Genomic DNA, 72,089 nt, shown 5'->3' on the forward strand with positions numbered 1-72,089 from the left:
AGAACAACTATTCCTTTCAATAACTTAATTAATTTTGTCATACTAATCATGGATCATATCACTAAGTTTGATCTATATTTTATTCATTTGATATACTACATTACTCAGGGAATGTTATCTAAAATCTCTTTATTAAAAAAGTTGGGTATTGAAAAATGATACTCGGATTAATTTTCCAGATGCGAGGGCCTCTTGATAGGCTGCAACATCAGCTACATAGACCAAAGTATCACCACCATCTACACATTCTGATTTTCTGACTGATCTAACATTAAGGTCGCATCACTCCTCTAATCATTGCTCATGACTGAAATGAAGAAAAAAGAAGATTAAAAGAAAAAGAAAAAAATTCAATTTAACTTACGACCTCCTCTATCCTTACACCTTCAAATTTTGAAGAGTCTTCAATGTCTCAAAGGACACACCAAGTTGAAACAACTTCAAAGATAGAAATAAGATTTTTTAATTTTAAAAAAATTGTCATCAATAATTTTTATTTATGAATTGAGAAACTCATTGCAATTACGTTTGGAGTCATTCTTCAATAGCAACACAAAATGGATATACATAAAAAAAAAATTAGTAAAGATATCCCATTGAATGACAATTTATTATTTAAAATTTTCAAAAAAAATCTATTTTTTAGATTTTTTAATATTGATAAAATGATCACATAATATTTTTTCTAGGCTCTGTAAGACCACACTCCTATACTAATATCAAAAAAGTTTTACATCAACAGTCCCTGTTTGGGCAAAGAATTTTATGAAATCCGACAACATTGAGGAGGCAAACTAGCAAAATTGGCTCACCATATCTGCCTTATCCTATTCTCCTAGGTATGACTAACCATAATCGACTATTAAAAAGTATACAGAACCACAACCGTTCTTGTCTTAGAAACCTTCGTTAGCCTCCTTTCAGAGACATCCCCATAGAAAGCCATTTGTCGTTCTGTAGCCACCAAACAAATGCTTAATTTTGATTGTTACAAAACAGTACTACCACATGTTCACAATTATGTAGGTCAAGCATTATCATTTCTTGGTAAGCTGGCTACCCTATCAAAGTTCATTTTTTTCCACCCTTGTCAAATGTTTTCCACTTAACATCCTTCCTAACCTCTACACACAGATTAACATGTCTGATCGGGAATATAACATAGATTTTTTAATATTGATAAAATATTTTCCAAATTAAAAATTAAAAATTAAATCTTAATATTTTTTTAATATCAATAAATAATATAACATGGTTTTCCTAATATTAATAATAATATAAAATATTTTTTTAATATTAATAAATAGTATAACATAAATTTTTAATATTGATAAAATATTTATAATTTAAAAATTAAAAATTTCATTATGCAAGTATAATATGCCTCTAACATAATTAGTATATCTATTTTTAGAGCAATAAAGGTAAAATACAAGGAAGGATATCATATTTGTTTATTATTCCACTTATAAACTTATTATATTATTATATTATTATCAATATTAAATCAATAATATATTATGATATTATAATTAATGTTAAATTATTATTGAAATGAGTATATTAATATGTTTTAATGTATTATTATTTTTATATCATCAAATTTTTATTATTATATTTTATATTTTATATATATTCTTATCTTTATTCTTAAAAAAATGGATTTTATATAAGAACACTTTCAATCTTTCATAATTAGTCATATTAGATTAAGATAATTACAAAATAAAATGATTTCATGATGAAGATAGACAAATTGATTAATCAAGTGATAATTGGCAAGTGAACATATGATCCTTTTCAAAAAGTGTACATAAAGTTTTGGTTCCCTTGAAGGGCCAAAATCCTTATTGTTCAATTGAGAACCAACTCTCATCAACGTTGATGTGCAACGGTATAATAGAAAAGGCCAAAAGAAATTTGGGAAGAAAGGGTTTGGATAAGGCTCTTTACTCCAAATATGCTTGCTAAACTTATCCATAACAAAAGCCTTAATCTCTTTTTTGCCTATGGGGCACACATTTAAATAAATATTCAATTTACTTATCCATTTGTTTTTTTATCTCATCCATATCGTTTTTCTTTTGCTCACTCTCCAAAAACCATCTTAGGCCATCTACTTGCTTCCATTTTTTACAAATTTTTTTAAATATCCTATGAGACACATCATAGCTATTCAATATGAACCGAATAATTTCTTACAATACGAATGCCACAGATTACATCCGATCAGATTAGTGATAAATTCTGTGGAAAGCTTTTACAATTTTATAAAATAACGCTTGAAAGTTTTTACTCTATAAAATAACGCTTCAAAGCGTACAAGATACCAATATTAGTAATGAAAAATGTCTGCATAGTAGTTAATTCAACCAATTATAAATTAAGAGACGTCACTATCAGTCATTATATTCTCTAGTTCATAGGTAATATGCTCCATAGTCATTTCTGACCCTTCCGTGTCGTTGGATACATTTTTATGCGCAACTAGTACAGAACGTATTATGAATGGATTAGCATATGTTTCTTTATTGCAACTGGCAGCAATTGTTCATTTCCTACGTAACTCCATGGTTCAGCGAATAGGTTACAAATTTACAAGTTCGTTTATGCAGTCTTGGTAGATAATTCATGCTCGCTGCTTGTTATTACTGGAATAATATCTATAAGTTTACTTCCTAAAATAGCAATAAAAATATATTTTTAAAAAAGGAATTAATTTAAATATATACCCCAAAACAAAGACCGATTTTTCATGACCCTAAAACAAATTTAAGGGGAAGGAAAGCATCATTTACATCATCAGACTATGGCGGGTGCTCTTGACAACATTTTGCACACAATAGAAAGCCGCATGAAGCACTGGGATCAATGGCAGTAAGGAGTGTATAGTGCAGCAACGTAATCCAAATATTTGAAAGATAGAACAAACCTAAGAATTTTTTAACGTCAAGCTAAACACATACATGCCCACAAGGCAATAAAGGCAGTGTAAGGAGGAAACTGTAACATGGTAACCAAAAATTCCTTTTAAGTTTTCTTACTGGCTAGAAACCAGCTTGACTCTGTATTTCTATATTATACTAAGTTGCCGATTCAGGTTTGGGTTCAGGTTCGGTTCGGAGATCCGATTTGTCAGTTCGGCTAAACTTTTTGGGGGGCTTGGGTTCGATTTGAGTATGTTTATCAGCTGTAATAAATGCTGATCAATGTGAATTATAAATTTGTTACATCAAGAAACAAATCTAACCTAACAAAATCATTCATCTGCAGCGATAAATAGTTGTTATTTACTTTCATTAATGATGTCTATTGCTTGCTGTTCAATCTACTTTGAATTCTGTGTTCTGATGTAATGATCATATGTTGAAAAACACAATCCTAAGCCTAAATGAATTTACAAATCAAACATTTAAGCATGAGAAATTTACTATGGTTCTGAAAGATGTAACATTTCTCACAAGAAATTAACTATAAAGATGATTTCTTGAGCCAGAAGCTTCTGTCAATTAATTAATTTGATGTACTGTAATTACTGTCACGGATACTGGCAGTTCAATAGATTCATATTTTGATGTTTACTTCTAATTTCTAAGCAAAGTACTCTAACAACAGAAATAAAATCGATTGTAATCATGTTAAAAGTTTCGTTAAGGACTTATAAAAGAATAACTATCCTAATACAGATCAGACTGGAATGTGAGCAGATTTTGGTCTTGGTTTGTGGCTGAACCCAGAGAACCCAGGAACCTGGGCAGTACCCTGGTCGAACCCAGGGATGTACCATGACCGGACCAGTGCCCGTGCCGAACCAGGACCAGAACCCAGGCGTGCGGGAGAGAACCTGATGACTTAGATATTGTTCTAATTGACTAGAAGCCTTTAATATCAGGATAATGTTATTGTGTCATCGATAAAATATCCTAGACATGCATCTGTTAAATATGTGAAATTTATACAAATCCTCAAACTTCGAACATACTACAAAGGAAAATTATCGGTATGGAATCAGAAAGCGGCACACAACAGATTGTGTGGTGTTTATGTTATTATTTCAAGGAAAAGACTGCTTGACTGAATACTTTGCTGCAGAGAATGTTTCAATTATCAGTGTGACAAAATTTCATACCCTCACATACAAATGACGAGAATGAATTTATGAAGTAAAATGGTTGAATGCAAATGTTTTAACAAGGTCACGAAAACCAGACATGTTTTCAAAATGCATGCCAAAGTTCATTCATTAGACTGTCAATTGCCAATGGCATCCCACACCATAACAAAGATTTAAGTCTTCTCAGAAATAAATATTCCAGTGAATTCCACAGTATATTGCTAATCATTTGTATTGTCATGCAATTCAAGTGATTCAAACAAATAGGACATGATAAAGCTTTTCAAATAAAAGTTCATTGGCTCGAGTGGATATCTAGACATGGCACATAAGGCTGCTCTAGTGAACAAAGAAAGATTTAATGCCTGAATCATAAAAGCAAAATCCATGATGAAAAACGCAGCTACAAAATGGTAATGATTCAATGATATAAAATTATCAGCATCTAGACTCTTGATATATCCATGGATCCAAGTTTGTAACATCAGATTTATGACTCTCTAGGAGTGTGGGATTTTTTTGCAGCTTCAGCTGCTGCTTTCTCTGCTTCAACTTCTGCTACAATTGCCTCAACTTCTGATTCCTCAAGTTGTCGCAAACCCTTGTCCTGTGTCATCACAGCAATCTCTATGTTGTTTCCTTTACTCTCCACAACCTGTAGAAAGGCACAAATAGACAGAAAAAATGAGAATAGAGGAATTAGAATTTACCAAACGAATTTACCAAACGATTCATTATTCACTCTTCATAATAAATTGAAACCCAAACCAGTTTTCAATAAAATAGTCTTGGTATATGGAAATAACAGTGGAGTCCAAAATAGGAACCACGTATATGGTTTCAAAATATCAAGTACACCAATTGAAAGCTTTTAAGACTTCAAAGCTAAGCAGGATGGATAATACCTGCATTGTAAAGATCTGCATAAAAGTGAGCTAGAAAATAACTCCCTAAGTATAAAGCATTGAAACACAACCCAGTAACGATTAGGACTTAATAAGCTGAGCAGCATTCACAGAAACAACATTGCAAAGGTCTGCATAAAAGTGACACAGAAAAGCAGTCCACTAAAAGTTTTGGAAGCATACTTTAACACATTGAAAATATGCAGAAGTATTCAGTACACACACAAACACATATTAATTGTATTGCATCATAACCAGACCAAGAAGACAAATAAGGGGCAAAAGTTGACCACGTATTCTATTGCATTGCAAACGACCTAGTGAAAAGCTGAAAGCCTCTGAAAACTTGAGAAAAATAAGAACTCTAGCCAAAAACTTGTGAATTTAACTCCATGGAACAAGGGCAAATTCACACCTTCACTGAGTCTTTATATCACACTCATATCTAAGTAATATAAACAACACACACATGCACCAGACCATGCTGGAATTAGAACTCAGACCAAGTCTACACAGAAGACTAAGCAGGAGCATTTGGAGAGGAGCTCGCCTTTGAAGGCATTGGTACTGCACCCAGTACATATACACCAGACAATAAAATTCAAGACCAGAACAAAGAGGAAATGGGGTATAACCAATGAATGTGGTGACATTGTGAAAGAACCAGATTTTCAGGTAAGGAAAATATAATTATTATGGTAAAAAGATTAAGAAGCAGATACATGGCTTTTTGTGTTTTTTTTAAACAAGGGATATCAAACAAGATACTTCTGATTCCATTCTTGAGGAGAGAGCCCACTCAAACTTTAGTCCAAAAAGATTTAAGAATTGAGAGAGAAGATGAAAGAGTCCTGTGACCCTTAGAAAAGAAATAGAAAAAGCTAGGCATATTTATGAATGCTACAGGTCCAAGGATAAATAATTTGGCACAAGAGATAGAACCTATGTTCCTCTGGGAAGTGTCACGTCCTCCTGCCCTTTTGGACGTGTTCCAATACCAGAGATGCAAGGACACCTCAGAAATGTCTCCACAGCCATCCCATGTCTATCATTTTGCTAAAATACATTTTGGAAACAACTCAGAAATGCACCTCTGTACAAGGATGGCCAGCCGGCCCTGCCCTAAACAGGCCTGAAATCTTTTTCTTAAAAGTCAAAATCTAATTAAAAAAATATTTTATTGTCTTGTGTTGCAGGCCCCCACACCATACTCAGCCCTGAATGAATAAAACATAGCTCCCGTTTCCATTCCAAACCATTTTTACATACTTCAAAAACATTGCAGCAGTGTTGGAGGAAATAACATTATAAAGAAAAAGATGCAGCTTGAGATACCAAAACCATCGCAACAAGGTGCATCATTACTGAGCATAGCAAAGATAAGCGTATGCTTCTTTTTTTTTCTAAGTTCCAAAAAAAATTTTTTTTTTTTAATTTTTATATTTTCAGTGTGCACTTGCATTCTTTTTTTTTTTCACAAAATATGATGGGCAGCAACAGTGATAGTAGTGAACAAGAAATGAAAGAAAAAAACGAGTTCCAAACTCAAATAGGGGTTCATTAGTGTGTGGTAATAGGTGGGTGAAGGTGGATAGCCACTTAACCCATTTGAGCGCCTTCCAGGATTTTGAAACCTTGTGCAAAAAGCCTTTTCAAGCCCTCTAAAACTCTTCTCCAATTTATGACAGTTCTAGACAAAGACAAAAGAGAAACTTGAGAAGTAGATTGTGCTTGTGCCATATTTGCCACAAAGAGTTAAGTGATAAATACATCACAGTATATAGTCATCTCTCAGACATTACAGGACAAGGGGGTTAAATTTGTCTAGATATAAAGACAGATGATGAGGCAAAGCTTAATCTATTGTGTATAGAAGGTGAAGCAAGGTTTAGAAGAGTATGCAAATGCTGGTAGAGTCTACACAATCTGAATCAACTATGCCGTCTGTGGTTGCTAGCAATCCTAGTGATATTTCTACAGGAGGAATGAGAAAAACTACTGGTAAGTAAGAGGGTAGGGACAACTGCAAAGTATGTTCAATATGCAAGCACAAGAAGTGGCAACATCTTCCATTGCCAAATTTTTCTTTGCCTGTGACATCCCTTTTCATGTGGCATTTTATCCTTATTTCAAACAGATGTTCAAAGAACAACTTCTATTGGTCCCTCATTGAACTCCTTTGAGAACATAAACTACACAGTACCCTCCTCGATAAAGAATATTGTAAAGTGAATTTGGTGATGGAAACATAAGGCAGACTCGGATGAGAACAATTTGATTATTGGGAATTTAATCGAAAAAAGTAGAAAAAAAAAAAATGTTACTCTTTCAACTAACATGGCCAAAACAGATTTTCATTTTTTTATTTTCAAAACTCGATCAAGGATTTGAGAGTAGCACCCATAGTGGGGTCGAAGGACAGCCTCTTGTGAAGGTCCAAAGCAATCCCCCCAATGAGGTCAAGGGGCAATGCCCCTTGTGGAGGTCGGGGGCAATGCCCCTAACAAAGTTGAGGGGCAACACCCCTGGCACACTAATTACTGTGGTACAAGGCAAGTCCACCCCCACAACCAAACCCAAATTAAAGCCTTTGCAACCATCATGACACATGACATTTTTCATAATTTTATCACTTCTGACCATCCTCCAAAAGTCCTCCAACCCTTCAAAAAATGCTCAACTTTCATGCTTTTACATTTAGGCAATTTCAGTTTTTAATATTTTTTTCCGAATTTACATTGATCCCCTCCAAGTCTAACAGTCAAGACTTGCCAAATCCTGTGAATCTAGCAAATTTGGCATGTCTAACCAAACTCGTCAAGTACTTGAGTCACAAGTACCTAGGCCTCATTTTATCCTGCTCGACTCAAGACTTGCTGAGTTTGGGCAAGTCCTGATGAAAACTATACTCTTAGGTTCTTAACAATGTTCATATTAATCACCACTTTGATCAGCATCATTTCTTATAAGGTCGACAATAGTATTAATGCCCATATTAATTGATCACAGTACTAATAAAGATGCTACTGAACACCATACTGATCAAGAATGTATAGGTCACAATAATGACAAAATGCTCCTAATCAGTAATCATAAGAAGATTACCAATCACAAAAGGAGATACGTGAAAAGAAAATAATAATGGCAACAATCTCAATTGATACAACATTATTATCAGCTTATCTATTACAATGAAAATTCTCAAACAATTAACTCAACCATATAACAATTTTACAAATGAAATAATGACAACAATATCCATTGATAAGTTTAAATGACAGCAAGTCAACAGTAGCACTAACATTCTGATGCAACAATAATGACAAGTCAAAGAATAGCATAATCATTTGGCAGTAATGATTGCTCACAAATCATGAACAATGACAACATTGTTTGCTGTTATCAAAGGCAACAGTCATAGCCACTAATCACAATAATGACAATCATGTTCCCTTTTTACAAGGTTTCGAAACCAATAATACCAGGTATCTTCACAACTGTAGATCGATACATTTATTTTTGAAACAACAACAGCAATGATTGAAATTGTCGCTTGGCAACAGATCTAACCACTATTCAATAAGGGCAGATGGAAATCCTAACTACTTACAACATTCAAGGTGTATGACCCATTTATAAAAATTCTAGAGTAGAATTACCAAAAACTTGCATGTCTGATGCTCATATTAATAAGCAGTCTGAATTTCACTTTTCACTAGCATAAATTTCACATAAACATGGTATAAAAAACTTGAAACAAACAACCCATCTAATAGATAGCACCTGGGAAAAGCACATATCATCAGAAATAACTTCCAATTTCAATGGAGATTCAGAACATAAATAACCAATAGGAATAGGACTTACTTCAAGTAAGGCTTTGGCTGCAAGCTTTATAGTTTCATCCCCTGAACACTCCTTGTAATTCTTTTCTAAGAAGTCTCTGATAGAATTTGAATTCCTTCCTGTTGCATTTGCCTTCCATGCAGAGAATGTTCCCGATGGATCTGTTTGGTAAAGAGAAGGGGAACTTGTATATGGATCAAAGCCTATAATGAGTGTTGACAAACCAAAGGGCCTCACTCCACCACTCTGTGTGTACTTTTGTTGGAGACCTGCAATATAACGAGTGATATACTCCACAGTAACAGGATCCTCAACAGTCAATCTATGACTCTGACACTCAATTCGAGCTTTGTTAATCAGAACACGAGCATCTGCTTTAAGTCCCGCACAAGCCAATGCAATGTGGTTATCCAGATTTACAATTTTCCTAACTGTTCTGATCACAACAAAAAACACAAAATTTAAGCCAACAAACAAAAAGCTTAATTACAAACTCCATATGACTATTCAACTAGCAGGACAGAATAAAGATATCATATCACTGTGAGTGTAATGTTCAGGTACTCTGTTTTCAAGATAAATGAAAATGATAAAACCTTTAAGTGCCAGGAATACCAAGGGTGAGAGAAGTAAAAAATGAAGATTCAAATGCTACCACCATGGGTCAGATTGCAAAGAATTCAAATCCACATGAAATAATATTCGAAAGGTAAATGGCAAACCACAATGGATGTATGAATTTCAATATGCCAAAAGAAGGTGCTACATTCCAAGAAATTGGTGATCATGGTGTTAGAATGTAAATCACTGCAGGAAGCAAAAAGATATAAAACTAAACCAGATACCAATGTTTAGTTGAGAGAGAAACTGCATACACGATGTACAAAGCCTCAATTAAGACATTAAAAAATCTCAAATGTGCAAGAAGCACCCGTCTATTCAAAAGGAAATCTCAAAATATGGGCACCAAGTGTTGAAATCTGTAAGATACACAACACCAATGATCTAAAACTCTAAATCCAGTAAAAACATTTCTAGTAGGCTGGAAACCTTTTTTATGGACTGTGTGCTCTGAAACTTCTGGAAAGTTTGTGGCATATCCAAAACTAGCAGTCCAACATACAGGAGCCTCCACAACTCTTTTCGAAGGCACTCTGAAAAGGATTTAGTGCCATTTACAGTATAAAGTCCCATGGAAGGCTATTTTTTACTCCTGTCGCAGTTTTGTGTGGAATGTATATTAATAAGTGGTACTTATATTTTCCAGAAAGGTCAAAACAAAAATACGGTCCATGCTGCTATTTGGCAAAGAAGTTCCTCAAATATTTAAGGAGGTGCTGGTACCTGTGCAGCTTCATCTCCAGTGGCTGATTTTGTGTATGTGTTGGATAGTTCAAGTGGTTCGAGCTAGTCTATCTTGTATTTCACTTTAGTGATTCAATAAAAGCCTTTTATTTAGATAAATAAGTCTAAATAAAGTGTAGATAAATATTTCAATTGTCTTCCATCTCGTCCTTATAAGTGATAAGGACCTTATAAGTGATAAGGATGCTTCTGTAATTAAAGCTATTTTTTGTAAGATTAGATTTTAAGTTAATTTTGTATAAAGATAGGAGCAAGATAGAGAGATTATAACCTACTAAAAGTAAATAAATTGAATTTCCATGCAGCTGTGAGTTGTATCAGTTGTGGAAGTTGTTTTGTAAGTGTTTCAAAGGAATAAAAGACAAATTGGAAAGTGTAATTATCTACGTATACTTCTGCATTTAAAGTTTTTCAATTATAGTGTGATTAATTCAATGTTTTCTAGCATAAGGAAACTAGTCACCAGGGTCTGAAAAATTTTCTTCATTGTATCAATGCTTGGGGTTTCAAAACCACAAGGCAAGGAAGGAAATCCAGGGAATTTTCATGAAGAAAATCTCAGGAATTTTTGTGGAGAAAATTGCAGCTAAATACAGGAGGAAATTGTGACCTTTTTTTTCAGTGCTGAAAATCACATAGGTTATTCTTTGGAATTGTGTAGGTTTTAAGTGCAAAAACGGTTATCTATTTTCATAGAAAATTGCAAGTCGTTTTTAATGATAAGGTGCAATAATTTTGGTGATAAAATCACACCATATTTCAGGTAATACAGTGGGTGTTTTCTTTGTGAAATCACAGGCATTTTTTTTTAATTGTGCTAGATTTCTTACCTTAAAAATTGTGCAAGGATTTATCAAACAGTGGCCCGTGGATTTTTTTCTAAGTCTTGGTGGCAGATGTTTATTTTTTCTATAAGTTTTCTTTTTGCAGAATTTTAAAACCTACAAACCAGGGTTTGTACCTGTGCCTAGGGTTTTATCTTCTTTTTAACAGCAAACTGACAAGGGTTTTTTTGGAACCAGCTAGGACTTTTAGGCAGCTAGGGTTTGCTATGACAATAAACTAAGATTTACAATTTGTAACAGGTATTTTAAATTTATTTGTTGAGCAAATTATTTATTTCCAGATCCAGGAGTTTATTTTGTGAAGCAAAAATATTTTAGCCTCGAGGTCAAAGATTTGATTAGATGGTGCATTAAATTTCTTGCATTGGAAAGTCACGATGACACAGAAAAATGATCTCTAGAATATCATATCAATTGAATTGATTCCACCCACAAATGCTCAGAAATTGGAAGCTCACAAGAAGAAAGAGGCTTTTGGTGAAAGATCACAATTCCTCATTTATCAAAAAATAAAACAGCCAAGGAGATGTTTGATGCTCTGGTTAGTCTTTCCCAAAGTGAGAAACATAAGCAAGAAAATGATATTGAGAAAAAAACTCAAATCCATATAGGTTAAAAATGTAGAGACCAATTACGTAATGAAGATCACACAGCTTCATGATCAACTTGCAATAATTGGCGAAAAGGTTAAAAATGTAGAGGTTGTCAACTTGGTGTTGAATGGGTCCTCATCTTCGTGGCAAGCTTTTATTCAGGGAATTTGTACCAAGGAAAATCTTCCTTCCTTTGAAAGACTATGGTATGACTATATCCAAGATGAAACTTGAATGTAGTCAAAAGCCAGCAAGAAGGATGGTGACGAAAATTTAGCCCTCTATGAACAGATGAAGGGAAATAAAAGAAAGGTGTGAGTTGTTTCGTGAAGGTTATTACCTTGTAAGTTTTTAGAAGGAATGAAAGAGTGATTTGAAGGTGTAATTATCTGTGTAAGCTTCCACACTTGAAGATTTTCAATTAATATGTGATCAATACAATGTTTGCTAATACTTGGAAATTAGTCACCAAGGTTTGAGCATTTTTCTTCTTTTAGCTTCCCCTCCTATAAAATTATCACTCCTCGTTTTTGGTTCAAGATTCCATTTTTTTGCAATTTTGCTGTTATACAGGTTGCATGGAGTACCTTCACATTAAACTTTTGAAGGTACGAATAGTTTCCCCCTCCACTTGACTCTACCCTGACACATCAGGCCCCACTTCTACTTGTGTCACTAAAGTTCCAATGTACCCATTCCTGATTCTCAGTGTAACATATATTTTATCTTTAGGCCTTTCTTAGCCTGAATGTCAACACATTACACACATTTTCTGAGCAACATTACTTTGTGGTAAAGAATCTGAACATCAGTAACTATATTTCTGCATTAGATACAGAAATAAGCACAACACTCATTCTTACTTGCTTGCATTTAGACTGCAAAGTGCAAAGATGTTATTTCTTATTGAATATCCTAACTATGAGGTTCAGTTGCATGTAATTTAAACATCAACCACTACACACTTTGGTGACACCCAGCAAGTTAATATACTAACAGTCAGACAAAGGGGGTAGCTCCCTTTCATTGATAAAATTAAACAAAAAGGATTATAAATACTCTTTCCAAGCTCTAGTTCAGAACAGTCATGGTTCCCAATACATCAAGGTATATAAACCCTCAGCTAAGTCAACCACCAGCACAGTATGTGCATGGGAGATCAAATCCCCATTGCTACTCACAAAGTTGAGGAATGAATCCATATTTTTTATGTCCATCTCTTCCCGGAACAGACGCAGTGCTTTAGCTTTGTTTAAGTTTTTGTTCCCTGCTGCACTAGCATCAAATACACCAATAATGTTCCCATCCTTTGGCGGGATGGAAGTTCTAACAATCATGATCATCACACATGGCCTAAGAATAACTTCTGCCTGAGTCTTCCAACCAATGGCTCGAAATAAGTTTGTGAAGAAGAGCTCATACACCAGGCTATCATTGACATGTCCTCCCTTCCACTGGTCTGGTCCAACCACCTTTTGTATTGCCCAGACCAACTCTATGTCGTAGACGTTGAAAAGTCTGATGATCTATGGATCCACATCTTTTGTTTTGCACTCACACACCACTTATATTATTCCACGTGCTGTCATTGTAAGCCTTTCACCAACACAGCCCATCAGCCCACCATTTCTGCCTTTACCCATAAATTGAGAAGTTTCTACGCTTCAATTAGTGCAAGGTATCCCAATGCCAAATATGCTTACGCCTTCTTGAAACATCCTCTAAGAAGTTTTCACCGCCACCAGCACAATTCGTAGTGTCTTGATCCATCTTAGGATATACTGTTGTCATTGTTACTGACAATGCATCCGGTTTAATAGAGTATCCGTTCTTGGTTGGCAATCGAAAACACTAGGACACAAGGCAAGAACCCCCAATTCATGCACACCATCTTTAGGAAGATCCCATGTGACTTTGCATCCACTAACTTTACTAGAATGTTGTCCATCCTACAAATCGACTGTATGCCGCACAATGCTCCCAAACATATGGCATCATGAAATGTACGTGGCACCTTGTAGAGCCTCTTTTTGGACCTCTTGTGGTTGTGAAAATCAAAGATTCACTGGTAAAAATATGCAATGTCTATTAACTGAGAAAAGAGTACAATATATAGGAATTACAAAGCACTGCAGATATTAAAGAAATCACCTACTTCTAACTACCTAAACTATAGACATTTAAGATGTCTAACAACCTCTACCTACTAACTTGACCATTAACTATGTAGAGATATATTATTCTAAAACCCTCCCTTAATGGTCAATCTGTCAATAACACCAAATTGCCCCCTGAATTTGACAAATTTATCTGGGCTCAAAGACTTGGTGAGAATATCTGCAGTTTGATTCGTTATCGGAACATACTGCAACTAAACTCATCCGTCTTCTACCAACTTGCGGATGTAGTGACAATGAAGCTCGACATGCTTGGTGCGTTCGTGGAAGACTGTATTTTTGACCAGTTTGAGCACCCCTTGATTATCAGTGTACAAGGGCGAAGGTCTTGCTTGTGACATGCGCATGTCAGAAAGCATCCTATGGACCCAAACTACCTCACATGCTGCCTTAACTATTCCTCGATACTCTGCTTCAGTCGAGGAAAGAGCCACTCCCTATTGCTTCTTGCTGGTCCATGTTACAGCACCTATACCCAAACTGAATACATACCCAGAAGTGGATTTGTGATCATCCACGGAACCTGCCCAATCTGAGTTGGTATAACCAATCAGCTTTGGATCCTTGCATCTGCCATACAGAATGCCAAAATCTGAAGTGCCCTTCACATATCTCAGCACTTGCTTCGCTGCAACCTAATGATTGGCTTTTGGAGCTGTCATGAAGCGAGAAATGTAACTCACTGCAAAGCTGAGATTAGGTCTAGTGTCAGTGAGATAGATGAGGTTGCCCACTAGTTGCTTGAATGTCGTTTCATCGACTAGAGGTGAATCAGAGTTCACTAACAACTTCAGCCCCTTCTCCATAGGTGTGGAAGCAGGTTTACAATCCTGCATTTGAAATTTGTCGAGCAAACTTCGAGCATATTTAGACTGAGAGATAAAAATACTATCAGTTGTCTGCCAAACCTCAATACCCAAATAGTAAAGGAGAAGCTCCAAATCTGTCATGTCAAAAGCTTGACACAAATCATGTTTGATTGCATCAATCAAATGTGTTGAATTTCCATTAATGATCAAGTCCTTAACATAGACAACAAGAAAGAGAATATCATCACCAGATGGTTTGACATATAAATTATTGTCAGTAGGGTTGCGTTGAAAACCATGATTAACCAAGTACTGATCAATTTTGAAGTACCATGCATGAGGAGCCTGTTTCAGTCCATAGAGTGCTTTCACAAGCCTACATACCTGATGGTCTTTGCCGACAACCTTGAACTTGAAACCAGGAGGTTGCGTCATGTAGACTTCTTCCTGCAACTCACCATTGAGAAAGGCACCCTTGACATCCATCTGATGAACTGTCCATCCAAACCGGGCTGCAATAGCGAGAAGAAGACGAATTGTGCTCATCTTGGCAGTAGAAGCAAAGGTCTGCTCATAATCAATGCCCTCCCGTTGTGTGAATCCCCGAGCAACTAATCTAGCCTTGTATTTATCCAAAGTACCATTTGCATGATACTTGACCTTATAGACCCATTTGTAGCTGATAGGTTTCTTCCGAAGAGGAAGATCAAAAAGAACCCAAGTGTGATTCTTCAAAAGACTATAATATTCTGTCTCCATAGCCTTTTCCCACTCTGGAATTCCTTTAGCCTCTAAACCTGTCTGAGGCTCATAGAGGCTATGGATGTTGGCACTGTATTTTGCTACTTGCTCTTCCTACGAGCTGATCTACCCTCAATGAGTTCATCATCATGAAGATTGCTGATAGTGTTGGCACACCACTTAAGCCGAAGAGTAGAAGTACCAACATCTATTGGACGACAAATCAGAATGCTCTAAAGCCCTCCCATCAGGGGAGCCAAGAGGAAGACAAACACCCTCATCAAAAACCTTCATAGGCTGATCTACAGGACTGGTAGTAGGAAGAAACGGACCAGTAGTCTCATCAATCACAACATTGCGACTAAATATGAGACGATTTGTCTCCACATCAATCAATCTGTATGCCTTGTGATTGTCATTGTAACCAGTAAAATAAGTTGTTGGCTCTTGGAGTCCAGCTTGGCACGCTTGGCTTCTGGAATCCATACATGAGTTGTAGAACCAAAGACTTTCAGATGGCCCACCTTAGGCTTATGTCCTAACCAGGCTTCTTCTGGAGTCATCTTCTTAACAGCCTGTGTAGGTGACCAATTCAGGAGGTAGACTACAGTATAAATTGCTTCAGCCCAGTATTTCTTGGGGACATTTCTATACTCCATCATAGAACAAGCCATTTCAATAATGGTGCGATTCCTTCATTCAAGGACACCATTCTGCTGAGGAGTGTATGGTGTGGTGAGTAGGCGCTTAATGCCATGTGTAGTACAAAATGTAGAGAAGTCAACGGAACAAAACTCCACCCCATTATTTGACGTTAGAGTGGCAATCTGAGAACCCGATTCTTTCTCAACTAAGGCCTTATACTACTGAAATGTACTGAACACATCTGATTTATTTTTCAAAAAATACGCCAACATTTTTCTACTGAAATCATCAACAAATAATAAAAAGTACCTAGACCCAATAACAGATGGAGTGTTCATCCGCCCACATACATCAGCGTGAACCAATTGAAGGACCTTGGAGGCTCGCCAAGAATCATCATCCAAGAATGGTGTCCTATGCTGCTTCCCAGCTTGACAAACATCACAAACTCCATGATTTTGAGTTTGGATCTCAGGTAGACTAGCAACCAAACCCTCCTGAGATAGTTGAGAGAGATAGTGCACATTCAAGTGCCCATAACGTTGATGCCAAAGTTTGCTGATGGAATCATTCCTGGCTACGAGAGCATGCTCTTGAGAATCACCGAAATCAGCAAGTCTATACAGACCATGATCCTCAAGTCCCATAGCGATGGGAGTACGAGTCTCCCTATCAACAATGCTCTGCAAGTGGACCAACTGAAAACAACATCCAACTGGGGAGAATGCCTCATGATATGGCTGACAAAGAGAAGATTATGTTCCATGCCTAGAACATAGTAGACATAGAGAATATTAAATTTCTCCCTCCAGAGTGAATCTAAACATTGCCCTTACTGGCAACAGTATACTCTTCTCCTCCTCCAAAGATCACCGAATCAGTGAATGGTTCATATTTGGTGAACCAATCCCGATGATGAGTAAAATGCCGAGAAGCACCTGAATCAATATACCAGACAGAAGATTTTTCTGGATCTGCAATTCTTTTGGCCATAAAAGCATAGAATGCAGATTCTTTCTGCTCAAAGTGCTCTGCGACATTTGCCTTGTGTTGAGACCCTCCTTGCTTCTTTTGTTCAGAAGCCAATCGAACCCAGCAATCAGCCTTCATGTGACCATACTTATGACAATAGTTACACTGAACGTTCCTTTTCTTCTTGCTGTCCTAAGAAGAACCAGAGCCTTTCGACTGAGAAGATTGAGCCTTCCCTTTGTTCTTAGCAAAAGATTTGGCAGAGAACGCTTGCTTTGTGGAGGTGGAACTAGTACTGCTCCCAAACTACTATCTCCAACGATCCTCTTGTAGCAACTTGTTGCAAAGATCTACAAATTTGAGATCAACATTGGTGGAGGTGATATTCAGCGTCTTGAAGAAATGCTCATACGAACATGGGAAACTCTTCAGAGTAATGACCACCAAATCTTCTTCCTCCATTTTTCGACCAATAGCTTCCAGCTGGTCACGAATATCCTTTATCTTTGTCAGATGCTCTTGAAGAGAGGTCTTCTCATCCATCATTATCAAAAAGAGCATGTTCTTAAGAAAGAACGCACGACCCTTATCTGACGTTTCATGGAGATCCTTCAGGTGCTTCCAAATCTCAAAAGTTGTCTTCTCGGACATGTTGATGTGTTTTTTATGCACATGCGAACACAGAATAAAATACCGAAGTATCTTATCCTCTCTTGAACAAAGTTCCCAACTATTGAAGATCTCGCTGAAGAATCAGTCGGAGTAACTCCAAGGTTCTGTTATGTAGGATCTCTACATGTGGATAAGTTCTCTGTGGTATGATGTGATTTTGCTGGAATCACAGGGGGACTTACACTTGACGACCTAAACGTCTGATTTGTAGGAATCACAGGTCCTATCACTAACTGGAAGACAAACAAATGGCAAAAGATGCAGGGTTCAGGAAGTCTACTCTACTACCTAGAATGCGAGAAGATGGATGAATGACTAGGTGGAGTCCTACTGGGCTAGGTCTCACCATCAAGTTGAACAATTCAACACCAACTCAGTGCGATCTTCTAGGGGATGCTTCAAATATATTCAAATCGGACACCATCATATACTGACCATCATTCAAGTTAATGCATGAACAATAGACGTGTAACGACTTGAGATTAAGCTCATTTTATGCCAGTTGACCACGCAGGGCACACTTACAATCAATAAAAGGCTAGTGGTATGGATTAGACGGATTCCACACAGGTGCATTCAACAACTTCTTTCATTCAATTTAATTATCTATCATCTAAAATGAAGATTCAACAAGAGACCATGCATATTGCAACAAAACGACATATTTCACCATATCTTCAATGAAAAAGAAGTCTTTACAATTAAGGCAACAATGTCTTGTCTTCTCTTCCTAGTCTACTCTAATTGCTATTCTATTTGCTATTCTATTACCTATTCACCGACTATCAACCATTTACTCACTATCGTCCTCTAACTACTGACTAACTATTAGCCTTTACAAATGAGGAGCCAGGGCTTATATAGTGCCCTCAATACAATTCAATGGCTTAGATCAACTTGAGATCAACGGCCAAGATTTTACAATGAAAACCCTAATTAGGGTTTGTTACAACCAACTCAATTCTAGCCAATGAAATAATTGCATTATTTGGACACATGTCTTCTTTGGAATATTCGACCAATGGATAGCTGAGGTAGGTACATTGAAGTTAGTGCCATCTTTGATGAGTCAGGTACATTGAATCTGGACACACTGAGGTGGACCAATCCGACTGGAGGAGTGATGACTGGGATGCCACCTTGTCTGACACTTGCAACTTGGTAGATATTCAATTTGATGATGCTGAGAAGCTAACTTTAGTTAACTCTTCTGAAACTGTCTGCTTCTCCAACGGACCCTTGCTCTGACCTCCTTTGTCTTTGATGTGCAGCATGGATGGTGTACCTTTCCTTGGAATGTTGGACTAGAAGATGTCGTCCTTGATGATGCTGGACTGGAGAAGGTTGTCCTTGTTGATGCCGGATTGGAGGAGGTCGTCCTTGTTGATACCGGATTGGAAAAGGTCGTCCTTGCCCTGGCCTGGTCTTCTTTCATTTGCAAGACAAACCAAAAGATGATTAAGGACCCAATATATTTATTCTAACATAGCATTTTATACCTTAAATCAACAACAAGAAGACATCAAAATGAAGTTTGTTCAAGATTCTTTCCAGGGACAGGCCCTATAAGAATTTCGCCCTGGACCCTCTAGAAGGGTCAAGAGCGAAATTTGCATTTTAGCCCAAAATTCACACTTTTGATGGTCAAACACCTTTCCAAGGCATTCCAAATAGTTTTTCTCACCCTAGTCCAGGCCTAACTTAGCACAAAATTTGGAGAAAAGGATGGTTTGTGTTTTTCGCTCTGGACCCTTTGGAAGGGTCAGGAGCGATTTTCAAGTTTTGAGCATGTTCCTCCATCCTTACAACTTCAATTCACCTCCAAGACTAAGGACACATTGCCTCACTCCTATCTAGGCTATAGAAATCAAAATTTTAACTTGTCTTGCAAAGAAAGTAGGTGATCCTAGGATTTTCGCTCTGGACCCTTTGGAAGGGTCAGGGGCGAAATCCTTGGTTTGGGCTAATTTCCATCATTTTTCAACATCAATTAACTTCAAAAAGGCAAGAACATGCCCCCTCGCACCCATCCAAGCCATGAAAACCTAACGTTTGACTAGACTTGCAAGGAAAATAGGTGATTTTAAGATTTTCGCTCTAGACCCTTTGGAAGGGTCAAGAGCGAATTTCTTCCTCTAGCCCAAAATCATCATTTTTGGAGACAAAAATTCATTCAAAGATAATCTCAAGGGCTTCTATCATCTTTGTCTAGGCCAGGCTTGGCAGAAATGTGAGAGGAAAAGGTGGATTTTAGAATTTCGCTCTAGACCCTTTGGAAGGATTAGGAGCGAAATTCTTGATTTGGCTCAATTCCTTCAATTTCAATGTTTCCTAGCAACTTGAAGTTACTCCTAAAGACTTCTTCCATCCCAATTCACTTTAGTTTGCAATTGTCTTGTCACAAATTTGGAAAAAAGGTGGTTTTGGTGAAAATTTGCCCTGGACCCTCTGGAAGGGTCAGGAGCGAATTTCTTAATTTAGGCTCATTCTTCCATCATTTCAAGTTGAATTTACCTCAGAAGGCTAGAAAACACTTCCCCTCTCACATCCAACCCAAGTTTGATTTTGCAAGGGAAAATAGGTGGTTGAAGAATTTTCGCCCTGGACCCTTTTGGAAGGGTCAGGAGCGATTTTCATCATTTGGCTTAATTCCTTCAAACTTGATAATTATTGACCATTCAAGGACATGCCTAAAGACACCTCTAATCTTGACCCACACTAGACTTGGTATAAATTTGAGGGAAAAGATAGGTTTTGCACAATTTCGCTCTAGACCCTTTGGAAGGGTCAGGAGCGAAATTCACTTTTTAGACCAAAATCATCATTCTTTCAAACCCAATCTTCATTGCAAGGTAAAATCTCATCTCTCTTCGCCCTAGGAACAAGGTTTTAAGCTCAAGCAAGGTAAAAAATATAGACTTGTAAGGAATTTTGCTCTGGACCCTTTGGAAGGGTCAGGAGCGAAATTTCCTTCCTTGGCTAAAACACTCATTCCTCAACTCTTTCAAACGTCCTTAAGGGTTTCAATATGCCCATTCTCTCTTTCAACATACCTTGGGCATCAAAATTTGGCCAAATAAGGAAAGAAATGAGGTCTAGGAGGATTTTCGCTCTGGACCCTTTGGAAGGGTCAGGAGCGAAAATCTCATTCTTGACTTGATCCTTCATCTTTTCAACTCCAATCTTCTCTGGAAGGTAACAAAACATCATTCTTCACCCAAGAGACAAGGTTTGTGGTCTAAGCAAGGTCAAAAAATAGGCTTGCAAGGAATTTCGATCTGGACCCTTTGGAAGGGTTAGGAGCGAAATTCACCTTCTTGGCTAGAATCCTTCATTTTTTCAAAGCTTTCAAACATTTCCAACGTCCAAACATGTCCACTCTTCCCTTCAAGATGCCTTACAGATCAAAATTTGGTCAAATAAGGCAAGAAATGAGTCTTAGGTTGATTTTCGCTTTGGACCCTTTGGAAGGGTCAGGAGCGAAAATCACCATTTGGGCTTGATTGTTCATTTTTCAAACTTCAATTTTCTCCTGGAGGCAAATATAGACCGTTTTCCATCTAAGGAGCAAGGTTTCAAGCTAAAACAAGGGAGCAAATGAAGTTTATAGGGAATTTCGCTCTGGACCCTTTGGAAGGGTCAGGGGCGAAATTCTCCTTTTGAGCTAAAATATTGATTCTTCAAAGCTTCTAAACTCCCTCTCAAGGCAAAAACATACCCATTCATCCTCCGTCAAGCCAACGCCTAGCCAAAATAAGGAAGAAAACAAGGGTTATAAGGATTTTCGCTCTGGACCCTTTGGAAGGGTCAGGAGCGAAAATCATGTTTTGAGCTTGATTTTTGACATTTCCAACTCCAATCCTCTTTGAGAGGCAAACATAGATCCTTTCTCTTGCATCTCCACCAAGATCCTGACTTTGGCTAGAGGGAAAATGAGTGCTTTCAAGAATTTCGCTCTGGACCCTTTGGAAGGGTTAGGAGCGAAATTCACTTTTTAGGCTAGAATCCTTCATTTTTTCACCTCCAATCCTCTCTAGAAGGTAGCTAACATCATTCTTCACCCAAGGGACAAGATTTGGATCCCAAACAAGGTAGCAAAAGAGGTTTATAGTGAATTTCGCTTTGGACCCTTTGGAAGGGTCAGGAGCGAAAATCATCCTTGGGCTCAAATCCTGACTTCATTTTTCACATTTCCTCATTCAAACAAGCGTTTTTATCTTCATTCAAGCCTAGGAATGCGTTAGTTCCTTATATCTTTCTTCTTTCTTATACTTTAAGTTATATTCCATATATACTGTCAGGATGTTTGAGAGTGGTTTCGGACCTCCAGGAGTTATATTGCAAAATCTAGTTTTTGGAGGATCCTTCAGTTTTCCAGACTTAGTCAAATTTCAGGATCAGGACATTCCAGACAGCCAAATTTCAGGATCAGGACATTCCAGACATAGCCAAATTTCAGGGAATTTGAAGATTAGGATGACATTCCAAACTTCATCACTCACCAACTTGACCTAGCTCGGACCTTCAAGAATGATACTCACTCACCAAGCAAGACACAATTAGCAACAAGAGCAAAACCAGGCCCTAAGGAAGACTCTCAAAGAAACCCTAACCCGGAGCCCCGCGGACTCACCCTGGCTCAAGCAAAGCCTGCCATCCGAGTGATCCCCCTGACAACACTCATCACGTAAAGACTAATAGACAAAACCCTAAAAGACCTAGAAAGCAAACCCTTGAAAGCCAAAAAAAAGCAGGGGTCCCCATTTGCAATGGGGTGATGTGTGAATACGTCACAACAGGACAGTGCTTGGGGCAGTTGATCGTCAGCCACTGAAAGTTTGATGAGCATCATTGCTTCACGGTTGCACTCATCCCATTTGTCTTGGTCTTTTCGAGCAATGGTAGGACGAGAGATGGTGCCGAGGACAACTTCTGCCAAGCAGCAATATTCAAAGATCTTAAGCATGTGCTGCTTCTAGGTGTTGTAATTCTTCCCATTGAACTTTTGGCTACTTTCGAGCATTACATTCGTCAAAGATGCCATCACATACCTGAGGTCAAACTAGTTAAGGCACAAAAAACCACTGCACTGAAACAAAAGCCAAGTCTTGCAGGACAAATTTTAAGGCAGAAATTGAAACCCTAGCATGGATTTTGAGGTATAAAACCAATGCAGAGTTTTTAAGACAATCCAGAAAAATTTCGGCAGCACCCACTTGCACAAATTTCGAGGTAAACTTTTTGGAAGACCCAGAAGAAATCTGAAAGCAACCCAAAAGAGATCTCTACAAACCCACAAATAATCTGCAATGAAAAAAAATTCTGACCTGAAATGAAGGAGATAATCACAAAACCCTAGCTCGAGATCGCATTTTCAAAAAAATACTGAAAAACGACTTCAAAAAATTCCCAAATTGCAGCCAAAAACAGAGATAAAATGACACCTTAGCTAGGGCGAAGAGAACGTCCAGAAAAGAAGCAAGAACTTGGTCTAAAACACTCAGAAATAGAGTCCAAAACAAGAAGAAATTGCGCGATAGAGAAGATGAAAAATCGCAGCTGTGGCAACCAAAAGGGTTTCTGAGGTGCACAATCACACAACGAAATCCGCCCTAAAAGATGCAAAAAGAAACCTTCGATTTTCCTCAGCAAAAAGCCCCACAAATTTGCAAAGAAAGGTTTCGATTTTTAATGAAAAAGACTCGAAAAAATCAGAAAACAAAAAACCTCGATTTTTCCTTAGAAAAAAACGCGAATTTTAGAGCATAAAAAACAGAAAAAAAATGGTCTTCAAAAGCTTTAAAAATTCCTTTCGAAATTTTAGAAGACCAAATTTTTAAGTCGCCTGGGCTCTGATACCATGTGAAAATCAGAGATTCACGGGTAAAAAAATGCAATGTCTATTAACTGAGAAAAGAGTACAATATATAGGAATTACAAAGCATTGTAGATATTAAAGAAATCACCTACTTCTAAATTCTTACAACTGTAGACATTTAAGATGTCTAACAACCTCTACCTACTAACTTGACCATTAACTATGTAGAGATATATTATTCTAACAGCGGTATCTGTTACAATCCATCATGCAATTAGCATGGACGCAACACAGACTTCATTTTCTCGCCCTGTTGCAAATTTTACAAATACAGCCTGCATCCCAGCTTTTCTTACGGCTCTTCCATCAATCCCAATTACTGAAGTCTGCTGGGATAGAAAGATAAAGTTCTATTTCTTTGGAGATGTTTTTTTTTTTTTTCCTTATCTTCAAAAATGTAGCATTAGAGTGTCCACTTGGGCAACCATACGCAGGCATGAATTAGAAAGTAAGACTTTAGTAGCAGCAATAATTATTTGGATATATTTTTGTCAAGGCATTTCCCCTAATACTCTTGTGCCATATTTTTTTCCGTGCCTTCTGTCTTGCTCTGATTTTTCATTCTAAATTTCACCTTTTCTGCCCCTTCTTGAACCCCTAATCTTTCCATCCATCTTCATCAATCTGTGCTTTTTCATCTCACAAATCCTGCTGATCCTGAGCCATATTTTAGAAATTATGCCATTCCATTCCTCTCGTGCCGATCGCATCCATATATAGAACTTGCTAGGCATTGAATTTACTATTTAGAACTAAGTTGTTGACTATTAGAATGTTGGGCTTCCTATACATACTGATATAACTCAGGTACCAGTACCCAGACATGTACTACCCAGGTAAATCTTGGTTTATCCCTAGCACAGGACCATGCCAAGGCACACCCTACATTTGTCATTATACTCAGAGCATTTCTTCACCTATATGCTGTACATAGAGCAGCACAAATTTACAAACAACAACAATTTTGTCTTACAAAATATCAATAAGTAAACACTATCTGAAGTAAAACAACCTAAAATATTTAAAAGAAAACAAAAGACTAAACAAAACGCAATATACTCACCTATGATTTATGCTCACCTTTCATGAATACTCAGGGCTGAAACCTCACCAAGCTTGTCATCAAACTTCATTTTTATTCTATTCCTATGCCATTTCGAGGGTGTTTTTATTGCCAAAAAGATTAAAGAGTTTTTATTTAGTTAAAATCTTTCAATTGAAGATGTCTTGTTAAGGTTTTTTTTCATTTTATTTTCAATCTTCGCATGAGTTTTATATTTTTTTTACATTTTATCCTTTATTCAGTGAGAAATTTGTAGCATTCTTGAATATGTGTTTCTTCCTCATTGTGTATTTTGAGACTTGCAGCCAGAGGTTTTTAAAGTTTGCCACAATGGCATCAAGCTTCAGGTCTGAGGGCCAAGGGGTGACACACTTTGAAAATTGACACTTCTTTCCCCTTTGGAGGCAGAAAATAATTTAATTGGCAATATAACCAGTGTGATGTCAAATATGACTCTTCATACAACTGGACGAAAAACCTACAATTGTGTGATTCCTGTTGTCTGGAAACCAAAGCTTTGCCTACAAAGATCAACGAGAAGTGGCCAAAAGGACAAATTCTGGCATATATAAAAGGGCAAGAAGATGTATATAATGCACTTGTAAGACCTCCTTAATCTCAAACCTTTGTCAAGAAAAGGATCCCAATTGAGTGAGAAGGACCCAGAGGTTCAGCTCCTACCCTAATCATAGCCCCTTCACATCCTTTTCTCACAGCATCTTCCTCCTCAAAAGAAGATAGTCCCCTTTAAAGAAAGAAAGATGTGGAGAGTGATTTTGAAAAAATGGATATTGCTAATTAACTTATTGGGAAATGTATTTATGCCAATAGGTTTCCATTTTACCTCATTAGGTTGCCATACTAACAAAAACTGGTGAAGAGAATCAATGCAGCACCTCAAGAGCACATAAGCCCTAATTAAAAGGGAGGCATGCAGCAAATGATTAGGAAACGAAAAAGCATATGTGGATGATGCATTCAGTCTATTAAAGTTTGTTGGAATGTAACAGAGGTGTACATACTTTGCCATGGATGGAAAGCGAGCAAAAATATGGCCTTCATAAATGCAAAGGAAATGTGCCCCAAGGTCGTTGATTGTGAAGAGCCAGCCAAGGATGTACAATTTAATGCCAGCATCCTCATACACATGATTGAGCCAATGGAAGACTGTCTGATTCTAATGAACAAAATGTTAACTTTCATACTCTCAATGGCATAATGCTGATTTATTTTAAATTTGCATATGTGTCTAAACTTTAACTATTATCCTTTTTTGAAGAAATCACATAAGCCATATGATAAGTTGAATCATTGCATATTAGTCTTTTTTGTAGTTCACTTTTTTTATTTTAGACAAACTATAGCTGATTTGGTTCATTTTGTCTGCCCCAGCTGTACCATACCCAAGGTCCCCATAAATCCACGAATACAATTTTTGAAGAAATAAAATAAGCCATCAAATCATTGATTAGTGGTAATGTTTTGTGATTAATTTTTATTATTTTTTACAAATTACGGTTGATTTGATCTATTTTGATTGTCCGTCATACCATACCGAAGGTCCCATAAAAATCCATGAATCACTTTTTTAAAGTTTTTTTGACAGAATAATATAAGACATGTGAAATTGAATTATTCATTAAAGGTATTGTTTTTAGGTTTTTTTTAATTAGTTTGTAAAAATTATGATTGATTTGGTTCATTTTGTCTATCCAGCCACACCATACCCAAGGTCCAAAAGATCCATGGATCCCTACATCTGAAGCCATGCCTAAGTAATATAAATTTAATGAAACAGTTTCTCAAAAGTACATCAAGTTCCCATTGACCACCTAGATAGCAAGATGTAGATATTATAGTTTGAGCTTTGAAAATTTGCATTGTTCTAAGTTAAGATAACATGGTTTTGAAATCCCCCTATCCAAACTGAACTACATGACTAATAATACCCAAATATTTCTTTACATAACTTTTCTTGTACTATATACATGAGTATATGGTATGTGTACATACTACATATATTAAGCTATAGTTCCATTTAACAGACCTATTTGGTACATGGTATCACCACTTTGCACAACTAGACAGAACTGACCTTCTAGGCAAATATACAACCTAAATAATATCCTTTGAAAATTCTGATTGCAATATAAATCTGGTCTGAGACATACCTGAACCTCTCCCTAGGTTCCCTAAGAACCCCTGCCATATGCGGGCCAGTCTAGGCCAGGTTCTAATCACAATATAGATCCAATCTGAGACATACCCAAGCAATCCCCCTTGGGCAAACACAAGGACTTGAGGGAAAAAACAATAATTTGATTTATTTTAAAACACATATTTTATATTTATTTTTTGAAACGCGATTAATCCTTAATTACCCTAAAAGTGACTTTCAGATCACAAGCAACACACAAAACACAAACATAAACACGTTCCTATCTTTCCCTTACTGAAAACTCCATTTCTACTCATTACTTAGGGCTGCTAGTTTCCTGTGTTCGTGCATACTTAGGGCTGCTAGTTTCCTGTGTTCATGCATTGTGAGGGCACTATTTCTACCCTCAACTAGTGTTAGATATGTGCCAGAATGACCAAAGGGCTTATAACAATAAGAACCATCAATCATGGTAAAGTTTTTATTCAAACTTTTTGCAAGTTCTCTTTATATTTTTGGTTAACTTTATAACAAGTACTTGTAGGCTAGGGTTCCATTATTGTTTTCTTTTTCTAATTTTTTCAAAAAACAATCATTGTTCCACAGAATTTTGGGGATGGTGGTTGGAAATGGATTTCAAGGACAGGCGGCACCATGGACTTAAACTTGGGAACGGAGGGGGGACAGCAGCTGGTGGCACAAATATAGGCACAGGTGGCGGTCTGGGAGCAGCACCAGCTGACATCCAAGGGCAGCACCCGCATTAGAGATCAGAGCCCCTGCCACCAAGACAAAATTAAGGCCTTTGAGACCACGCAATCCTTCATGGCAATGATGTTTTCCATAATTTCATTGCTATTTTTTCTTCAACACCAAATTGTTATTATTTCTAACCAAATTTTCATTCAATAAAGAATTAATGGTGAATCTGTGGAATCTCACTGGTCTAAATGATGAGAGCTTTGCAATTGAAAACATAAATATTATCATTCTTTAATCTTTTTATTTCTTTTCTTCTCTGTTTCTAGGAACTTCTTACAGCAGTCAACAGTGACTGAAGACAACATGCACCTGACCAACAGTAAACAAACAGTCACAGCTATTACAAAGACAACCATTTCTAGATGCCTCCATGTTCTCTGTCTACTCAAAGCTTTGACACAAATCCCAGTACCCACATCCTAGGGACATTCCAATCTAGGAAATGTTGTATTATAAGAGGAGGGACACATTCCCATAGAACTATTCAAATAATGGTAACCTAGTGTTACATTGAGGATGGACCGAGGGTAGGCTAGGGCTTTCAAAATTGACCTATTATTACCACTTTGACAATATGTGATAATGAATGAGCAGCTTTCTGGAAGCGGGAGTTATATTTAGCACTATAATGATTGACAAAATATGTATGGGTGCTTCTACAATCGAGTGACAGCCACTTGTTTACAATTACTACCACATATTGGTTTCTTGAAACATTGCCTTCCAAAGTAGATGATAACTCCTTGCATTCCCAAAAAAGAACCAAATTTGCAAACCCATTACAAAGGGCATATCAAAATGTGGCAAGGAACAATGCCAATGAACATTTCATGCATTGTACCTACCAGTGTTACAAAACTCGCACATACTCACCTGGACTTGATAAGTCTCAAGGCAAGCAGATCACAACAATTCCCATGAACTTGTGACCCGGATACCTAGGGAATTTGGAGACAAACTCAATGTACCTAGCAAGTCTAGACCTGCAGACTTGACCAATGATTGGGAAAAAAGAAACAAATAATAATATAAGATAAAATGAATGGAAAACATGAAACCTAAGCACTTAAAATTGACTCCTACACTCTAAAAGCACACTCATTTCATTTACAAGCACAAGGAAAAGAAGAAAAAAAAAGTATTGGAACCAAAATTGAACACAAGATGAGAGAAATATTGATTGGCTGTTATTTTGGGCAGATTTGTGACAACCCTTGGTGCATCTAGAAGATCCTACAAAGCATTTAGGAGAGCCCATTGTTGATTTGGAGCAACCCACAATGGACTCAAACAATTTTAATGAGATAATTTTGAATTTTTTTTGAAATCTTTTATTTTTAAATTTCATTTGTCTTCTACAATTGTTTTTTTTTTCATTTTTACGGTTCAGAGAACAAAGAAGAAACCCAAGCTATTTTTTTTATTTATTTATGGCTGTCAACCCTTACTGTGTTTGTTTTCTTCTGATTTTTCTATCTTAATTTAATTAAAAATCATATATATTAATTTATTTATTTTTATAGGAGCATATTTTATATTTTTAAATGTTCCAATGTCAACCCTAGTTAGAAAGGATCCCTGTTGGTGGCATGTCATCCTTGAGGCAGAGAAAACGGAGATAACTTGTCTACACAAAAATACTTGAGGGAAACGTTAACCAGTTGAAATATCACCTTGCACAAATAAAATGTCAAGATGTCAAGGTGTGACCAAAAACACTTATTGACATTATACACTAAATACAAAGCCAATAAGAGGCCTTTGGGCAACAAAAATAACTCAAAAGGGGGCAATGAAAAGAGATGTCAGCCATTCTTGGAGACTTCTTCAACTCCTCCATTTCCTAGATATTTGAGTGGCAGTGATAGTGTGTTAGTGTTGGACCTAGATTTTGTGGATCTAAACCAAATTCATATGTTATACCACACACTAGTCCAAGTCCCCAACCAACACTTAGGAGCAGTGGTAGTTTTAGTGTTGGGTCATGTGTCTATATTGGATTCATATATAATACCACGAACTAGTCCAAGTCCCAAGCAACTTAACAGGATGGGTTGGAATAAAGACAAACATGATGCAGCAAAAACTAAAATTGCAATCAAAGAATTTTGGTTTTAACGTATCATTCAATTTCACATAGCAAAGTAATAAATCATTGATTTTGTTTTCAAATAAATTATTTGATTTATTTCTCTTGAATTTTCCAATTTGGGGGGCTTCCACTCATAAAATTTGAATTATAGACTCTAAATTTTATAATACTTATTTTATTTATTTTATTTGTTTGAGGTCTTCTAGTTTGCAAAATATGATAGATGCCATTACTATTTTTGGCACGGAGTTCAAAACCCCTAACAATAAGAAGATAAAACAGACCCATTTTGACCCGAAAGAGAGTTGATATGAATGGCATAATTAACTAACAATACAAGATATGGAATAAGAATTGCACCAACATAATCGATGGTTGCACAAATAGAAAAAAATAGAACATTGCTAAAAAAATTTGTTTCTTCCTCGAGCGATTATACTTCCCTATATCCATTGATTTGGTGATTAATATTTTTAATTTCTACAGTTCTGATTAGCATTAGCATTTCAAATTCCATTGTTTCTTTCTTAAGTGGCACAATTTTCTTGAAATCCATTGATACTTTAGGAAACACGAAAAATGTTTTAAGTCTTTTGTGAGGTTTTGCAAGTGTCTTGGCCAAGGTGGGTGAAGAAAATGAAGTACAAACAGTTGCAAAAATGCAGCAAATTATGTTGTTACAAGTAGACTTCTCATGGATAAGAATCCATACTTATTTTGAAATTCTTTATGTTGTTCATTTTTTTGACTTTATATTAGAAGATCTTGGCAAACTCCCATTGATCAAATCATGTTGTGTAACATGACAAAAATATTTGCAAATACATATACAACCATGCTTGAGTCCTCAACCTTATGAAGAAATATACAAACAAGAAGTTGGATCATCCTAGAGTAACCCACTCTGCAGCAAACTTTATCACATTACAACATTTGCTGCAATCAAAGGTTGCTTTAAAGCACATATTGCTAGGTCTACATCATCATATGCTAGGACTAATGTAGGGGGTTGATGTGGTTTTTGGTTTCAAACAAAGGAGATCATTGAGGTTAGTTCACAATTAATATTTTCATTATTAATTTGTTTGTATTGCCATTCTATTTGTTTATTTTTGTTCACACATTTATATTAATGTTTATTAATAATTACAATTCACAGAGCCTTTAATTGTTCTCCTTCAAGTTGCAAATGAGAAGAAGCCTACAATGGGCTATATATATGAGGGAATGTATAGAGCTAATGCAGCCATTAAATTTATTTATGTTGGGATTAAAGATAAGTATCATCCCATTCATTTTGAAATTTCCATTGTTATTTTTCTATATTTCCATTCTATTTAATGTCCCCTTTTGGGATGTTCCTAAATCTTGCCCTATAATCACAATTCCAATTAAAATAAGAAATGTGATTTAGTTAGAATTATATCTTTACCAATAAAATGTCTTTGTCAAGATAAATGCTGGTTTAGGTCCTGAAATCATGTTAGACAATATTTGAAATATAACTCATAAGACCAATTATTTATATTAGGTTTAGGGGTCCAACAACAAATATAAGCGTATATGTATCAACAATCGTCTTAATCTATTTGGATAAATCATCCAATAGCCTTTTTAACTTTAGCAACCAAGCATCAATAGTTCCATTTCCCATAATCAACAATAGTAGGGTTTGGAGAGGAAAGCCACAAAGGGTGCCTGGAGATTGTTCAGCCCAATTCGAGGGAACCCGAGTTATTGAGGAAGACTGTTCGACCCAATTAAACCCCAAGAGCACACGACATCCAACTAAGACAACTCGCCCCTTGGCCCACAAGTGGCAGGAACATCCTTCTTTGATTATTCCATCCCTTGAGGTGATCTACTTCATTCGAGGGAGCCGATCTATTGAGGAAGACTGTTCAGCCCAATTAAGCTCAAGAGCGTGGAGCATCCAACTAAGACAACTGGCCCCTTGACCCACAAGCGGCAAGAATATCCTTCTTTGATGATTCCATCCCTTGGGGTGGTCTACTTAATTCGAGGGAACCGGTCTATTGCCTCTCCCTATCATGTTTCCTCCAATTCCACATATGATTGCTTGTAGGCCAAGGAATAGATAAATGTAAATAGATTAGCAATCACTTGCTGGATTTACCAGTCTGTTGATTATTGTTTGTAGACTTGCCTCTTTAAACTGATCACTTCGATTTAGTAATCAGATATCTGCTAATTTCCCTAGTAATTTCAGCAGAGTGTAATATATGTATACTGCCTGTTCCCGCTGGGTATAATAACTTATAATTGGATCTATTCTTTGAATGATTCCTTCCTATTCGATGCATGCAGATGGCAGATTATATCTATGATTCTGATCTGAATTCCTTCTGCCATTTCTGCTTTAGGTGATCTGCTCTAAATTAAATTAATTATCATCACCTGCTTACCTTTTCAACTTCTCCTTATCTTCTATATATACCTCTTTCAAGGGAGGCGATCCTTCACCAAAAGTCAGCCTTATCATATAAACTTATTTTTAACTCTCCTCTCAAGGTGGCGCTTAAACCAAGGGAGGGTCAGCACTTACAGAAAATATTTTATTTTTCTTTTATCAATCAACTTCAGCACTGACATATCATATAGATGAAGTCGGCCAGCATAGGAGTTACAAAAATGTATTTTTCTTTCATAGTCAGCCAACATATATTCAAATCATTTTTCATAATGCAAGAGACTCTAAAGAAAAGGTAGACCTTAATCAGATTTAGTCTGACTTTGAGTCGGCCCTCCTTTTTGGTGTTGTGATTGTGTGGCATAAAAGCCTAATCTCAGGCAGGGCATGACATTCTATTTCTTTTTTTTTCACACTTATTTATATTTATGTTCAATGATAATTGCAATTCACGAAGCCTTTAATTGTTCTCCTTCAAGTTGCTAATGAGAAAAATCCCATAATCGGCTATATATATGACGGAATGAATAGCTAACACAGCCATTAGATCTATTTATGTTGGGGTTGAAGATAAGTAACATCCCATATGGAACATCATTGATCAACAATGTCACCTTCAAGTTCACAAGCCCCTGCATACAACTGCCTATTTCCTAAATCCAACATTCCAGATATATCTAAATTTCAAAGCCAATCAGCAGGTTCTAAGTGGGCTCTACACAGTTAAAGTGCAGAACATAGTTATAGTGCCGATCAGGAGGTTCTAAGTGGTACTTGATTCTAAACTTGGAGTGATACTAATATCTAAGATTGAGATTTACAGACTTGCACAAGGGGATCTTTTTACACGAGACATATGCAAGACAACTTGAATGACATTGTAGCCAAGTAAGTCTATTACAGACGTAATTTATGATTAAAACTTTAAAAATATCTGTTTCTTTACATTAATGTTGAAACTCAAAATCAGCCAATGAGATTGAATTTTTCCCTCCTTTTAGATGCCTGGTGAGAAAGGTTTGGTGCTAAGGTACCAAATCTTCTTAGGATTGCAATCTGTGTCTTGAACCAAACATGCAATTGGAGTGTGTATGAACACATTCACACCAAGAAGCACAAGTTGTCGATAAAAAGGTCAAATAATCCTGTTTATGTTCATTACAACATTTTCCTTTGTGACTCCCATCACTTTACAGGAGGTTGATCCACTATCAAATTGGATCTCGAAAGTTGAGGTCCAATATTTAATGAGGAAGACCATACATAGGTTTATCAAGTAAATCTAGGGGCAAAGGTGGTTGTCATGGCAAAGGAGGATAGAGCATGAGCAAACCCCTTGGATGTTGGTCACTAGCATGCAAGCAGATATCATGGCTACATGATCATTGAAGACCTATCTCAAATGCCTACATGACCTGTCATACAACTATTGATATTAAGACAAATGATGTAAGCTCATCTGAGCCATAAAATTATACTTTTAGTTTTGGTATTTGTTTTATTGCCATGGATTTCATAATATTTGTTTCCTTCACCTAAAATCCACTTTTATACTCATGTGATTGATGTATACTTGTGGGTGTGATGTAGGCTCATTTGAGCCATAGAATTATACTTTTAGTTTTGGTATTTGTTTTATTACCATGGATTGCATAATATTTGTTTCCTTCACCTAAAATCCACTTTTATACTCATGTGATTGGTGTATACTTGTGCGTGTGATGTAGGCTCATTTGAGCCATAGAATTATACTTTTAGTTTTGGTATTTGTTTTATTGCGATGGATTTCATAATATTTGTTTCCTTCACCTAAAATCCACTTTTATAGTCATGTGATTGCTGTATACCTGTGTGTGTGTAACCAAAGAACCTTCTGTTTGATTAGTTTTTTGTGTATTTAAAGTTAATTTATCGAAGGGTGCATCACATAAGTTTTAAATCCTTAAAAATCTCTATATTTCATAGTTTTTTCAATCTGTCAAATTCTACATTGAGTCTAGGCACCAACTCCGAGTCAAAGTCAAAAATCAACTTGTTCAGTCTACATCAAGTACAAGTCTTGTAACCATGTCATCGACACCAATGGGCTTCTTTTCAACCTTGTTAGATCACCATGTTGGCAAAAACTAGTATGGCAAATTAATGAGGCATCCACATGATATACAAGTTCTAGCAAATACACACCTCCCAATAGTCCAGGAAAGAAATTTTGTACACACTTAATTGGTTCATGGGCCAAAAGGGGAGTCTCATCATTTCTCATAGACGTGGGCCCTTGAAAGGTGCAATATTTTTAAGTTGTGACAAGCAAGTGAATGATAAAAAAATTTAGTCAACATCCTCATGGGTTCCACCAAGAGGTAGAACTTAAAAATTGCAAAGTTGTAGAGCTATTAGTTGAGCTAAGATATCACCATATTTGCACAAGTTTTGAACTCCATTTGTCATCCACTCCCTCAAAATAACGATGCAAAAGCTAGGCCCACAAGTCATGTGGATAAATCAAATATAAACCAAAGTGGGCAAAATTCAAATATTTGTGATTAATCATGTCACGAGCCATCTTTAGGTCCTCCAAGTTGAAGCTGTTCAAGGTAAGTTTAGTAAATTTCAATATTTTATTTTTTTATTTACTCTAGTTTAAAATATTCAATCTAAATTTTATAATGCTTATTTTGCTTCTTACATGATCTATTTTTTCATTTGTTTAATTTTTTAACACCATTTTAAATTGTTAAGACTTGATTCACTTCAAACACAATCAGCTTGAGACAACTTGGGAAGAATTTGGAGTCGCTGAGAACCATAGTAATCAACAACCTTTGGAGTGCATGGAGACAAATTAATACATGGGGAACCCAAAACATCAAAACATCAATCTTAGATCTAAGATTGGTGCGCTCATGTGGAACTTCTCTTGAGTCTCACTAAGCGCATCATGAGTGTAGTTAAGATCACTAACACAAATCAGCAATGTTTGGGTGAATTATATGTACATTGACTCCATAACAAAAAAGAAAGGATAGAAGCCAAGGAGAAAGACCCCTTAAGATTTATTAAGAAGGTGCTAAAAATTAAACTGGAGCAAGATGACCACCTTATTACATCTCTTAGCATTTATTTTGACCCTTGATTATTATGGAATAGAGATACTTTCCCCGCCCATGAGACTGCCACCATATAGAGATGTAGAAATTTAGCTAAGGGTACAAGGCAGCATTCACTAGCCTCTTGGCTGATCCACATGTTGAGGACATAATCATGGTTGGGTTTGCTAATTTTATACCTTCATCAGGTTAAAGCCTTAGCACTATTCAAGATAAGCATAAGGAGGATGCTCATACATGGTAGAACCTCCACAACCAAGGATCCGTTTATCTACAGCCTGTTGTCATCAAAGTCCTATCAAACATATGCAATTTTTATATGTTAACTTTATTTTCTTTGGCAACTATAATTTTAAATATTGGATTGGCTTTGTCTTGAATCTCAATAAGCTGTGAGTTCCTCTTCAATCAAGCCAAACTTGAAGTACATACGCCTTTACCCACTCGGCTAAGTACAAACCAATTGGCTGCAAAAAGAGTTGGTGTATGTGCATTCCAACTTGACTCTCCTCTCACACAAGCAGGCTGAGTACAAGAACTGAGAACCGAGGAACTGGGATGAGAAGCATGAGGCTGATGTTGAAGTCCCAAGTATTGCCTATATTTTTTTTATTATTATTATTACTATCTTCTTCCTTCAATGAGATCACACATCTCATGTTATATATGCAAGAGGTGCCCTTTCACCAAGGGACACCATACTTTATTTAAATAATTAAATATTAACGATTATATATTAATATAATATTATTATATTATTAATACTTATAACTATAATTATATTATCACAATTAATAATATAATTATATTATCTCACAACTAATAATATAATAATTATATATCATCAGTTTAATTATTATCAATATAATCACAAGCTTTGTGTTATTTATGTAGGCTTGTGGATTCCGACCACAACTACAATAAAATCAATACTCCCTCTTAGCTAGGGAGGAATCCTACTTGACATCATCAATAAGTAATAACACCTTATAGTAAACACAATAGCTCCATTTATAGTGTGAGAGAAAGATATCACCTCACCGTGATATCAGAGGTTATGGCATATCCACAGATATCACGTCACATGATATCCACCATAACCACATAATGTAGTATCCACCATTATGGCTTGTCCACAGATATAACGTCTCATGATATCCACCATTATGGCATTTAAGGATATTACTTCATGGCATGTCCACGGATATTACATCACATAATATCCACCATGAATATCTCTTTATGTAATATCAACCATCATGGCTTATCCACATATATCACGTCTCATGATATTCATCATGATGGTATGGTCAATCAATATTGCAAGATCGTCACCTTACAATAATGATCAAAAGTACAAGTGTTCATCATTGTGAGATCGTCACCTCTCAATAATGTTCACAGGGGCTCAACAAGCACTGAACCAATGAAGTCATGGAGTCACACACATGACATCCACCATGAACCATATTAGAGGGTGGAATAAGGACTTTCACCTCAAGTCTCTCAAAGAGAAATGTATTATCAAATCACAGAAGATCACTAATGTTGAGCCTCCCTCTCAATTAGAGCTTCATTTTTCCATATCTCCAAGCTTGTCTCAAAGGTTTGCATCACCCTTGGTGAATCCCAAGCCCACAAAGTATCCATCCATCTAGGGATATCACATGGAACTCTATCTCATGAATCATAGATTCCTCTAGCTGCTACAATTTCCTGATCACTAGAGAAACCATATCGACAAGGTATTGTATGATTCGTTGCTCAAGTAAAGTTGTTGCCTTAACATTTATAGTTGCTTCCATATAAAACGTTATTCTTTGTTGTTATGATGTCACCTTTCCTTAATTCATTTACTTAAGAGAGTTGCTGTTCCATTCTCAATGAAGTCGACAATTTTCTAATGATTACCTTTTTGATTACTTGTTGCTTATGATGATCTCTAGCTTGTGTGGGAGTCGGCAATAGTAAAACAATTGGAGATCGACTTTATTAGATGCTTTGTCTTTCATTTTCCATCGCTAACTAACATAAACTCACAACCAATCACTGCATATTAGTGACTAAAACAACACCATTGTTTGCCCATCAAAGTGATGATTCTTAAAATGCATACTATCGCTGTTCTTAACAAGATCAATATCGCTAATCATTCTTCAAGAGATAGACACATGTATTAAGATTATGAGACACCTGATTGACGTCACCTGTGATGTCATATGGTTCTTCCATGTATTCACCGCTATGGATTATTGACACACCACTTAATGTCTTACAACAAGTCAACCTCAATATAGCAACATGGTTATCTTCTCCACGAGGAATGATAATATCTGCTAACTCTTTGATGGCAATTTAAATTAATCATATGCTGGCTTCACAACTCTGGAATATTGCTCAAGGACTGATCCTAAATTTCTTTCAACTGTATCACACCTTATTCTCCTTGCAAGATGTGCATTGGCATCTTTCGAGTCGTATGTCTAGATCGATGCCACTGCTATACATGATCTTAAAGTCGAACTGTCATCTTTTCATTTATACATATTATGCTCCTAAAGTCAATGAGCTTCTTCGATTAGACAAAAACATATTAGAGGTAATGAGCTTCTCTACCTCCAAATTGTTAAAATAATATTAATATCTTCTATAATGGTCATCTTCTATTTTTCAACTCATTTAGCTTTATTTAGCATTTAGCTTTTTCTTTTTAGTTAATTAGCTTTTAAGCTTTATTTAGCTTTTGAGCTTAATTTGGCTTTCACGCTTAATTTAGCATTTAGCTCTTTAATCTTTTACTTCAACGTTATGTTCTAATTATAGAACATCGTCTTGTAACCTCTATATATACATGTGTATATTGTTCAATGTAATCATCCGATTATTGAATCATTCATTCAAATTATTTTTCATGGTATCAGAGCGGGTCGATGGGATTCTTTAAAGTTTGGTGAATTTTTTAATAAAAAATCATGGCCTTCTTTCTGGAATATTTTCCAAAAATTTTTATTGTCTTTTTATAAAAAAACAATTTTGCTTTTTAAAGGCTTTTTGAGGGTTTCGAGAGTTTCTGGTTCGTGTGCAAATTTATTTATGCTGGGCAACAATTCATGTTTTTTTAAGGTTCTGGAGATTTTCGAGCCTGCAACCTAGAGGTTTTTTTTTGCAGATTGAAAATTTTCCTAGGGTTTCTGCAATTTTCGACTAGGATTTTGACCCTTCAATTCAAGTCGAAATTTTATTCTGGTTGCAGATTCTTGGTGGGTTTTTCAAGACCTCAACTAGATCATCATCAAATTTTTCTGGGTGCATCGTTTTTCGAGAGCTTTATTTTGGGTGCCTCATTTTGGGCACCATTTATGCCGTTTTAAATTTGCAGAAAATTTGAATTTATGGGTTTCTTCCAAACCTCAAAATTCGCGCCTTAGAATTTGTGCCAGAATTCTCCTCCAAGGTTTCAGATATTTTGTGCAGCTGCTTCTATTCTGATTTTTTAATCAGATTCTTCTGTATCATGCTTTCACCAGGTTGATCTCGTTCAACCTTCATTTTCGTGATGGCATCTTTGAGCAACATCATGTTGGAACACAATCAAAAGTTCAGTGGCCTCAACCACAACACCTGGAAACAGTGCATGTTCACGATATCTGAATATCGTTGCCTTGATCAGAATGATTTAGGCCAGACCTCGTCTTACAAGTCCCAAGGCTTTCACGTTTTTTTCTTGAAAAATTGTTTGTCGGTTTTCTAATTTCTTCCACAAAAAATCATGGCAGGGTTTTCACATTTTTTTTCCTCAAAAATTGCTCGCAGGGTTTATAATTTTCCCTTAAAAATTATCTCATTAGTAATCTGCGATATTCACGTAAGATTTTAGTTATTTGGATTTTACCCCTTTTTTTCCACAAAAACGATGATTTGTAACCTCAGATTTCTTGGTTTTTCGATTTTCTCCTCAAAATCGTAAATTCTCTTTTCGAGGGTTCCTATTTCAGGGTTTAGAATTTTTTCCTTAAAAATTATTATCTGTCATCCGCAAAGCTTGCATAGGATTTCTAGGTTTTCACGATTTTTTCTTCAAAAATTGTTTGCTGGTTTTTGCCATTTTTTCCTCAAAAATTATCTATAATACGCGAAGTTCGCATGGGATTTGTGATTCCGGAAGTTCTCTGGTTTTGATCGATTTTTCTCCTCAAAAATCAAGCTTTGTTGCAGTCAGTTTGGGTAACACCTGCCAAGGCAAACATCTGCAACCGTGGTATCTTGCAGTCAGTTTTGGAGTTGGTACTCTCTCCAAAAGGGTTTGCTGATTTTTTCCTCAAAATCATTGTTTCAAGCTTCAGTAATTCGTGTGTCAGATCTCTAATTCGCGTGTGAAGGCTACATTCGCTTAGATAGCTTTTGGTACTCTTGGTCATTTACATTCTGCACATCCTGGGAGGGTCTCCGTAGCAGCAGAGTGTTCTTTGCATTAGTGATGATAACACCTGCAGTGTTTTCTGCAGAGTATTGAGTACGATGACCATTAGGGAGGGTGTTAAAATAATATTAATATCTTCTATAATGGTCATCTTCTATTTTTAGTTGTTGACTCATTTAGCTTTTTAGTTAATTAGCTTTTAAGCTTTATTTAGCATTTAGCTTTTTCTTTTTAGTTAATTAGCTTTTAAGCTTTATTTAGCTTTTAAGCTTAATTTGGCTTTCACGCTTAATTTAGCGTTTAGCTCTTTAATCTTTTACTTCAACGCTATGTTCTAATTATAGAACATCGTCTTGTAACCTCTATATATACATGTGTATATCATTCAATGTAATCATCCAATTATTGAATCATTCATTCAATTTATTTTTCACAAATTCCATCCTTGCACATTATGCAAATCACAGTTCCGTTGTTATCAACAATCTTTAGATTAGTATATCGCTTATTGTCATCTTCTAATCACTGCTTATTTATGCAAATCACAGTTCCGCCGTTATCAACAATCTTTAGATTAGTATATCGCTTATTGTCATCTTCTAATCACTGCTTATCAAATGTATTTGCTTCTCTTTATTCAAAGGCATTCAGCACCTTATCTAATTTGCCTGGCTCTGATACCATGTTGAAGTCCCAAGTATTGCCTATATTTTTTTTATTATTATTATTACTATCTCCTTCCTTCAATGAGATCACACATCTCATGTTATATATGCAAGAGGTGCCCTTTCACCAAGGGACACCATACTTTATTTAAATAATTAAATATTAATGATTATATATTAATATAATATTAATATATTATTATATTATTAATACTTATAACTATAATTATATTATCACAATTAATAATATAATTATATAATAAAATAATATAATTATATTATCTCACAACTAATAATATAATAATTATATCACTCAGTATAATTATTATCAATATAATCACAAGCTTTGTGTTATTTATGTAGGCATGTGGATTCTGACCACGGCTACAATAAAATCAACAGCTGATACACAAGACTTGCACATGGTAGCTAGTAGGAGTAGCAATCGGGCTGTTTGTGGTTCTAACTTCCAACAAACCAACTAATGATATCGATGCTCTCAATTAACAGCAGTATGGTAGTTATTGATCTATAGATTTCCACATGTAGTTGCATTAACAAAAAGTTAAAATCAAGTATTAATTATTTGACAATTAAGATTATATTATCAATTATTAGTTGCACCCTCATTTCTATATTTGATGTTGTACATTGTGTGCATATCATGGTTATTTTTGAAGGATAAATAAAAATAAACAATAAAGTACGTAAACATCTAGGAACACAAATGACATTGTAATATTTTTTTGCTTATATATTTAATGTTGTTCATTTTGTGCAAATTAAAATTAATTTAAAGGGTATATAGAAATAAACAAAAAAGAATAGGTAAATGTCTAGGAACACCAAATGCCATTGTAATATTTTTTTGCCTATATATACAGAAAAACACATTACACAATATAGTCATATCCATTGGTACCAAAGCCTAACAATTAGGCATTCCCATGTATGAAATTCTGCACACTTCTAAATTTTGGATTTTTCTGCCTTTGATATTTTTCCTTCAGTATATCGAGCATTCTGAATGTTTTCACATTTCAAAACATTCAGCTTTTGGCATACTCCTTTTCCCTATCCATAACACAGCCTTACAATTAGGCCTTCCCATAGCTGAGATTTTCTACATGTATTCAAATTTCAGATTTCAATCAGACTATCAAGCCATTTGTGTTTTTTAATTTTTCTTTTCAAAATTTCAGATTTCTGCTCAGCAATCCATGTCATCTGACCATAGCCAGGATACAAATTGAGGCTATTTTACCAGATTTCCAAACACTGATACAACATTCTTACTTGCAGATTTAGATTTTCATATTCCTAATTTCAATGATTGTAAATTGCTGCTTCAAGGTGCACAACAGCCCAACCGAACAAATTTCAGTTTAGATCCAGTTCACAATCCTTGTCAACTAAGCTTCTTATTCACTTTGTTCTTGTAAGTACAATAGATTTTTAGTTTTTATATGTATTTTATTATTGGGTTTTTGTATCTTTTCATTTGTATTTGATGGATAACTCAAGTAATCCTTCAAGTGTTGTTCAAAACCCTGCTTTTATGCAATTGCTCACCCAAGAGCTACACAAGTGGCAACAACGAGAGACATTTCATCTCCAACTTACACAGCAGATTACAGACAGGTTCTAGTTATTCGTCAAACTCACCAAAAAACCATACAATATAAAAATAATAGTTCCACCTAGCAATTTGGCTTCATTTACACAACCAAGCCTGACACCTTCACTTCCTACAATTGTCAAGGAAATGGATTTGATTGTCCTTTGCTGCCATCTCTACAAGATCCTCATGATCCTAACCATGATGAACCATGTACCATTAAAAAGATTGGTTGTGCAACCCACAATGAAGATACTGGTTTTGATACTACCATTCTTTAACAAAAGTTCAAATTGCAAGCATGTAAATTGATTTTGTGATTTCCCTGAAGAGGGTGGCATCCAAGTACATGCTATTATGTCTAACTGTGAAAATCTATAACCTTTTAAGTTTAACATCTTTTACTCCCACCTCACCACCTTTCTACATCATTCAGAGGTTAAATCCATAGAATCAAACCATCAACACCAAGTTGTATCCATTCCTCTCAATCCAACAACAATCCAATTTTCCTCCTTAAGCATATTTGCAATTCAACAAACTAATAATGAACTTCATATTGCTCATCTCTTTCTCCAAATGAAAATGGGCCCCAATCTTGAGTGAGCTTCATCACAACACCAACATGGCCTCTACACAACGTCAATGTTGGCATAATCTCCTCATGCTGCATGGTTTCCTATATGTTCTGTTCTTGAGCAGGAAAGACACCTACTGGCTTTATTTTTGGTGACCTATGATCATTTTCCACACCCCAAATTCAACAATATCTCATATATAAGAATATATCCTCAATAAGAAGAACTTTGTCCATGGAAATCATCAGAATTTTTAGGATCATTTTGTCTTAGACAAAACATTTCAGTGTAATCCATTCCCAAGTGTTCTAATTCTTCTCATTCAACATTTAGATTATATCCATCCAGGGAGTTCCTTGTCACATTATTCATGGCTTACATGCACTTCAAACGTCATGAAACTCTATTTTCCCATGGCTCATCTTTGCAGCTAAAACAAGGTTCTCATTTTTTTGGCAAATTTGAGAAAAATTTCCACATGCAAGGTGGAAACAATGACATCCCATGAACTTAGAGAAAATCCCTATCTAAGGGGGCTGAAGAAATAAAGTAAATGCAATACAACAGTTATCTAGGTCATAGTTCAAAAACTCAAAACTCAGCAGCAACTTGGCTGAACCAAAAAAAATTCAAAACTTGGACTGGTAAGTAACTTGCCTGAACCAAAACTATTTAAAACCTCAGACTTGAGAAAAACTCAGCAAATGTATCAGCAATAACCTAGCTTTATTAAGACAGTATAAGGGCCGGCCCAATCAGATTGTGTGCAAAATATTTGATATTTCGCTTTCATTTGCCCATTACAGCAAGTAACAGAAGAATAAAGGTAGTTGCAAAAGCTAACAGCAGAATAAAGGCAGTTGCAAAAGCTAACGGCAGAGCCAAAGAAGCAAAAATCATGAAGAATTTGCTATGTTCCACTGCGTTTCAGGGGCAAGGATGGGGCGACAGCAGGCGACGCTTCTCGGGGATGGCATGGTAATGGCTATATATATACATATGAGAGAGAGTGAGAAGAGTCTCAGTTGGATGATGTCTACAGAAGCCTGCATGCCAACCACCTAAATAGTTCCTTTTTTACCTTGCTTAAAAAAGTTTAACCAAAAGGACTGTCCATGTTATATTGGTAGAGCAGAGTAATTGATATGATGATAAGACATTGGAAGGCAGAGCAACTGCCATGAAAATGACCTAATTTCCAGCCCTATTGGGCCTAGCCTATATTAATATGAAATATGTAAGTCCATCCATACAGCATACTGGCTAGGGTGCAAGTACAACTGCAATTTTACAAAATAAACAATTGTAAAACTGCAGTCAGGAATGTTTTCCAATTCATCAGCCTGACAAAAAAAAATGGGCAGCATAGAAATAATGTATCCCCATCAAGTAGAAATGTTAACAGCCAGCAATACTAATATACTGTAGTTTAGAATTTATATTCACATAACTCCTACATCTTTCTTATTGAGCTGAATTTGGATTGCGAATGATCAGTATTCCAGAGATTGATGTGCATAATATTTGCATCAAGTTGATAACATTTTAAATGGGCTATGAAGGTGTTAGTTTTGCATTAATTTATAATGGAAATCACAGCAATATATGCCAACAAAAAAACATTTGGAATTTGATGTCATCCTAGACTGAGCTCTTTTTTACCAAAAAAAAAGCCATGTACATGTCAAAAGGATGACAGAAAAACCTTGAGCTAAACAACCCATCCAAATAGATCAGACCTGCAAAGAGTGTATACCATTAGAAATAACATACACTTTCAGAAGAGATCAAAACATAAATGCGTGCATTAAGTGTTGAACTTGGTAGTACCCCAAAACAGATGGCTTAAAACTCTCCGTCACATTAAACATTTTCAATAAGCTGGAAACCTGTTTTGATATTTGAAGCATTTAACTTCTCTAAAAAATTCAAGAGGGGCCATTAATCTTGTAGAAAGGTTTATGTGATATCCAAACATGCTTAAGACAGTTGCCAGCTTTCCAATAGTTCCTAACCATTCTCAAAACTCTTTCCAGAAGTTTCTGGCACTAGAATCCAACTTTCATAAAGGATACAGAAGTTCCCAAAACCTTCCAACACTATTTTCAAAAGTTTACAGAATTTTCTAATGCTTTCGAAACCATTTCCTGCTAAACCTTCATTAAGCTTGTCTCAATGTTTCTACTGTTTCTTGACCTGAAATTCCCCTGTTTGAGTATTTATGTTTCTTAAGTCTATGATAACCTATTCCCTATACCTGGTGTTATAGGGTTTTAACTTTTAAGCCATTTTTGACCCAATTTAACAATTATGGTAGACTCATTGTGTAAGTAACATTTCTTTAGAGTACAGATTCTGAAGCTCAGTTAAAATATTGCCTAAAAATACTGAAAGACTGAACATAATACAGAAGACATGGAATTAATGTCTTACGAACTCCAGGGTGTGAAGATCTAGTTTCAGAATAGAATACCCTAAAAGATAATCATTTTTTCAGAAACATGGGATATTTCTAGGCATGAACAGATATTAAAATAAATAATATGACATTTTGGGATGGGACTGGGAATATATAAGACATAGTTACACCATATAACATGAGAAAATTGAAGATGCTACTCTCAAAAAAACAAAGCTCAATTGCCACTCCCAAATTGATTTTAGCTTAAATTGCAAACTTCTGGTAAACATTTAAACCAAAATATTGCTGGGCTGCCAATCATTTTTTATTTTTATTTTTCTATACAACCACATCAGGATCTACGACTTCAGTCAATGAAGCTGTGATTATAGAAGTTAAGCGGCAAGCCCATTCACTTGAGTAAACGATATTGTTCTAGGAGATCCAATAAATCGACCCTGATTTATAGAGATCCTTTTCTGAATCTGAATTAGTAATCATTCTTTATGGATAAGCTTGTTCAAAAGATTCTCAGTCGTATGGTTAAAATATCGTCTTCATGAAAATGTATTTGCTATTCAAACAGCAGGATAATTATTTCCTAAAAAATAACCTTACCAATAAAAGATAGTCTTTAAAAAGAGGTGAAGATAAGGTAAAATGAACCATACACTTACTTCCACTTCTGAGCTGAATAATATGTTACTTTAAAAGTTTGAATTATTTGGTTTTTAATTGCCAATTACTGTAGTTAGTATATATCATGTGTCTCCTAACAATCTTACGGAAATTTAGGGCACTCTACATACAAAATCATTAACGCTCTTAGTTTTTACATTCACAATTGACATGACTCAAAACACCAGTCCTACATAATAGTTCCCAAAAACAATCCTATGTGAAGATGGATATGTAGTATTTCAGGCAGTTAAAGACTTTCACAACACCTAAGAGAATTTATTCAGTTTAAAACAACTATAAGGTTTCTGCCTACCAACCAAATATTCACAACTAGTTGAGAGAGATTCTTTGGGGCAAAACAAGAAGCAATTCTTTTACACTTCAAATAGTTATCATTCTTCCAACCATAAATATTGAATGCATTCCATATAGCTTCAAATGTCTTATTTACTTAATTTCCTTGAAAATGTGGAAGCATTGTCTCACAACATTTCTATCACAAACATCTAAGCTTTATCTGCTAGACCCCTTTTTGGAGTTTATTTACTTGATCACTGTTATAATATTATTGGGACTTGAAAATATAAACACACAAGAAAAGTCATTAGAACGGTTTATTAGCACAATGCCAACTGGTTATCAAGCTTTGCCTGAGAAAGCTTCTACCAGAAGAAAACCTCAGCGAAAGTGTAAATAAACAATACAAACTGAAACCCTAAAAGAGATTCAATATTATTCTGCACGGAAATGCAAATTAGACAACAGTGGTTCGAATCTCATCTTGAATAAGGTGTTTCAGTACAACAAGCATGCACATAAAAATATTTTCGCTACAAAATAGCCTAAGTCAAGTAATAAAGTGTCTGGCTTACAAAGTTGTTAAAATTACAGTTATTTGTAAAAACAAGCTATGCTCATTAATATGGACTGTGGAAAAATCATGTCTATTGTGTGAAAAAGAGTTAAAATTAGGCAGCACACTACAACCAGTTTGTTGCGTGCAGCATAGCCTTGCAAACAAGGCCGAGTACAAATCCCCAATTGTCTCGACCATAGTGAAACCCTTCTATGGTGGGGTTAATTTTGAATGCCATTCGAACGAATTAACAATTTTTCCCTGTAAATTATAATCGATAAATTCAGAACACGGCATTCCATGGCATGGATGAATTTGGGGATACCATCAAGATTCCTAAAAGCTCATAGCCGAATAATATAAAATTTAAATAGACCGTACATCTACATATCATTTGGTTTTTCATTTTTTTACCATGGACCATCTTGGCAGCTACAAGGGATATACTGAATGAATAACTGTCACAAAAGTTTTGCGTGAGACCGTTAAATTGAATCATTTTCCCCAAAACACTCATCGGAAGGTTGCCCCGATAGAATCTAAAACTTTAAAAATAGAACAACTAACCTAGAATCTTCAAGCTTGGCCGTAGATTTTCTCTCAACACAAAGAACAATATTGTCAGTCCCGCGAACCCCGACACACGCATTACCCTTGCGGACGGCCTCCAGCGCGTATTCCACCTGAAACAGATGGCCGTCAGGTGAAAAAACCGTGATTGCCCTATCGTATCTCGCCATTCTTCTGATCTAACAAAACCCTACACAAATTCTCTATATGATCCGGAAGCCAACCCTATTCCGCAGCAAAAGGCAGGTCCTTCAGACTATGTAGAGATGTAGAGTGGAGAACAAGCAAGCACGTTGAAAACCCTTTTAGCTTTCTTTTGCTTTCTCTTTTGCTTTCTTTTGCTTTCGTTATTTTGGTAATTTATCAACTTAAAAAGATCATAAGGCAATTTTAATAACAAATATGGTTTTCAAATCTGAATTAGTGTTATTTTTGGAGCTCTTGGTCTTTTAGGTTCCTTGGGCTGGTGGATGTTATTAAAATTCATTCATCTATTCATTTATTCAAACCACAATCTATAATATTTAAATAAACTAATAATTGTTAAAATGGTTTTAATAAGAATGTGGCTTTCAAATCACAATTTATAACATTTAAATAAACTAACAATTGCTAAAATGGCTTTAATAATGAATGTGGTTTTCAAACCGCAACCTATAGCATTTGAAAAATAAACTAGCGATTGCTAAAGTGGCAACTTGTACTCAAAGGTTTAAAAGGTACAAGGGGCATTTGATAGGTTCAAAAAGAAATTGTAGAAGTTGTAATTATGAAATGGAAATGGAAATGGATTTTTTATAATCCGAAGTATCATGCGATCTATTTTTGGGTCTATAAATGACTTATATTATATTGAACATTTAATTGTTCTACAAATGAGATATGCATATCCTACCCCTATAGAATTTGACCCTGTGACCTCTCTTTAAAGAGATTTGTGTATTTGAAGAGAGATACAAGATTCATAAGATTATAATATCATCGATATTAAAAAATATATATTAAAATTTACCTTATTTCTTTTGGTATTAAAAAAATGATTTATGTACATTATATAATGAAGAGAAGCAAATAGATTTCTAGGAATATTATATCAACTATCATTTGGAGATGCTCTTCCTCGCACTTCCATAGGATTACATAAGTATTGTCTTGCATATGCATACTTTTGAAATGAGAATGTAGAAGAGATGTGTAAATTAGACATCTTCAAACTTGTGAAACAATTGTGAATGTTGACTAAACTTGTAGTCACCTTTCTAATATCATTCTTTGGAAATTTGATTTATACCAATAATCCACAGAGCTTAAAAAAGAGTGATTTGGGTTATATGATTATTCAATTATTTTTTCCTTCCCACAATGTGAGCCAATTTCACAAATGCATAAATAAAAGAGAGAGCTTTTTATAATGAGTGAGTTATTGCAATTTTATTGACCTATGTAGAATCAAGTTAGTGAATGGACAATCAAGAAGGTTCATTTTCAAAACTTTTATGTAAAGTATTTTTTTAAACTAAAAAAAATGATTATAATATATGTGTCCCTCTAATAAGTTTATCTTGAGTATGATTTTCATTTACTAAAAGAAAAAGAAAAAGAAAAAAAAATCTACTATCTTTCACTAAATCTATGTTATAAATTAAGTAAAGATTTATTTTTCTTATGATTAAATCAATCACATAACCTAACACATTTAATATTTTACTCTCTTATTAGATTTTTTTTAGTAATGGTATTGAAACTAAGCTAACCTCAATGTCATCTATATATTGTTGTTGATCCACTAGAAGGGGTAGCAATAAAAGTATCATAGGGGTGCTTTGAGTACTAAAGACAATGTGACCAAAAGAAATTATTTAAAATATCTCACCAAATGATAAAAGTAAATACAAAAGAAAAAGTTTGTGTTTTGATGTCACCAACTTTTACTTTTAAAAAATTTATTATCAATAGTAAGTGTTAAATAACCAAGAGATGTAATTACCAGAATTAAATGAGAAATACACCTACACCAAATAATGACACATGTTAGAATTAACATCCAATGGTCAATATCACTTATTAAAATCTAAAGACAAAATTGATTCAATGGTAGTCCTTTCAACCTCGCTAAATTCAAACGCAACTATATATTTACTTCTCTAAGTGCTTGTCACTAAGGAAACTCCTATTGGAATAATTAAATATAAAATATAAGTGAAATGAAATCTTATAATGATAGAAAAAAAAAATCAAGACCCATAATTTGAAGTATGTGTAATAACTCTAGTGACTATTATGCAAGAATATCATTTAAGGTTTTTATATTTTATATTATATTGGCAAACCCATAAAATTTCCTTCAAAAACCTAAATTTTATCCTTAAGGATTTGCTTTCAATTTACAAATACTACTTCCATTTATTAATAAATTCTAATAAACCATGGGTTCACAAATTATAGGTACTCGACTAAAATAAAAGACAAAGAGAAGGCTCAATAAATCTCTTGACCTTTATAATAGAGTCAACACATTGCATTGGATGATTCCATAGAAGAATAAACAAAATGGTCAGTACAATCATAGGTATAATAATTGTAATAGCAATGAGGAAAGCTTTAAAATTATTGTATGATTCGCTAACAACAAATTGCTAATGCATTGGATGCAACACAAAGGAACTTCATAGCAACAAAGTCAACTTTTATCTTTGGGTGAACTCACCTTGTTGGAGCCTAGGGGTTATGTCTTTTGTTTGTGAACCAAAATGGTTTATATCCACTAGGTTACTATGAGTTTGAGGCTTTCTATCCTCAAATTTAGCACTCTAAATAACGCATGTTCTAAGATATAGAGGTCAATGTTTTGGGTAATAGATTCATTAAAACCCCTCAAGAACATTATTAGACTTTGATGAGACACTAGATATGTAATCAAAAGGGTTCTTATGCAAATCAATAGTTGTGATATGTGATGGCTCAAAGATCACAAGGTTGTAACAACCACAATAATGAAATAGTGTTGTATTCCATCGCGCATGTAACAAGTACCTATTAATATGCCAAATAAAATATTAGTAATGTTTACACAAGCAAGAAAGGTCGCCTGTCAAGAAGTCGTGAATTCAAATATGCATTAATTGTATCTTGGGGTTGTGCAGAGGGATAGTTGAGGAGAATTGAGAAAAATGATGATAAAGATGAAGTTCAAGGGTTGGGGTGTCACATGACGAGTGTCGAGCAAGAGTCGGGGAGAGGCATGCATGTCAAAAGAAGTTTGAAACCCAAACAAAACAATCAACATGGGAAAATGGGGGCAAAAAGGGGAGAAATTGATTAGTTCTGACTTCTAAAAAAAGAAAGGAATGGGTCTATAGTTCCACACAAATTTATTTAAGAAGGGGACATCACAAATTTATCCTTCTCCATATTGCTTGCCCATAAGAATGCAAATTTAGGTGTTATAAGATTTCAAATCATTCTTAAGTGGCAACTTCAATAGGAAAGTTCTTCTAGCAAACTAGGTATTTTGTGGTACTTCTTCCCCTCAAGATTTTTTCCCTTGTATATATTATTTTTTTAAGCTCCAAAATAAACTTAACCTCAACATATAAAGGTGGTGGGTCTATTGGAGGAATAATATGTGATCCAATAGATATTTTCAAGAAAAATACATGAAATATGTATATAGTGAAAATGGATACAATAATAACAATATTGAAAGGCTAAATGAATTCAACCACAAAACCCTAGCCTAACAACAACAAAGATCCACCATAACATATGAAGATTACCTAAGACAATGCAAATCAAACGAAATCACAAAGATTATACCATCACAATGTCCAATAGGGTTTTGATCTCCATTCTTCCTATCTCCATTGATCTTGCTTGATATATTTGCTCTCAAATTTTATATGCACAAGACCTCAACAAAGAATGGAATGTGGTTGCAAGTAGGATCGTAGTGTAGTCAAGTGTATAAGATTCATTTGAATGTCTCATTATGGTTTGATAATGAAGTAACCATCTCCTTATATAGAAGACACTGTATGAAATGGAGGGATAAGATTGAAAGGTGTAAAAGGAGGTCGCTTATGATTAGAGGGTAGGTAAAAGAAATAATAAAATAATGAAAGGGGTAGGTAGTGTATGAATTAAGAGATGAATGACATGTGTCATGGGTAGAAAAGGTTAATGAATTAATTAAATAAATAAAGATTTATTTAATTAATAGAAGAAGTGGGATTAATTAAATAAATAAAATATTTATTTAATTTAGGAAAAGGATAATTTAAATAAATAAATGTATTTATTTAAATGAGAAATAAGGCTAGAAGAGGATAAATGAATTAATTAAATAAATAAAGATTTATTTAATTAATAGAAGAATTAGGCTTAGATAATTAAATAAATAAAATATTTATTTAATTAGACTGGACAATTTTAGGTGTCTACATTTTGCCCCTCTTTGAGACAATGCAGCTTGTCGCGTTGTTTCAAAGAAGATAATGTGAACTGATACAGAGTTGCCCCAAGATGGGAATGATATGCCCCCTCGAGAGATTGGATGAAAATGTCTAAAAAGATCGCAGATAATCTCTCGATAAGAAAGAAAGGCTAGAATGGACTGACCGGAAAAAGTGACAAAGTCACGAGATAAAGAAGACTGACTCGGGAAACAAAGGCTAGGAGTAGTCTATAAGATAGACCAAGGGGGAAAATACATCCTCATTGTCATCTACACATCCACGAGAGCAGATTGCAGAGAGAAAATAGAGCAGCAGCAGTCAGCAGCGATGGCCTTCATTCACAGATTCGACCGCATTCGCCGATTTCAGAGGCCAGCAGAGGCAAGAGAGTCGGTAAGTACCACCAAACCTCCTCGTACTTTGACGCATTTAATTTTGTCATTAATGCATGCTAGATAGAGCAATAAATGCGCTTAAACTAGGGTCCAAAAAGTGTCCAAAAATGTCCAGGCGCGTCTGTGTTGGTGTCAGGCGCGTCTGTGCTCGCGAGGCGCGTCTATGTTTGTGCCAGGCACGTCTGCGTTTGAACCCGCGTCTATATCAAATGTGGCTGCGTTTGTGATGGTCAGTCGCGTCTGTGCCAAAAAGGCACGTATGTGTCGCCCAGGCGTGTCTGTGTAGAGCATAGGCACGTCTGTGTCAATCAGGCGCGTCTGTGTCAATCAGGCGCGTCTGTGTCAATCAGGCGCGTCTGTGTTTTTCAGGCGCGTCTGTGCAGTCTGAAAGCGCGTTTATGTCAGGTAAGCACGTTTGTGTTAAGTTTTGGTCTTCTAGGTCAAATCGACAGTTCTGTGATGAACATACGTTGTCAATTAGATAAGCTGCTGAGAGGATACACTCAAGCAGGTCCTCTAGGAAGACTAGGATAGATCAAGGCACTTTGTGATGAACAGTGAGTACCAAGATAGAGTACTTTGTGATGAACAGGGAGTACTAAAATATGAGCAGCACTTTGTGATGAACAGGGAGTGCAAATGTGAGCAACACTTTTTGATGAACAGGGAGTGTCACACACGTAGTACTTTGTGATGAACAGGGAGTACCACTAGGATAAATAGAAACACTTTGTGATGAATAGTGAGTGTCACTAGGATAGATAGCAACACTTTGTGATGAACAGTGAGTGTCACTAGGATAGAATGCCCTATGCATTTAGATAAAAAGTAGCATTTTGTGATAAACAGTGAATGCCACGATGACTGACATGATTGATTTGCTTGACTGCAGAAGTATTTGCCGATGCTGAGTCACGGGAGAGATTCTCGTCTACTCAGAGGTTGCAACATGAGTTGTCCTTCGAGGACCGAGCAGCTATTGAGGAGATGGGACTGAGACATGTTTTGTATGTGCCTGAGTTTCGGGCGAACGTGGGACTGTTGACTACGCTGGCGGAGAGATGGCACTTCAAGACCTGTACGTTTCATTTGTCTATGGGTGAGATGACAGTCACCCTTGAGGATGTATATAGGATACTAAGGATACCGATCGATGGGGAGCTGATCTCATATGATTGAGATGGAGACAGGGAGGCGCTGAGATGAGTATTCCGAGACTGGAGATGAGGGCAGGACATGTGGCGTAGGACACCATGACAGCCACAGGATTAGCATTACCAGCAGTGGTAGGAGGAGCGATCAGTGGGTTCCTGTGTCCAGATAGGGCGACATGGGGGTTGGCTGTGGGGTGGGGAGGAGCACTGGAGACACTGGTGATGCAGCACACCAGGTATGCGTGGGGATCGTGTGTGCTGCCACACCTCTATTACGAGCTGCATCAGTTTGTGTACCATGGATCTGTGGGTTTGGGCTGCGGAGTGACATTGCTGCAGGTATGGGCTTACGAGCATCTGCCAGTGACGAGGCTGATACACTTCAGAGGCAGGGGTCATGGACGCAGTTTTGTTCATTTGTATGACATGATCACATCACAGCCACGGATTGGCAGGCTAGAGCATTGGCGGCGAGTGATAGATGATATCGACATGGTCATATGGAGACCATACCTGGGCTGCGAACAGTGGGAGGATGATGCAGTTGAGCTTTCATACACCTCCCGGAGCAGGTATTTGATTAGGTGGATGCCCTATGTGCTGGAGAGGCAGCTAGTGGACAAGGTTGGCCGATAGTTTGGCAAGATTCAGAGGATGCCACGGGGCTCAGGCATGTATGCACGGACAGTCAGAGATCAGGCACAGTTTGGGCCCTTGCTGTCATATGATCAGGCAATGACATAGTTGGTAGAGATGATGCCCCTACCCTGGGACATGTGGCCAGAGATTGAGGACACCGGCATGGATGCTGAGTACACAGCCTACTGGGTAGAGCATCCCTTCCCACGCTTGACGGATCCGGGAGAGCCATTAGATGGAGATGGGGGTGGGGATGATGATGATGGTGGAGGTGATGGGGGCAGAGGCCGACGGAGGAGGAAGGGAGCAGTTGGAGAGAGGAGGGTTGCACCTCGGAGGGAGGGTGGTGAGGAGAGGCAGGCTCGGGTGGTGAGGGGTCGCGGTGGATTGCCGTTACAGGTGCCAACGGCACAGGGTCCCAGACAGGTACAGGTACAGGGACAGGGACAGAGACAGGTACCGGTACAGGCACTAGTACAGGTACATGTACAGGCATAGGGGCAGGCACCCGTACAGGGGGAGCCATAGGCAGAGGTGGAGGGGGCTGACCCGATGGAGGATGAGCTGTTAGAGTTGAGAGATATCTGCCAGGGCCAGGCAGATGAGATCCAGGAGCTGGAGAGGGAGAGGGATCGGCTCGGGATGAGGCTCAGAGATACTGAGCGGGAGCAGGATCAGGCTATTCAATGCTATACAGAGGTTGAGACAGCACTAAGGGCTGGGAGACAGGCAGCGGAGGACACAGGGGAAGGATATGCTTATGTCCTGCGGGCAGGGGAGGAGATTGCCTATTGGCGAGATCTCTACTATGGTGCAGTGCCAACAGATCAGCGGGCGAGGAGCTTCCATAGACCGTCACGTACAGCGACAGCTACGAGAGGGAGTCGGAGGAGACAAGCATCGAGTGGTGGGGTTATGGGTCCTCCACCACCACCAGGTAGAGGAGACAGGAGGGATGATCCTAGGGCGGGTCCTTCAGGGGCTCAGATTCCATCAAGGCCAGGTGGCTCCGAGGGAGGGAGTTCATCACAGCCGTAGAGGGCTCCTTATGTATCAGTTTTGTACCATTTTTGTATTGTAGACACCTACGGGTGCTTTTATGGCCATATGATTTTGACATCATTGTATCATGACACTTTATGATTATATATATGAGATGATTCATCGTTGCGGCAACTATATGCATGTGTACCTTTGTGATGAGATGTTCTTATGTGATGTATGTTTTATGGATGCAAATATAAACATAATGAAATGCAATATTTTTGTTCTTTTATGTTTTTAAAATGTTATGTCAATGCAATTGCAAATGTATGTAATGCAAATGTAAATTGTGCTAACAGGTGTTGTGTGCAGGATGTGATGCAGTTGTGATATCTATATGTATGTATAAAATGCTTATATGTGGTAATGCAGGTGCAACTACATGAAATGCAAATGTTTTTAGTGTGTCATTATACTCAGTCATGTGATAGTAGACTATGCGGACTCGAGAAGGACGATGGAAATCAATCAAGAAAGGGGGATGGAAGATAGAAGATATGAAAGTGAAAGAGCTTCTTGTGCGTTATCATCATTGAGCTTTATTATGGCAAGTAGGTTATGACAATCGAGGCATATGTTCGACCCAGAAAATCATTGTACCTATTTGCATGGAGATAAGACAGTCGCAAACAAGGAATGCCCCAGTTCACACTAGACTCACAGTGTCCTCATATCCTTGGACAAGTCATAGCATTACTAAGAGACAATCAACAGACAGCAAAGAAAAATAGGTGACGATACCCCATCCTCGCCTTTCTAGTCAAAGAGATCCTGGAGATAGAATCTGTAGTCAGAGACATCCTGGAAAAGCTAAAAGACATGTCACCAAAAGATAAAATCAAAAGAAAACCAAGATTCGATACCAACATCCACTATGGTCCTTAAGTTTAGTGTCTCTTGTCACTTGTATAAGTCTTATTTGATTATGGTCACAATGTTTACTTTCACAGAAAGGATAGATAACATTGAACCATATGTTGTCTGAGTCTGTTGAAAGATTTGATTTGTTGAAGCCCATTGTTGCTATTGTCTCATCTAAAACTGACTGAATCCATGAAACTGATACTTTATTGCGGAGAAGATGAAACTTTGTTGCGGATCTGTGATGCAAATGTTGCTTTATTGTGGATTGTGCGCGAATAAACTGAAGAAAGCTAGAAGAAACTGTACTCCTCGAAACATGCAATGCTCTCAGTTCCACACCCATCACTAGACGTAGGATTTTGCCTTAGCCACAGATAGGATCTGGTTTATTATGGATGGAAAGAGATGAAAAGGGAGGTTTATTATGAATGGCTAACCAATCTTGGGTAGATCAATAACAAGCCATGATAGGAATGGGTAAGTTTATTATGGATGAATTGGTCGTGAGTGTGTGCAAAGTGAAGTGATGAAAGAGAATCCTGAAGGAGGGAGGAGCAATGTCTCTACGCATGGCGCTGGTGACCTAGTTTTCACCATGGTACTTGCCCAGGGCACCACCGAAGTGGTTTTCACCGTTGGACGAAATTATTTCTCTTTACTTTTTTCAATTTTTCAATGTTTTTTGTGTCACAAGGCGCCTGTTTGCTAGGTTTTCACCAAGTAACGATTTTTTTGTTTTATAATTTTTTTTGTTTTTTTTTGTTGAATTTTTTGAATTTTTTTGTATTTTTTGAATTAGGATACTTTGAAGAGCTATGTGTAAAACTGCGAAGGTGCATGCTATTGATAGGATCCTCCAAAGGTTCACCTTCTGTAGTTGAGAGCTGATATGCCCCAGATCCGTATGTTGTTGTAATGATGTAAGGACCCAGCCAATTTGGTTCGAGCTTGCCCTTCTTCTCTCTGTCTTGTTGATTTTTAAGATTTTCTCTGAGAACTAAGTCCCCTACCTCAAATGTGCGAGGCTTGACCTTGTGATTGTAGCTATGACTCATTCATTGTTGATAAGCCTTGAGATGATTAAAAGCAGTTTGTCTTCGTTCATCCAGTAGTTCTAGCTCTTGTAAGCCAGAGACTCTATAGTCTTCATCACTGATGATGTTTTGCAAAGAGACCCATAAAGAGGGTAACTCAACCTCAATAGGCAAGATAGCTTCAGCGCCATAAACAAGTGAATGGGGTGTAGCTCCTGTAGGTGTGCAGACACTTGTGCGGTAGGCCCAAAGTGCAGGATTAAGTTGGATATGCCAATTACGACCAGCATCGTCGACTGTCTTCTTTAGGATTTTAAGGATTGTTTTGTTAGACACCTCAGCTTGGCCATTACCTTGGGGGTAATATGGTGTGGAGAAACGATGGGAAATATGGAAGCGGTCACAGAGTTCATGAACATCCTGATTTTTGAAGGGACGCCCGTTATCAGTGATAATGGAAACAGGAATACCGTATCGGCAAATGATATAGTTGAGGATGAATGTAGCAATCTGTTTTCCAGTAACTTGTGTGAGAGGCACGACTTCAATCCATTTTGTAAAATACTCTGTGGCAGTGATAATGAATTTGTGACCATTGGAAGAAGGAGGGTGAATCTTGCCTATGAGATCGAGTCCCCACTGACAAAAGGGCCAAGGAGACACAAGTGGTTGAAGTTCTTGTGCCATGAATTTGACATTGCTTACATTTCTTGACAAACTGATATGAGTCTTTCTCCATATTGGGCCAGTAATATCTAGTCCTGGTGAGTTTCTTGGCCAAGGTAGGACCACTAGCATGTGGACCACATATCCCTTCATGCACTTATCGTAATGCAATCTGAGCTTCGTCACTTTCTAAACATCTAAGAAGAGTGCCATCTAGACCTCGCCGGTATAGGATATTAGCTAAAATGACATATCGAGAAGATTGGCGAATGAAAGTGCGACGTTGGTTATTTGATAGATCAGGAGGTAAAGCATTGTCACGTAGGTATGTGAAAATGGAACCATATAACTGGGATTCGGGACCAACAATGCATATCGTCTCAGTAGGCATGATCTCATATGAAGGGACCAAAAGGTTATCCACCAAGAACTCATAGCGGGCCTCGTTTGGAGGTAAATCAATTAGGGAAGCAATTGTAGCCATGGCATCTGCGGCGCGATTTTGCTCTCTTGGTATCTGCTCAAAGTCTATCTTTGTGAAGTGTTGTTTCAGGTCATCCACCATTTGTTTATAAGGCATTAATTTTTCATCTTTTGTTTGGTAATCATCAGTTGCTTGACGGATGACAAGTTGGGAGTCCCCAAAAACACGAAGATCCTGGATCTTCCATTGAACTGCAATTCGTAATCCTGTTGTTAATGCCTCATATTCCATTATATTGTTAGTGCAAGGAAATGATAAGCGGTATGATTTTGGTATAGAATCTTCTTGAGGAGTTATAAAGAGGATGCCAGCTCCTGCCCCATGCTGTGTGTATGAGCCGTCGAAGTACAGTTGCCATGGTTTTGCATGTGACATTGTCAAAATGGATTCATCTGGAAATTCTGAACTTAGAGGAACATCATCTATCATGGGAGCATCTGCTAATTGATCTGCAATGGCTTGTCCTTTTATTGCTTTTCTATCCACATATCGATGTCGAATTCACTCAGGATCATTACCCATTTGGCCAGTCGCCCAGTAAGTGTTGCTTTATTTAGAAGGTATTTCAATGGGTCTATCCTTGCAACTAACTCAGTCTTATGAGTAAGCATGTAATGTCATAATTTCTGCGAAGCAAAGACCACGACAAGACATGCACGCTCAATTGGTGTGTAGTTTAGCTCATATCCTACCAATGTGCGACTGATATAATATACTGCTTTTTCCTTGCCCTCAACCATTTGTTGTAGTGCCCCCAGAGCTGTTGGAGTAGCTGATATGTATAGTAACAGTGGTTGATCTGGAACTGGTGGCATCAGAACTGGTAGATTTAGAAGATAATCTTTGAGCGTCTGGAAAGCCTGTTGACAATTATCATCCCATTTGAATTTGATGTTTTTATGTAGCAGGTGCTGAAAAGGATTACACTTATCTGCCCGTTGTGCTATGAATCTTCGGATGGACTGGAGTCTGCCTTGTAGGGATCGAAGTTGACTGATATTTCTTGGTGGTTGCATTTCCAAGATGGCCTTAACTTTTGCTGGATCAACTTCAATTCCCCTTTTGGATACAATGAATCCTAAGAGCTTCCCGGAGGTTACTCCAAAGACACATTTCTTGGGGTTTAATCTTACTTTGTATTTTTCCAACCGATCAAAGACGACTGAAAGTATGTCCAAATGTATATTTATGTTTATTGATTTGCCCAAGAGGTCGTCAACATAATCTTCCACAGTTACATGCATGAGATCATGAAAGATAGTAGTCATGGCTCTTTGATATGTAGCACCTGCATTCTTTAGCCCGAAAGGCATGACATTCCAGCAGAAAGTTCCCCACGAACAAGTAAATGATGTTTTGTGTTGATCCTCGGGTGCGATCCTTATTTGATTATAACCAGAGAATCCATCCATCAATGATAACATTTCATGACCTGCTGTGAGATCAACAATCAAGTCAATATTTGGTAATGGGAAGTCATCCTTTGGACAAGTTTTGTTGATGTCTCTGAAATCTGTACATATTCTGATGTTGCGATCCAGTTTACTAACAGGTACCAAGTTGGAGATCCATTTAGGATAATCAATTGGGTGTATGAATCCGACATCCAGTAATTTCTCAAGTTCTGCTTTGACTAGTAATGCCACTTGTGGATGCATTTTTCTTAATTTATGTTTTACTGGTTTTGCCCCCGGTTTGACTGTCAAATGATGCATTACCAAATCCGGATCTAATCCAGGCATATCAGCGTATGACCAGGCAAAGTTGATTTGTCGTTCTTTGAAGAAACTTATGAATTTTGACCTTTCAGACTCTATCAATGATTGAGCATTGAATATGTTGTGTGGAACCTCTTTTGTACCAATGTTTGTTTTGATAGTCTCCTCTACCAACATGGATGAATTTTCCTCATATGATGCTGGGAGAATGTCGAGCCTTCCATCTTTGGGTGCCTCAGAGAGGTTTTCACCCTCAGATACGTCCTTTCTTTTTACTTTTTTGGGGTCAGACAGCGCCACAGTGTGGTTTTCGCCATAAGACCCTTGATTTGTTCTTATTTTCACATTTTTGCGACTGGAAGGTCCGACACCCTCACCAAAATATGCCACGCTATTGAGTTCTATAGTGTATCCCGCTTTATGGTCTCCAGGGGGAAGATCATCTCGTATGCCCAGATAGTCAATAAAAGTTTCATCGTTTTGGAATGTGTCAAACTGTGCAGGTCCTTCATGATCCCAGTCAATGAGTTGGTGGTGAACAAGGGGAAGGCCGTTAATGTCTTCGAAGTTAGCGGGGCTAAGAGTTAAGATGCAGTTATATTCGGGTATGTCAAGGTAATTATCGAGGTCATCGATGACACTCTCCTCATCAGTCTCGATCGCAAGCGAATCCAAATTATCATCACTAGTAGCGCATTCTGGGACAGGTGTTCTCATCCTATGTGATTTCAACCTAGAACCTTGAGACAAGGACTGTGTGGAATCCTCATGGGTTGTTTCTTGACCAACTCTGAACTTGTTATAAAAGTCCTCTTCTTCTGTGGGTTCATCTGGCTCTCTGAATATATCGTTGAGCTCGTAGTCACTAGAAGACTTGTCTGAACCCCATTCCCATTCGTTGGAATCTGTGGAATAGCGATCCTCTTGTTGAATTTTGGCAACTTTGATTTGTAAGGCTTCTTCTGTCCTTTGGGTGTGGACCTTGGAAGTTAAGAAACCAAGTCCTTTCGAGCATTCCTTCTTGAGAGTCAATTCAGGTTGTAAAGGTTCAATGATGCCTTCCTTTCGTAATCCCAGAGGGCTTTTTCCATCATACCCAAATTTTTGTAGAATCTTGAAGCCTTTGCCATATTTCTCACATGGTAGATTGATATGATCTTGTGTTTCCTCTTCATTGCCTCTGAAAAGCATTTTGTATAAATCTTCCTCTTCTAGTTCACCCCATCTTTGAAAGGTAGTAGGGTCCCATTTGAGCCTCATGATGGAGATTTGCTTGTTAGGATGTGGTCTGCCATATTCTTTTGGGGAACTCATGACTTGTGTCGTAAGTACATGGTTTGATTTAAAGTATATTCCCCCATGCCTTTGTCCTGAAACTTGCCTTTAAGCTCACCTTGTTTTGATGTCGAAGGTTTTAATGACTCCGGATCAATGTATACCGATGAAGGAACAACTTCACGATTACTGGGAATGATGGTCTCGGTCTTTGATTTCAGGTTATTGCAGTATATGAATGGATTAAGATCACCGCTAACTGTTACTTCCACTCCATTATGAGGAAACTTAATGCATTAGTGATATGTGGATGGGACTGCCCTCATTTCATGAATCCAAGGACGTCCTAGCAATATATTATAAGTGAGATCTAGGTCTAGGACTTGACAAACCACATCCTTTGTAACTGGCCCAACTCTGAGAGGTAAGGTGACTGTACCCTTGGATGAACGCTCTTCATCATCATATGCTTTGATGTTGATTTTGTTTGTAGAATTCACAGCTTTATCAGAATATCCCAATCGTGTAACAGTGCTTAATGTGCAACTGTTTAGACCTGTTCCTCCATCCATTAGGACTCTTTTTATTCGATGTTTGTGTATGAAGGCTTCAATGTGTAGTGGTGCATTATGTTGCTGACTTACGGAGGCATCATCGGCTTCTGTGAAAGTAAGTGAATGTGGAACGGAAAGGTATCCCACCATGGCTTGAAACTGGTCCACGTTTAGATCAGTAGGAATGGCAGTATCTCTCAAGATTTTGTCAAGAATGGCTTTATGAGCAGGGGATATGCGTAGGAGCTCAAGAATGGAGATGAGCGCGGGTGTCTTCCCTAACTGTTCTACAAGGTCATATTCAGGTTTGGTTGATGAAGAAGCAGCGTTTTTAGTCGGAGCACCTTGCGCAAAGTGATTTTACCTCGGCGAGTTGTAACATGACATTCAGAGGTAGGTTCAGAAGAAGATCCAACACCTTTTAGGACAATCCTGGGGCTCCGAGTAGAATTCTCAGACTCTTTGTCCTTGATGATAATGGTAGAGACATAATTGTCCATCAAGATGTGATTGATGGTTGAATCATAGTTTTAAGATGCTCTGGTATAGTTAGTTTGATCCTCTGTGGCTTTAGCTTTTCCCTTGTCATGTTTTGGGAATGGTTCCTTAAACATCTCATGTTCTTGATTAGACGAATGTCCCTCAATCTCAATGTCACCTCTATCAATGAGATCTTGTATGATGTTCTTCAGTCGATGACAATTTCCTATCTTGTGACCTTTGCTCTTATGAAATTCACAATACTCATCATCATTCCACCAATTTGGTTTAACCTTTGGTTCATATGGAGGAAAATCTGGAACTGTGATTACCTTGTTTGCCACTAGCTTCTTGAAAACTGACTCAAGTGGTTCTCCCAATGGAGTGTACTTCCTTCATGATCTGGAAGTTGTTTGAGTATTCACTTGATTGTTTGTAGAACTTGATCCTGAAAAGATGACTTTGGGTCGCACTGTGTTGGCATCAACAACACCATCATTGACCGTGTTCTTGTTTTTATTCCAAAATCTTGGCTTGTCTTTTCCTTTAAAGTCATCTTTGTTTTCCTTGAATATCTTGATGACTCCTTGTTCAATTAGGACCTTTTCTGTAGCTAAGCCTTTTTCAATAACGTCCTTGAAGGTGGACAAACAAGCTTTTCTTAGATCATAGCCAATGTCTTTGTTAACATTCTGGGTGAACATTTCTACCATTTGTTTTTGTGGAATTTCACAAGAGCATCTACTGGCTAGATTTCTCTATCTTTGTAAGAATGATGCAAAAGATTCTCCCTCTTTTTGCTTGGTGTTGCACAAAGTAGTGACTGATATGTCTGTCTCTATGTTGAAGGAGAAATGTTGGATAAATGCCTCTGCTAAGTCACCCCATGACTTAATTCCAGGTGGTAGTTGGGAGAACCATTCCATAGCTTGATCACCTAAGCTTTGTGGGAATAATCTCATCAAATATGTCTCTTCTGCTGCTATCTCAATGCAAGCTGTGAAAAACTATCTTATGTGTGCCTCGGGATCCCCTTTTCCTCTATACTTATCAAATTTAGGCGTCACAAAGTGTGTAGGAAAAGGAGGCATTGGACTGCTCTTGTCAAATGGATAAGGACATATGTCTCTCATTGTGTATGTTGGCTTCGGTGTATTTATGTCCTCCATTTTCTTTTGTAAGTCCCTGATTTGTTGCTCCAAATTGTTCTTAGGTGGAGATCGACTTCTTGGACCATATCCTATGTTTGAGGTACCCATTGGAGGAGGAGCATGTTGCATATATGGATGATATTGATCATACACATGTTCATATGGAGGAGGTCTATAATGATGCTGCGTGTATGGACCACTTGGTATAGATTCATGTTGAGGAACACCATATCTATTTTGTGCATGTATACCATACTCTACAGGCATGTCATGTTCTATTGTATTGCCCCCAAATTTGACACGGGGTTTCCTTGTGTCCAAATTTTGAGCATGCCTTTGAATATCCCATTGCTTTGGTGATTGATCCTTAGCATTGATATGTGATTGAACGTATTTTTCTCCATAAGACTTCCATAATGGTCTGCGAAGGTGAGTATCATATGTTTGACCATGTGTATGTGGGACCTCTGGTTTTTGAAGCAAAGCTGATGGTGATTCAGGTACCATATATGGTCCTCTATTTCCTCCACTATTAGGTCTCCTTTGATCCATGTTGGAGTGAGGTTGTTGCAAAGGTTGATTTTCCATTATTTGAGACATGTCAAAATCATGAGGTATCTTGGCTCCACTTTGTGCCATCATTTGTAAAAAGTATTGTCTATCCCTCCTCATTATTTCCTCAACCAATTGATTGAAATGGGGATTCATAATGGATTCTTCCACATCTGCTGAATGTACTGAAAAGTTGTCCATATTGTCATTATGTATAGCATTGTTGTTTATAGTGTCCATGTTCTCAACATTTGGAATGTTTCTATAGGCATCCATGTCAGGTAATCTAGTATGATCATAATTGAAAAAGATCTCATTGTCATACTCATAAGAATTCATGTTTGCGGACTCTTGAGCCTCTTTAGTTTCTCTCCTAGATTTTTGAAGGCGGGTTTCAACCATGAACTAGGTATTGACCAAGATGTGTGAGACTAGATGAAAAATGGAAAGAGTATGGAAGACCAAGAGTTGGATGAAATGTAAATGAATCTGAAGTGTACTTGCAATGTCCAAAGTGTAAGACCAAGTATGTATGTAGTAGAGTAGGTGTGGCTTCCAAAGAGAGGATAGTTTCTCTTGATGAGGTAAGTTGACCTTGACTCTAAGTAAGACCAAATGAGACCCAAAGGTAAGAAACATTGATGAGGGACCACTTAGCAAAGTGTTGTTGTATGTAGTGTGTTGACAAAGTATGATGAGGACAAGCAAGTGACCTTTGACTCAAGTTTAGACAAGTGTGACTGTAAAGTGAGATGTGAAGCAATGATGGATTTTGTGAGACCCAAGGACAGGTTGAATGCTAAATGAAACCCTGGAGAGATGACCTAGGAAGCTCAAGAATTTTGAAACTAACTGTGTTTGTTTGCTGGACTATAACAGTTTTTCAATTCTGAACACAGACGCACCTGTATACTTCACAGACGCGGTTTCCTAACGCAGACGCGGCTCTGTTTAACACAGATGCGTTTCTGAGATTTTTTGCAAAGTGTAATGTTGACTGTTGGAACACAGACGTGATTCTGCCCTTCACAGACGCGGTTATACAACACAGACGCTATTATGTCCGACACATACGTGTTTTTGTAAAATTTGTGCAATTTTTTCCAATCTATGAAGTCGTTTTGTTGTGACCAAATCTGACTGTTTGACTGTTTTTCATGACAAGAGGACACAGTGTTGATGAAGACCCAATGTTTGCAAGTGTCTAGACTCAAAATGACTCCAAGAAAAGTGTGTTGTTTGATGTAAAAATGTTTTGCATACACTTGAAGACACAAAAGACACAATGTTTTGTTGTTTGGTCTTGAATGTTTTGAATGTTTAAAATAAGTCAAGCACAATTCTTATGGTTGGATAAGACAATAGTTGTTGATCCCACATGGGGTTTTACCCCTGAGGCTACGCTATTCAGAGCGGATACTTAGATGCTTGACCTCACTGGCTCCACCCTCGGCACTCACTTCTCAGGTCAGCCAAGCATCAATCCCCATGAAAACTCCCCGTGGCGAACTTTGTATCTCTACTAAGAATCGTATGTGTGTGGGCCGCTACCAGAGGTCCGACCTCCTGCCCCAACAACTAGAAGGATTTGGGCTTCTAAAACAAAAAGGTGCTAGTAAGGGCATCTGCTTGTGTGGCCATACATGCGACACTTTCAGCTCTGTAAATACAGAAGGCTCCCAGCCGGTAGGGGTTACGCCCTACAACTGATCAAATAAATTTGATCAAACGGGTTTATGGGGAGACATAGTGTCGGTATGAACTAATCAACACATGTTATCCATAGTTTTCACCATGAATACATTTGTTTATAGTGGTTTGGAAGAGGTGGGTTTTCCTCGCTACCACTTGGGTCGTTCTCTTCTCACTAGTAGTCCTAATGACCACACGGGAAGACAGGCCCTCTAAAGATTAAACAAAAAGAGCCTATTACTCAAGACACAAAAGACAATGATTCAATTTTAGTGCACCAATTGAAGTGTTTGCTAGTCTATGAAAACAAGGCACACAATAAAAATCCAAAAACCCTTACCAAGGACCTGCAACAAAGATTTATTAGTAGTTTGGATTGTTTCAAATAATCACCCCTTCCTGCAAGCACACAAATTAGGTAAATTTTAAACCCAAAAGACTTTGTGAAAATAGGGGCCTTCAACCAAACAGTTTAGCCTTCAAGACAAGCTGCACCAATTTTGTTAGCTAGATCTAAAAATGTTAGCTCAAAATAAACCAGATCTGAAACCCTAAATGCAAAATCCGAAAAACTGAATCAATAAAAACCCAAAATTTGAAACTGGTGAACACAGATGTGGTTACCCTCAACACAGACGCGACTGGGTGACACAGACGCGACTATAGAACACAGACACGTCTTCTGGACACAGACGCGGCTAAAAACATCGTAGACGCGACTTTAAAACACAAATGCGCTTTCCCGGAACCTGCAAAATAAAATATTGCCAATAACACAGACGCGATTCCAAATGTCGCAAACACGCCATAAGATAAAAAACGCAATCCGAAAGTACGCAGATGCGGAAATATCAAAATACTGCCGAAAACGTCAGATCTGCAACTTCAAAATACAAAATCTGCAACAAAGAAGTTAAATGCAAAAGGGACAAGAGTCCCACCGGGCGTGCCAAAATGTATATGGTGAAAATGGATACAATAATAACAATATTGAAAGGCTAAATGAATTCAACCACAAAACCCTAGCCTAACAACAACAAAGATCCACCATAACATATGAAGATTACCTAAGACAATGCAAATCAAACGAAATCACAAAGATTATACCATCACAATGTCCAATAGGGTTTTGATCTCCATTCTTCCTATCTCCATTGATCTTGTTTGATATATTTGCTCTCAGATTTTATATGCACAAGAGCTCAACAAAGAACGGAATGTGGTTGCAAGTAGGATCGTAGTGTAGTCAAGTGTATAAGATTCATTCGAATGTCTCATTAGGGTTTGATAATGAAGTAACCATCTCCTTATATAAAGGACACTATATGAAATGGAGGGATAAGATTGAGAGGTGTAAAAGGAGGTCGGCTATGATTAGAGGGTAGGTAAAAGAAACAATAAAATAATGAAAGGGGTAGGTAGTGTATGAATTAAGAGATGAATGACATGTGTCATGGGTAGAAAAGGTTAATGAATTAATTAAATAAATAAAGATTTATTTAATTAATAGAAGAAGTGGGATTAATTAAATAAATAAAATATTTATTTAATTTAGGAAAAGGATAATTTAAATAAATAAATGTATTTATTTAACTGAGAAATAAGGCTAGAAGAGGATAAATGAATTAATTAAATAAATAAAGATTTATTTAATTAATAGAAGAATTAGGCTTAGATAATTAAATAAATAAAATATTTATTTAATTAGACTGGACAATTTTAGGTGTCTACAAAATACATTATGGATTTTGCTACTTTTTGGGAGCTCCAATGCATAGGCCACTTCACCCATCCTCCTTATGATCCTATAGGGTCCACGAAATTTTAATTTGGTTGTTTTAGCATTGCTTATTGTAAGGAAGGACTACTTATAAGTTTTCAACCATAGATAGACCATTCCCCCAACATCAAAAGGCCTCTCTGTGTTATCTCTTTCTACATTAAACTTATATTGCTACTAAGCTCTTTGTAGATTATCTTTGAGTGGCCTTAAGATCTCGTAGCTCTAATTAATCAAGCCACTAACAGTTGGTACCTTCTTATTTTGATTATAATATCAATAAAACCTAGAGCATCATATCCACATAATGATTTTAAACGAGGCATGTCGATGGACATGTGTTAAGAGCAATTGTGGAAGTACTCTCCCAAGTGTAGCCACTTGACCCATGTTGATTGATGCCTACCAAGTAAAACAATTCCTACTAAAATATGCTTGTGGATTTTATGTTTCTATCATTAACTATTTTCTTTAATAGTCCATGCAATATGAACACCTCCTTAAAGAATAGATCGATCACTCGATGAGACCTAAATTTCACTGGAATGGTAAGGTTGTGTGTATATTTAGTTGATTGATCTACAATAACATAAATGTAATCCTTGCCTTGCATCTTTGAGAGACTAGTGATAAAATCCATTAATATACTCTTCCACTTTTGATTACGGATTGATAGAGGTTGATGTAACTCTCTTATAAAATCTCACTCTCCTTTTTTTTGTTGATGTGTAGTGCACTCTCTTATATATTTGAGGACATCATTATTGACGTTCTTCCATAGAATCTATCTATGATTTACATGTATGTTGAAATTTCTTAGATGCCCTATGCTAGTGGCAAGTCACGAGTCACTCTTAAGATCTTTTCCTTCACCTTGGATTTTAGGACCAAGAAGACTATATTCGTATATTTGAACTTTCACATATTATTGTGTACCTGCCATCCTTAACCATTTCATAAAGGATATTGGTATCGAACATTATTTTTTTCCAATTTAAATTATTGGTGATCACTTAAATTGCATTGGTTCAAGAAGAATTTTGGAGTATTGCGATAAAATTTTACAATAAATTTCTCATGCATTAGATATTGCCTAAAATTATCTAGCAAGTGCATAACAATGAGCTTCTTTTTGTCATTGACAGAATGAGTATTTTTTAGATTATTCAACTTCCTAGTCTCAAATGCTAATGGTTACCTTCTCTAGGTAAGAGTAACTATTATTCCTCCTCTCAAGGAATCATGTTCCACCATATAAAAAAAGAGAGAGAAATCAAGTATAACAAGCACCGAGCATCAACTCGTTGCCCCTTCGAGTTTTTTAAAAAGTTAGCCTTTGTCCATGAGATATTTCCATCTTCATTGAGTTTGTTAAAGGTGTAACAAGTTGGTAAAAACCCTTGTCAAATCTCTTATAGTAGCTAAACAACCTAAAGAATACTCTTGATTGCATTAATATTGTAGTGGGTGGCTAGTTTGAAATAGTTTGGATCTTTTATGGATTCACTTCCACTCCCTTCACACTTGTGGTGTGCCATTGTGGTGTGTGAAAAGTGATTGAAGCCTAATTAGTAAGTTAACCAAATCAAACTCCTCTCCACGACACATTTAAACATAAGCATGTCAGAGGTGTATATGCTTGGAGCCTACTATCCTAAAAGGATATCCAAGCTACTTGGTTTATGTTCCTTTGTTGTAAAGAGTTTACATTGATTGATGTGTTGTCTAATTAAGACTAAAAGTGCAATAATAAAGCTAATAAAATGTTTGTAAAAAAAAATTGACAAATAGAATTTTACAAAGACAAGCAAAAAAATGAACATAGGGTACAAAGAGGATGTTGGTGTAACTAAGACGTTGTACCTTGGTTTTTCCTTGCCTAGGTCCTAATTACACATCACTTAAGCATCTTTACTTTAGGTGGAGTTATCATGTTATCACATTCCAATTCATGTGATGTATCCACCTTTAGGGGTTTTATCACATTATCACATCCACCTTTTGTGGTTTCACTTTATACCCTAGGTGGTTGATCCATCTTTAGTGTTGTTATCACACTATCACCTTTCCACTTTAGGTTGGATTATAAGTTATCACTTTATGTCTCATGTCATAAGATTATGAAACTTGTCCTACTCTTGTGCATTTATATGTTCTCAATTTGGCCTATTAAACCAAGCCTTGGTCTCTTATGTACTATCATTCCATTTATTCTAGTTGGGTCTATTGTATTTGCACCATTGATAGGAATACAAATTATTCTTATCACATTATTTCTCTCTTTTTCTTGTGCTTTCTATTAGGCCTCCATATTTTGGATGACTACTTTCATAGCCAAATATTACGTGTTATTAGAGTCATTAGGGTGCAATTGGATAGTCATTTTGAGAGAATTTAAGCGTAAATATATTTCATGAATTTCTATTTCAGGTCTAAATCAAAGCTTGTTGGGCCAAATATAAGGCCACCGCCACCATTGGATTCGGGAGGTTCAAGAAATTTAAAATCACCTTTTGTTTCATCCAATTTTGACTCCGAAAGCCAAATCTAGAGCCATTTGAAGTTTGGAGGGGTTGCCAGATTTGGGAGGTACCTGCAATTTTAGAGCATTTTGGGCCAAAACCAGCCTTGCCATTGCATTCATAAGGCTCAAGAACTTTAAGATCTCCTATCACATCATTCAAAATCGAAGTAGTTGACCTAGGGACTTCAAAGAATTTTTTTCCCTCCTCAACTATAAGGACATCATTATTACAGATGGTACAATTTAAGAATTTTTGCAAAAAAATCCCATTTTCTTTATTATATGAATTTTTTTAAAAAATCACAATCTATTGTAATTGTTATAAAAGCTTTTTTCAAAAAATAAAAAAAGTAGGTTTGCGTATTGCGCAAGCAGACCTATGCAACAAGGTACACACTTGCGTCAACGACGGTATAGGTTTCCTCAACCTTGCCCACCTATCCTCACCAACTTAGAAATCACCATGTCAACAAGGCCTCATGTGTCTTCCAACTCACCCAGCAACACCAGCCAAATTGTAACACGTGGCACCATTTTATTACGATCTCATGTCGTAGTACCAGCCAGATTGTGTCACATGCCACCATTTTATTGCTTGTGGTCCACTTCAACTTTCTTAGAAATTTACATGTGTCATTCAGTGATTCGTCCATTCACACAGTTAACAACACATTAGCTTTGTACAACAAGTTAGTGCACAATCATGTCACCTGGATAGTTGGCAACATGTCATTCAAAATTTGGTCGAGCCTAAACTCCTATGTGGACCGTTACATGTGCTCAACAACACGAATGTGATGTTTTGAATATAGACAACAAAAGTTTCCCCACACAACCAATAACTCTGAAAGGAAATTTTCAAGCACCCATAACTTAGTTATTTTGAGGTCTTTCTTGGGGCAATTTTTTATTTTCAAGCTAATTTTAAATTGCGATGTACACAGTGGTAAAATCATATTTTGATTTTGGTGCACAATTTTTTTAATATAATAAGGTTTTCACAGTCATTGTTGTCTAATCCTCATTTTTGCAACTTTCGAGCTCATTTCAAGCTCATACGAACTCTGTTTCAGGTGCCATTTTTTTTAAGTGCATGATTTTTTTTGTACTTCATAATGGTGCTACCAGTTTGTAGTGATCATGATTTAAAAAAAAAATACTTTCAACATAAGATCCTTTTTGGCCTATTTTGGCAATTATAATGATTAGATCTTAGTTTGGTCTCTTATATTAGTAAGTTGAGTTTACTATACCCAATTGAGGTAGTTGTAAATGTTGAATCAAAAGCCCACTTTTCTCTTATTTTGCAAGCGATCATTGTAATCACACTAAGTATTAAATGCCAAATCATCATTCTTTCTTTTTTTCTTTTTTTTGGGGGTTTTTTCGGGGTTGGGGGGGGGTTGTGTTCTTGTACTTTCCTCTCTCTCTTGTGGTCTTTTGATTTTTAGTTATGGGTTCTCCTAAATTTCCACTTTTAACTCCACATAGTTATGCAACATGGAAAGTAAATGCATGGAGTAAACTAATGGAAAAAGGGTTAAATCATTATGATGATAGGATTGTTTTAGAACCATTGGATCCTAAAGTTGATCCTATTCTGAAAATGGAATGACTAATCAAATTTTTTATGGTTGTTGGAACCCTGAGAAAATATATATCACCAGATCTTATCTTTCATATTGAAAAGTGTAAGATAATCAAGGAGGCTTGGGATAAACTTGCTCAATTGTGTGGTCAAGTTGATGAGATTAGTCCTAAATTTGGATCCTAATAATTTTGATACAATTAAAGACTATGTCACTATGGCAAATGAGCTAAGATTGCAACTCAAAGATTGTGGCATTGAGAAGAAGGATGCACAATTGGGCAAGCTTCCTTTAGAATTTGTAACTTTTATTTCTAGTTTTCAAACCCATCAGTTGACTATGGGTATTACCTACACCACACCATCCTTTGATTTATTCATTGAGATGTTGGTGCTTTAACAAGAAAAGTTGATCGCAATGGGTATTCTCAAGTCATCCAAGTCACATGCCTTGGTGGCTAGTCGTGAGAAAAGATCCAACAAGAAGCATAAGCAATCAAAGCTAAAGACACAGAAGTATAGAGCACCATCTTCCTCTCCTTAACAAAGAGATTCTACATCCTCTCCTAAGGGGAACCATCTAAGAAGGATAAGCCTACTTGTGCATATTGCAAGAAACCGGGGCATGACGAATACTAATGTAATCTAAAACAAATTGATGACTTGAAGCATTTTCTTAAGAAGAATCAAATCAATTGACTTCAACAATGTTCATCTCATTCTTATTCTTCATCACCATCTCAACTAGGGAGACATAAGGGACAAGAACTTATTGTAATTGCAAATTCTAATTCAGATGGGAGGATATTTGATTCAAGAGGTTTGCATCATATGACTTCTTCCTAGAGTATGTTCTCTTCACTTGAGTCTTGATCATCACCACATATCTTGATGACTAACAACACATGCATGTGTGTTTGTGGGAATGGATAAATTAACATGGATGATGGGATGTGGATTGCTCTCCACTACTCAACAACAAAAGGGATTTGATGGATTGATTGGATGATAGATAGAAATTAGTTGTGTGGGATGAAATCAACATCATAAGGGTGTTATGGAGGATTTATAAAGCTC

At 36.7% G+C, this 72,089-nt stretch overlaps 1 protein-coding gene across 1 annotated transcript; it reads right to left on the minus strand.

Annotated features, from left to right (window-relative positions):
- Positions 1-4,212: 4,212 nt before the first annotated feature.
- Positions 4,213-47,340, minus strand: LOC131066594 (proteasome subunit alpha type-7). The gene is made up of 3 exons (XM_058001401.2): positions 46,962-47,340; positions 8,887-9,301; positions 4,213-4,769 (listed from the first exon to the last, which is right to left on the minus strand). The coding sequence occupies exons 1-3, from the start codon at positions 47,132-47,134 to the stop codon at positions 4,605-4,607; spliced, it is 753 nt and encodes a 250-aa protein (XP_057857384.1). The 5' UTR covers positions 47,135-47,340; the 3' UTR covers positions 4,213-4,604.
- Positions 47,341-72,089: the final 24,749 nt, after the last annotated feature.

The sequence above is a fragment of the Cryptomeria japonica genome, chromosome 10 (genome assembly GCF_030272615.1).
Source record: "Cryptomeria japonica chromosome 10, Sugi_1.0, whole genome shotgun sequence".
Classification (NCBI taxonomy): Eukaryota; Viridiplantae; Streptophyta; class Pinopsida; order Cupressales; family Cupressaceae; genus Cryptomeria; species Cryptomeria japonica.

Bases quoted from the DNA above. Each gene is read 5' to 3' on its own strand.
- LOC131066594 (XM_058001401.2), bottom strand. From the start codon at position 47,134: ATGGCGAGATACGATAGGGCAATCACGGTTTTTTCACCTGACGGCCAT. The intron at 9,302-46,961 runs GTTAGTTGTTCT...TGTTGTGATCAG, and splicing joins GCCAAGCTTGAAGATTCTAG to AACAGTTAGGAAAATTGTAA. The intron at 4,770-8,886 runs GTAAGTCCTATT...GCCTTTCTACAG, and splicing joins CAGCCAAAGCCTTACTTGAA to GTTGTGGAGAGTAAAGGAAA.